This window comes from Malus domestica, chromosome 10, assembly GCF_042453785.1.
Source record: "Malus domestica chromosome 10, GDT2T_hap1".
NCBI classification, from domain to species: Eukaryota; Viridiplantae; Streptophyta; class Magnoliopsida; order Rosales; family Rosaceae; genus Malus; species Malus domestica.
In genome coordinates this window covers 22,444,826-22,516,914 of record NC_091670.1, presented here as the reverse complement: position 1 = coordinate 22,516,914, position 72,089 = coordinate 22,444,826, and the positions used below count along the sequence as shown (strand labels likewise).

The 72,089-nt window shown below is 36.8% G+C and overlaps 1 protein-coding gene and 2 long non-coding RNA genes across 3 annotated transcripts; 1 reads left to right on the top strand and 2 right to left on the bottom strand.

Annotated features, from left to right (window-relative positions):
* Positions 1-48,055: 48,055 nt before the first annotated feature.
* On the bottom strand, positions 48,056-49,791 carry LOC103444919 (probable BOI-related E3 ubiquitin-protein ligase 3). Its single transcript, XM_008383889.4, has 2 exons — positions 48,933-49,791; positions 48,056-48,752 (listed from the first exon to the last, which is right to left on the bottom strand). Exons 1-2 carry the CDS (start codon positions 49,272-49,274, stop codon positions 48,243-48,245), a joined length of 852 nt encoding a protein of 283 aa, XP_008382111.1. The 5' UTR covers positions 49,275-49,791; the 3' UTR covers positions 48,056-48,242.
* A 1,744-nt stretch (positions 49,792-51,535) lies between these two features.
* On the top strand, positions 51,536-52,364 carry LOC139189056 (uncharacterized). Its single transcript, XR_011572542.1, has 2 exons — positions 51,536-51,952; positions 52,094-52,364. It is a non-coding gene; the product is annotated as an uncharacterized lncRNA (long non-coding RNA).
* A 4,066-nt stretch (positions 52,365-56,430) lies between these two features.
* LOC114827294 (uncharacterized) lies at positions 56,431-58,507 on the bottom strand. Its single transcript, XR_003776478.2, has 5 exons — positions 58,295-58,507; positions 58,047-58,210; positions 57,882-57,955; positions 57,519-57,585; positions 56,431-56,668 (listed from the first exon to the last, which is right to left on the bottom strand). It is a non-coding gene; the product is annotated as an uncharacterized lncRNA (long non-coding RNA).
* Between the last annotated feature and the right edge of the window lie 13,582 nt (positions 58,508-72,089).

Genomic DNA, 72,089 nt, shown 5'->3' with positions numbered 1-72,089 from the left:
CGCAGATTAACCAAGCATGATCACCCTTAAGTATGTATGGCCATAAGGATCGCCCATCACTGATTAACCAAGCACGATCCATAAATAGTATGGTTGTGAAATCCTGTACCTGGATTTCACTATTATAATCTACATATTTGTATTATTGAGATTTTATATTATTTTTGAAAATTTATATTAATTTATTTGGATTTAGACTTTAATTAAATTAGTTACAAAGTTTGAAGTTTGGAAGGTAATTATCAAAAATTTGTTGACCTTTTGAGATCACAAGTAACGTTTTCGAATAGGTCTCGAAGCCACGAGCGCATAGGCGAAAGCCGTTTGCGAGTCTGAGTTATAACGATATAGTTACGGACGTTTGAAGTTGTGAACTATAGATTGTGGGAATTATGTAATTCTCACATGTGGGTTAAAGGTTAAAGGAGTTTAATAAAAGAGGGGGGGGACCAATTAGAAAGACGGGAGTTTTCTGAAGAAAAAAAATGGAAGGAGGGGTCTGATTTTGACCCGTTTTGGGGCGTTTTCGACCCATAAAATCACAAACTTGACCCGCTTGTATCTCCTTCATCCGGTCTCCGTTTTGGGTGATCTTGGTGTCCATAGAAAACTCTTAATGAACCCTACAACCCTGTAGTGTTAGATTTTCCATTTTCTTATCCATTTTTCCAGTTTGAGGCAGCAAGTTCTCGTAGGTTTTCCGGCGGTTTTGTCATTTTTCCGGCGATTCCGGCAACCATTTCCTTCAAGTGAAGTATGAAACTTCATCTACTCTTCATAATCTTCAAGATCATATGCTTAGTTTGTTCTTTCATATTCATTTTAGAGTTGGTGCGTAGAACCTTAGAAATCCAGTTTTCACCAGTGATTTTGGGCGGTTTCCGGTTAGAATTTGTCTTTGGCCTAGTTGTGAAAAGTGTTTCCCTTGCTGAGCTCTAGCTATGACATAAATTTTAGCTTATTTAGTTAATGTTGAAAATTTGGGGTTTCTAAACCCTCCACCTTGACTAACCCGCGTGTGGCGATGCGTGGGACCGTCCACGAGTGTTGTCTAAGTACCAAATACCTTCCTGTGAACCTATGTCTAGCTCGGTTTCCCGAAATTCAATTGTTTGGTATGGTGATCAAACTGGACCGCCACTTATTTGTGTGATTGATGACAATCCGATCGTTAGTTCGTTGTACAATTTTGTGAACACCCTAGTTGTCAGTTGTTGGACCTTTGAGAACTTACAGATCGAAAATCCGATGTGCGGATCTTTCAAATTGAATAACCTTAGGTTGTTGACCTTAATGGACCTACCTTATCGACGGTTGATGTTCTGGTCAACGTGCTCTACTCTAGGGTGTCGCTTATCTCTAGTTTATTGTTGATGGAGCTTAGTTGGCTCATCACAATGACGTGTCATTTCTAGTTGACGTGTCTCGATATATGTATTAGCAGCACCATATTGAGTTATACTTGTTTATTAAATGTACTTTATATTGAATTGTTATCTTTAATTTTTTTAGCATCGATCTATGTTTATTAATTGTGAATCGACTGTAGCTTGGAAACGTTTATGAAATGTGGTTAGATATGTATGTTTAGTATGACGTATATGATTGTTTTTATGACGATGTGAACCTAAAATCTTATGAGAAGTTTATGTAGAACTTTTATGCTTGTATGATAAGATAGTGGTCATGAGAAGTTGATAGTGCAAGTGATTACGATGTAAATCATAACGAATGAGATAAGGGTACGTGGGTTGTGTGTTGATCTTACTACACCATGTAGTAGCACTACATTGATGGTCCTGCTTGGTATATCCACATTAGGGGACCATACACATTCTAGGAGTGATCATACTTGGTATATCCGCATTGGGTGATCACTACCTACCTGATTATCTTCACCCTACTTGGTTTATCCGCATTGGGAGGGGTCACTAGTGGTCCTGCTTGGTTTGTCCGCATTAGGGGACCATACTATATATGGATTACGCTTGGTTAATCCACGTTGGGCGATCCTTATGGCTATGTATGCTTAAGAGTGATCATGCTTGGTTAATTCGCATTGGGTGATCACTTTCTAACAGTTGTAGGAGTGACTCTGCTTGGTTAATTCGCATTGGGGGGTCACTTCCTATTTGGTTAATTATGTAGGCTTCGGCCGAACCGTGTCCATCTAGCCCTAATTTTTAATGCACTTATGAATGATGGTTTTTGGGAATCTTGGTTGGTTGAATGGGAAAAACCGTTGGATGTTGGGTGACTCCTACAGAGTTTTCAATAACTTGATTATGATTCCATAAAGCATGATTCTATACTTGATGTTATAGATTGTGATCGATGGTCTGTTTTTATTGAATATCTCATACTTAGAATTATTGTCACTCACCCGAGCTCCACAGCTTATCCGAGTTTCGTTTGGCCAGTTTACCATTTACATGATGTAGGCATTGATTTTACTTATAACAGGTCTGAGTAGATTATGAGAAATCGCTTGATATTTTGGTTCCGTTGAGCAGTCTGGAACCCGATGTTGTTAGATTCCGTTGAGTGGTCCGGAATCCTTAATTTCTCTAATTCCCATAAGATTAGAACCCTAGATTTGAGTGAATGGGAATTACCCACAATGGATCTTGTGAATACAAATTAGAATTACCATGTTATTATTCATAACCTAAGTAGGGAATTATGTAGAGTTCTTTAATTAAATTCGTGAAATGATATGCTATCTCACTGATTGATTAACGTAATTAAATATTAATATTGTGCTTCATGATTCCTTGATATGTTACAAGCTATGGATTGAGAAATAATGTTAGAAACATCGTGATTGGTATGATGTAGTGAAATGTGATTTAACTTGTGTATTGGAAATGGTTGTGACATATGATTGAAATGCTTATTAAATTGCTTGGGTGATGTTAGGTCTGGTAATAGACCGATAACCCATTGTGATGGGGATTTGTTGCTCGATATTGTTTTGTTTCGTTTAGTCTTCGTGAATTGACTAACTTGAATCATGTCTTGTTCCTTCGAGCCATAGTTATGCTTCTTGGACTTCCGTTTGGTTCTGTTGAGTGGTCCGGAATTGAGTTCTGCTTGGATTTCGTTAAGTGATGGTCTGGAATCGTATCCTGATTTGGATTTCGTTGAGTGATGGTCCAGAATCCCTTCTACTCCGCGATTCCGTTGAGTGATGGTCCGGAATCGTATCTTGATTTGGATTCCGTTGAGTGATGGTCCGGAGTCCCCTTTGGTGCTTTGATTTTGTTGGATGGTCCAAAATCCCCTTTCCAGAAATGTAGTCTTCGGCCAAACTGTGTTGTTCTAGCCCTGCATTTCGGTCTATGATATGTGATATTGATTGATGTGATTGTGAATGATGGTTGTGATTGTTGCCATTATGATTAGACTTATTGAACAATGTGGCTAGATAATAACATTGTGCTTCGTTGACCGTTCTTTGAGATGTTGCATACTATGTTTGCGGTGATATGTGAAACATGATGATTTATGTGATGGATCAGGTGGAAATGTTAATCGTCATGTGGGATTGTTATGTTGGATATCATTGTATTTGTTATGATTAGACTTGTTGATAAATATGGCTAGAAAATGTGTTGTGTTTCGTCTTTGTTCTTTGATATATCACATAATATGATTATGGTATATTGTTGGGACAAAACGTTTTATGTGATGGATATTCGATTGTAGTGAAACAATGAATTACGAATGACTTGATCCCTATTGAGGGTACGTAGGCAACGAGGAGGTTAGATGCAACCATAAAATATACAAAAATTTCTATGAGATATGGATGTTGAATTATGCTATGTACGTATCTCAAAGGCGGGGTAGGTTGAGATACAGGTATTTGGTGACGTCATGTGTCGATCCTGGATGTATGTCGGGATCGGGGCGTGACAATGGTCCCCTATAACGGATTAACCAAGCAGGACCATCCATGTACCACTACTACATGGTGCAGACTCGATGTCACCTAACCCCGTGACACTAGGGTATCGGTCATTTACTAGCCCTCACGTTTAACAAACATTTCAAAATGATATATATATTTCAAAACACACTTCATAAACAATTCCAAATAGGCAAATCACATAACATTTCATAAAGTAGATCGATGGCTTATAAAAACAATTATTCAACAGAAAACATAATTTAGAAATCCATGTTGTATCCACAAAGTATACTAGCATGGGAATGTTTAAGGGTAATAACAATATCACATAGGGGTGGGTTCAAAAAACCGAAAACCGAACCGAATCGAAGCAAAAAAAAATCGAACCGAAACTGCCAAATCGAACCGAACCGAATCTGGTTGGTTCGGTTTCGGTTTTTGAGGTCCAGAAACCGAACTGAACCGAATCGAACTGAAAAAAAAAATCATATATAAATTCTAAAAAAACATGTTGTCGTCGGGGTTTGAACCCCTTCCCTACAGCTTGGGATTAGTTGCTGCCAGCTAACTTGATTGTAGGCTTTGAGATGTTATAATTGTATTAGTAAGCTATTTATAGGTTTCTTATATTTAATGTTTTATAAAATTTCTTAACTTTACAAACCCTAGCCATCTCACACTTTGTCTCACTTCCCATTTCAGATTTCAAACACTCTCCCCTCCGCTGCTTCCTCTATCTGCCTTTGCTTCCTCAGCCTCTCTCTCTCTCTCTCTCTCTCTCTCTCTCTCTCTCTCTCCTTCCTTTCTTCCTCCAAATCACTCTCTCTCCAGTCTTCTCATGTTCTCATCGCGGATTCCTTCTTCCAAACCATGATTTTCCCTCGCCCCTTTCGAATCAGAACCCCTTCCAAATTGGAAGATTCTAATCCGGGTTTTCCGATCTCTCACAGGTAATTTTCGAATCAAAACTAATATGATTTATAATTTTATATTGTGATTTACTGAATTAAGATGGGTTTTTCTTTTAATTATTTGTTGGGATTTTGCATGTTATAATCTTTTCAGATTTGTTGGGATTTTATATTGTGATTTACTGAATTAAAATGGGGTTTTCTTTTAATTATTAGTTGTGATTTTGCATGTTATAATCTTTGCAGATTTGTTGGGATTTTATATTGTAATTTTCATATTCATTTGTAGATTTGTTCTAGTTTGTTTTCATTTGCAGATTTGTTCCAATGCAGATTTGCAGATTTGTTCCAGTTCATATTCATTTGCACCAACACCCAATAAGTTTTTGCATCTTCAATGCTCATAATCAATCGTTGCAGATTTATTACAAATTAAAAAAAAATCATGGAAAAAACCGAACCGGACTGAAACCGAACCGAAAAAGACCAAAACTGAAAAAAACCAAACCGAAAAAAAACTGAAAAAAATCGAACCGAACTGAAATTTCGGTTCGGTTTCGGTTTTGGCTAAAAACCGAACCGTTTCAAACCGAACCCAGCCCTAATATCACATATATTAAAGTCACTCACTGAGATAAGCCCACAAAGCCTAACCGAGTCTCTAATAATACTAATTTTAGTATTTCAAATGGTTCGAGACATGTTGACCAAAAGTCAACTCTCAATCAACGGTGGGGTCCACAACACTACGTAATTCGATTCGGAATATCCGTCCATGAATTTTTGATCCATAACTTCCCAAGAGTCTCATCAATTCTTTTAGAATAATATCCTAAAATTTTGAAATGATCCAACGGTCAGATCTCCACCAATTGCTAAAATTAAATAGCGGTCAACATCTAATTTTACAAACTTTGAAATTCAATTCATCAAGATCCATACCTCGAATTCCTGATCTGTAAGTTCCTAAGGTCATCAAATATTACATACTATAATGCATTAAAGTTTGGTGACGATCCAATGGTTGGATTGTCGATTCATATCATGATCAAATGGCATACCATATTGAAAATAGGTTCAAACAATCAAACCACATCAAGCAGATATCGAATCTAAAATCAGGACATCTAATTTAGCTTAAAATAGCATCATCGGCCCCCCAGCCATACGCCGCTGCTGGTGGTGGTTTCCGGCGAACGGAAACCCAATTTTCCAAGTAGCTCTAAAAATTACCAAATTTTACAGGAAAATAGAGCTCAATGAGAGGGACAACTTTCATACTTAAGCCAAAGTCTAATTTGGCCAGGAAACACCTAAAATAACCCTCGATCTGCCGGAAACCCAAAAATTGGTGCTCTTCGATTCGGCTTTCCTGCTGCACCACTGCCCCCAAAATTGTTTGGGGTTTGTTCCTGGGCTCAAGATGAGTATTTTGGTTAGGATTTGCCCTTAACTTCTTTCGTTTATAACTCTTTCGTTATAACTCCAAATTACATTCCGTTTACGCCCATGCGTCCATATTAAGACGTACTATTCGAATATGTAAAGAAATCTGGAAAGTCATTAAAGGATCAAATACGTCCGTGAAGAATCCCATTTAATACAATAGGGGCACTTTCGTCCTTTTCAATTATCGAAAAAAAATACGCCGCAAATATAAAAGAGTAAATATGAAATACGTAATTTTAAATAGTGAAATTCGGGGACGGAATTTCACATTTACTCTTTTATATTGTGACTTTAATCGGACAGGGGAGAGGGGATGTGCAGCAATGAGAGAATGTATGGAGAGAGATGTGTTTGTAGGGTTGTGTTGAGGATGTGTTATTCCCCATACGTAGTGTCTTTATCTATATATATAAAGTGAGAAGGCCAGTTTGGTGAAGCTTTCCAAAATATCAAAAATATCCTTACTTAATTACATAGCACAAATCAAGGATTTAATAACAAAAGAGGGATAAAAGGTAAAAAAAAAACATTAACTACAGAATTTGAAACATAGGAGGAAAGTGAAAAAGAATAGACAGTTGCCAGTTCAGCTATCAGTTCTACTTCAACCTCCCATGATCCATGTGAAATCCCATCCTCAGAATTTCACTATTCAATATGTATCTCGTAATTTAAGTTCCTATTTCACGTTTACGTCATTTTTATTACTTAATTTTAATTTCGTAATTTTGGGAATTAAATTGAATAGTTATCTGGTTTGAATTTTCGTAATCAATCTTTATCTTTCATTGACTTTTCGAAGTTTTAACTAGTGTTTTTCAATAGATCTCGAACCCACAAACGCGTAGGCGAAAGCCGTTTGAGGAGTCCAAGTTATAATGGTATAGTTACGGACGTTTGAAGTTGTGAACTAAAGATTGTGGGAATGATTTAATTCCCACATGTGGGTTAAAGGTTAAGTTAGTTTAAAAAGGGGAAGGTTTTTGAAATAAAAAAAAAAAGGGAGAAAGGGAGAGGATCTGATTCTAACCCGTTTTGGGGGTGAATTAGACCCGTTAACCCACAAACTTGACCCGCTTGTATCTCCTCTGTCCGAGCTCCGTTTTGGGTGATCTTGGTGTCCATAGAAAGCTTTTGATGAGCCCTAAAACTCTGTAGTGATAGATTTCCCATTTTATTTTCCATATTTGCAGTTCGAAGCCACAAAACCCACAACTTTTTCAGCGGTTTTATCATTTTTCCGGTGATTCCGACAACCATTTCCTTCGAATGAGGTATGAAACTTCATCTACTCTTCATAATCTTCAACTTGGTATGCTTGGTTCATGCTTTCGTATTCATTTTAGAGTTGGGTGTTTAGAACCCTAGAAATCCGGTTTTCTCCGGTGAATTTGGACGGTTTCCAGTTAGAATTTATCGTCGGCCTAGTTGCGAAAAGTGTTTCCCTTGTTGAGCTCTAGCTACCACGTAAATTTGAGCTCATTTAGTTAATGTTGAAAATATGATGATCATTACATCATACTATAAGTGGCTCTTACTATTGGGAGATAGTCTTTTTGGTTTTGTTTGATGAACACCTATAACTCTGCTACTTTGGTGAGTCTTTTCTCAGTTGTTACCTAACATCCTAGGCTAGTAGACAACCATGATGATGGTTGACACTGTGTATGTATAGTCTTATTTGAAAATTACCCATTTATCATGTTGCAATTGTTGCTTTAAAGTTAGTGAATGCATTAATGTAATGTTGATGATGGGGAATCGACATTTATATTGTCTCATAATGTGAAATTGTTTCTCTTTATATTTAGTACAATGTTGCTAGAGTTATTTGTATACATTTAGTCAGACATGGTTCATATTTTGTCTTAGTGATGATAATGAATAGCCATGGCTTTTATATGAATGACAGTGAATAGCCATTGTTGATGAACATATTAATTCCATCTCATTGGTTTAACATTATCAGACCTTTTTGCATATGTCTGAAGTAGAACGAATCCTCATATGTATGCATAAAATAATGAAGGGATGAAATGGTTTTCTTATTTACCGTATACATTTGTCTATGTATGCATATTCAAAGGAACTTACTTATATCCCTGGAAATATATATGCACCAACTGTCAAGGCTTATATATACAGGCACATCTATGTAAATAACATTTTTACTTATTTTCTATAATTGTTTCATTCAAATGTTACATTTATTTTGATCATGCTAACGCAAGTTAACCAAAGTAGTACTTAGATCTCATAGTGTTATTAGTAGTCCCAAGTAATCTAATTAAGACTAGGGTCGAAAGTGATGCATTTAGTAATTGCATATTCTTGAGAATGAGAGTTGATCGAGGTGGTGGATGCTTGTGGTAATAATTCGAAACAATGCTTTGGAATCTAGATGGGAAATACAGAAATGGATGGTGTATGTGCTCATGTTTTAAATCATAAGTGTGGAGGTAGGAGGTAGGTTGTGTGTTGGTTTGATTACACCATGTAGCATTGGTACATGGATGGTCCTGCTTGGTATATCTGCGATGGGGGACCATACGCATTCTAGGAGTGATCATGCTTGGTATATCCGCAATGAGTGATCACTACCTAGAGCTATATAATACAGTCCTACTTGGTATATCCGCGATGGGGGACTGTTAGGGGTGATCATGCTTGGTATATCCACGATAGGTGATCACTGCCTATGTTATTAGATTATGCAGATGGTTCGGCTTGGTATATTCGCAATAGGGAACTTTATGTATTCAGGGGTGATCATGCTTGGTATATCCGCGATAGGTGATAACTGCTTGCACGATGAGATTATGCCTATGGTTCTACTTGGTATATCAGCGATGAGGGACTATACGCATTTTAGAGATGATGATGATTAGTTGTACTTGGCACATTTCGATAGGTGATCATAATATAGTTTAGATTTCGTTGAGTGATGGTCCGGAATCCCTTCTACTCCACGATTCTATTGAGTGATGGTTCAGAATCGTATCCACTTGGATTCTGTTGAGAGATGGTCTAGAATCTTTCTTACTCCGCGATTTCGTTGAGTGATGGTTCAGAATCGTATCCAGCTTGGGTTTCATTTAGTGGTTGTTATGCATTGTACTCTGCGATTCCGTTAAGTGATGTTCCGGAATCGTATCCACTCGGATTCTTTTGAGAGATGGTCCGAAATCCCTCCTACTCCGTGATTCCATTAAGTGATGGTCTGGAATCGTATCCTGATTTGGATTACGTTGAGTGGTCTGGAATCCCTTCTCTTGCTCATTTCCATAAGTTAGACTTGTTCCCTGGATTCGAGTGAATGAGATTTACCCACAATAGATCTTGTGAATATAAATTAGAATTATCAAATTATTACTTGAAATCTAGGTAGGGAATTATGTAGAAGTCCTTTATTAATTTTGTGCATTGAGGTGTGATCTGATTGACTGATTAACATAATTAAATGTTAATATCGTGCCTCCTTGATATCATGGAATAGGTTACTTGAGATGATTGTGGAAGGATGTTGAATATGATTATTATTAACATGATTAGATAAGTGATCAATGCGACTAGAGGATACTATTGTGATGTGTTGATTTTTTGATATATTACATGATATGAATAGCAATTTTATGTTGAAACATAATGATTTATATGATGGATGAAATAGAAACCTTGATTGTCATGCGGGTTGTTATGTAGTTTGAATCGAATAATTCATGCTTGTCAAGTCCAAATGTTTGATTGAGGAATGTTATGCATTTTGGCTTGAACAGACTGTGTTATATGTCGAGTTATAGCGAAGTTGAACTACGAATGGCTTGATCCCTATTGAGGGTACGTAGGCAGTCTAACGAAGAGGTTAGATGCAGCCATAAAGTGTACGAAAAATTATTATGCATCTGGATCTTGAATTATACTTTATACATATTCCAGAGGCGGGGTATGTTGAGTTACGGGTATTTGGTGACGTTATGTGTTGATCCTGGAAGTATGTCGGGATCGGGGCGTGACAATCCAAACTATCGAGTTTGACGATTCCCACGATCGAAACTAGAGAGCAGTTTAATGATTCCCCCAATCTGAGTTTAGTTGAAGGTTTAACAATCACTACCCACATACCACTATTATATACAGATGAATAATCGAAAATAGCCCAATTTTCGGAACCAGACTTCAGAATGCATTTTGGAACCCATCCTTCTTCACACCTTCAATCTCGGACGCCCATCTTCAGGAGCTCAATCTCTTGGCCGTTGCTCTTCTTCCCTTCTCTCTTCCCGATTGTGATGTTTAAGTAAGTTTTCCATTTTGTGCAAATCCCAAACCCCAACTTTCCTTACTATTTAGCTTTCGATTTCAACTTTTCATTCAACAAAATGCATGCTTTTAGGGTTTCTCAACCTTAATTGAATTATTCTTCATCCATTTTTCACCAATTTATGTCACTAATTTGGTCCATCTCTAATTCATTTGCTGGGAAAGGACATTGGAATACCCCGAGTGTTTAGTTAGGGTTTCGATTTGATTACAATTGGTTTTAATTTTGTCTCTGTTACATTCACCATTGCTAAAACGATGCTATAGTAATGTCTATGATGTTTTCGGTGAGGATTTTAAAAGAAACATATGAGCATTGTAATTGTGATTATCAAAGATATTTCCATATGAAAAACAAATTAGTATTGTCAAACAACTAATTGTAATTGTGATGAGCATTGTAATTGCAATGGGTCTTTTCAACCTGGAGGATCCTAACAAAGCAAAGGATGTAGTTCATGATTTGTTCTATGGTACTTTGATTAGCGTACTATGTAATATTACAACAATTATATTTTTTTTTTCTAGCTCGGACACTTGGAGGCACCCTACATTTTTGTAGGTCGAACACTATTACTTACTGAATTGCAAAATACAATTGTATTTTTAAGTGATTGCATTTAAGTTCTAATATTTGGTTTATTGGAACTTATTTAAATTCCTCTGTGCTATATTTTCTTCTTTATTTTATAACTTTATGAGTTCCTTTTGCCTTCTTCTTACATTCTTATTTTGGACAACTTTGCATATTTCATTGAATTCTTAAACGAATTTTCTTGCTTTTTTTACTTTTTGTACATATATCATATAGACCCCTCCTCCACTCCTTTTCCGTATCTTTGATTTCTTCATCTTAAGTTGACAATCTGGAAAATAAAGGTCAGAATTTACAAAAATCGGTGAGCATTTCCCAATTTTTTTCCAGTTTCAGTTTTTTTATTTGGTCCCATCATCTGCACACTATTTTTTTTTCCTATCGTTCCTTCTGTGTCCTTAGTAGCTTCCATCGCTCTTGCTCTCTCAAGATTGCATTGAAGCAGAACACACACTCACTCAAGGATGATCTAGTAAGTATTTTCTTTTTATGTGATACTCTTTTAGATTTTCTGTGTTTTCTTGCTGGGTTTTGTGTTTATTGTAGTCAATTTTGGGTTTTATAGAATGAGACAGTAAGACGGAAACTCGAAGACGAAGAAGTGGAGGAGGAGGTCAGTGATGAAAAGAGAAGCAAAAGTAAAAGAAAAAAAAACATGAGTTATTTTTTATTATTCTCCTTTTTTAAAGAGCAATTTTTGGATTTTATATTGTTTTTGTTTATTGGAAGACTGAGAAAGCTTTGAAAGTGGATGTCTTTTTGTTGTTTTAAACAATTAAACTATACCAATATTGTTTGTATTGCATTAACAATGAATGGAATTTTGGTGTTTCTACATCTCCATATTTGGGTGTGGTACTGTCGTTAATCATCTAAAATATCAATGCTCATATGTTTGATCAAATACTAAGTCTTTCTGGTTGTAAGCTGACATCAGTATGTCTTAATGTCTCATTTTTTCTAATGACACTCATGTGTGACCCAAATGTATAAAATTGTGGACTCCACTTCCTTGCTCGCAGAATATGTTAAAGGGATATATCATTGTTCTATTATTGCATGTATGCTAGACAAGCTTTAAAGTGCCTTTTGTTAATAGGTTATTTGGACTTTGAATAATTGAATCCTTTCTATTTCCATTAAGCTCAAGCAGTAAGAAAAGCTTAATTGTTGAGTAGATGAGATGACATCTGCTTTTGTCTCTTTGCCTTTAACATTTTCTCACATGTTTATTAGCTACTTTTTGTCTTTACATTTGACCATGCAAACAAAGTATGAGACGATGGTGATGCATTGTAAGAAGGTTTAAAAACCATTGTACGTTTCTCTTGGTTGTGTTAAAAGTTTATTAATTTTGTTTATTTACAATGTGCAGGCGCGCCAAATTTTATATAGCACTTATGAATTTGGGATATTTCAGGGAATTAACAAGTTGACCAACATTATTACTTTTTTATAGCAAGTGTTTCTTATCATCTGTTATTTTTAATGGTTATCTTTTCCATTCCTAGATTTATGAACTTAATGACTTTTAATTTGTCTTTAAACCATAGAAATGTGCATAACTGGTATGACCATAACTGAAGTTTCCTGTGAAACAACACCATCTTCTCCTCTATCAATAATGTCAGCATCATCAAATCTTTCATCACCGTGTCCCCGTAAGTCTAGCTTCCCTTTCTTTATTATAGATTGAATGCAATTTTGGCTTAAAGTAAGGCAACACAACCTGATACATATTGGTTCACAAATCATCAGCTGAGAGAGAAAAGAAATCGACATACCATTATGATAAAGAAAATTGGATGATTTTGGATGAGTGAAGTTTGAAATGGTTTAGGATATTGAAGTAGGGAAAATCCCCAAGTCCAATTCTGATTGTTCACTCTTTTCATTTTCTTTGTTCCTTGCAGATATGTGAACAGGATTGTGACTACAAAATGGAAGCCCTGAAAAATTACGTTCTGAAATTGGAGGTCTCTCACCAATGATTCGATTGGGTATTGATCATATCCCTTTTCTATTTTTACCATCACCAAATTGGATGTGTGTTTTCTCTTGATTTCAGTTCTTGGTTGTATCCATTTTGCACTCCTATAATTTCCCAAATCATTAGCATACAGACTGACATAAAAAACATAGAGAGACAATTGTGGAGTGCATGCTGATGTTTATTTAACTGGCTTTTTTTCTTCATATAAACGTGAATTGGTTTGTATCCTTGTTATATTTGCAGAACAGTGCCTCATGTTTATTATGATCATCTTAATTAGTTAGACTTTCAATTTAATGTCATATATGTATTCGTACTCTTCATCTTAATATTATGACGTGCTATGACTTGGAGAAATACTATTATGTTTGACACTATTTGACCAATTAGTTACACTTTCAAAAATCTTGGTTTTACAGAACATGTTTATCATTTCTGTTAAATTATATGGACAATTGTGACATAGCCATTTCTTATTTAACAGAAAACATAGTCATTTCTTATTTAACAGAAAAAGATGAACTGAATTAAGCTTAACTGTTTTATGATGTAATATTTATAGCGTTGTCAGGAATAACTCAATTATTTCAGTTGGCTTAGCCTGGTCTTCTCTTAGCCGATTCTTCATCAACTCCTCATGCTTAACCTCAATTATTTCAGTTGCCATTTGTTGCAGACCCATTTGTCATACACACTTACTGGTTGCAGACCTATTTGTCGAGGCTCAAAGAAAAAGGAAGGGGTGAAAGTGTATTCTTGCCATAGATTTTCTGTTAGCAGTGAGCCTTGAAGAAAACTCCACCTGTGTAAGTTTATCTTACATTACCGGTCCTAAGCCCGGATAAAGGAGGAAGGGGAGGGCATCAGATAGTCGACAACTGACACTCCTAAGTTACGTCGAATCCTTATGAAAATGAATCCAGAACGAAATCGCGCTAAAGCTAAGGCGTCACCCGTAAGTGGCGCAATGTGTGGTCCGAGCACATTGATAAGTGAGCAAGGGTCGCTGTATCTCCATCGGCACCCGGATGCAGTGTTAAATGAGCAAGGGGGTCATATAAACTTCTTTTTAAACGACTCCACTCGAAGTTGTTTGGAAGCATATGCTCTTATCAACTTTACACAGGACACACAAAAGAAGTACTTTGATCATATTAGACGGGGGAGGGTGAAGAAGTTAGGACAGAAGGGTAGAGTTCAAGAGAGTAGAATGCGTATAGGAATGTGGAATATAGCAACCTTAACAAGAAAATCTATGGAAGTAGTGGAAGTTATGGTGAGGAGAAGGATAAGTATTATGTGTCTACAAGAAACTAAGTGGGTTGGTCTTCAGGCAAAGAATCTAGAAAACTCAGGTTTTAAACTTTGGTATTCGAGCATAAATAGAACAAGAAACGGTGTTGGCATCATCGTGGAGAAGACCTTGACACAAGATATTGTAGATGTCAAGAGGGTAGGAGATAGAATTATGGCAATCAAGATCTAATAGGACAAGAACTTATCAATGTGATTAGTGCGTACGCACCTCAAGTAGGGTTGGATATGAGTTTGAAGGAGAAATTTTGGGAAGATCTTGGAGACTTGGTGCAAGGAATTGCCTAAACAGAGAAGGTATTTATAGGAGGAGATTTAAATAGACACGTGGGTAAGGAGACATTCAACTATGGAGGTTTTCATGGTGGCCATGGTTTGGGGAGAGAAACAAGGATGGGGAAGCCATCTTGGATTTTGCAATGGCATATGATCTGTTCTTAGCCAACACTTTCTTTAATAAGAGAGAAGAACATGTGATCCCCTACAAGAGTGGGTCGTCAAAAACACAAATAGATTTTCTTTTAATGAGGAAAGGGGATCGTATAACTTGTAATGATAGCAAAGTTATACCGGGAGAGAGCTTGGCTAATCAACATCGCTTGTTGGTGATGGATATATATATCAAAAGAGAGAGAGAAAAAAAAAACAAGACTTGGAAGTGCCCAACGACTGGATGGTGGAATCTAAAAGGAGAAAAACAAGCCATTTTCAAAGAGAAAGTAATCACCCAATGCATATGGGATAAAGAAGGGGAAGCTAGCTAGAGGTGGGATTTTATGGCTAGTTGTATTCGAAAAGTAGCGAAAGAGGTATCAGGAGAGTCCAAGGGCTTTGCTTCATACCAAAAGGAATCTTGGTGGTGGAATGAGGAGGTACAAACAAAGGTGAAGGCTAAGAAGGAATGTTGTAAAGCCTTATACAAGGATAAGACCAATGAAAATGGTGAAAGGTATAGAAAAGCAAAGCAGGAGGTGAAGAAAGTTGTGAGAGAAGCTAAGCTAGCGGCTTATGACGATATGTATAAGCGATTAGATACCAAAAAAGGAGAGTTAGATATCTATAAACTAGTTAGAGCAAGGGAAAAGAAGACAAGGGACCTAAACTAAGTGATTTGCATCAAGGATGATGATGGAAAGGTTCTTGCTACAGAGAATGCAGTCAAAGACAGATGAAGAGGTTATTTTCATAATCTTTTCAATAAAGGACATGAAAGGAATACTTCTTTGGGGGAGTTGAGTAACTCAGAAGAGTGTAGAAACTACTCCTTTTACCGCTGAATTAGGAAGGAAGAAGTGGTTGTAGCTTTGAAAAAGATGAAGCATAGAAAAACAGAAGGCCCAGATGATATACCAATCGAAGTGTGGAAACTCTTGGGAGAGACGGGTTAACATGGCTCAAAGACATTTTCAATAGGATTTTAAAAACAAAGAAGATGCCAAATGAGTGGTGAAAGAGCACTTTGGTGCCTATCTACAAGAATAAGGGCGACGTACAAAATTGCATGAACTATACGGGAATTAAGCTAATGAGTCATACAATGAAGCTTTGGGAGAAAGTCATTAAGCATAGATTAAGGCAAGAGACACGGGTTTCAGACAACCAATTCTGGTTCATGCCAAGGCGCTCAACCATGGAGACAATCTATCTCTTACGAAGATTGATGGAAAGATATAGAGATAGAAAAAAGGATTTACACATGGTCTTTATAGATTTGGAAAAGTATATGATATGGTCCCAAGAGACATTATTTGGAGGATTTTAGGGAACAAATGAGTACGAGTAGCATATATCCAAGCAATAAAGGATATGTATGATGGAGCAAAGACTGCCATAAGAACTTATGAAGGACAAACTGAAATCTTCCCCATAAATGTAGGGTTACATCAAGGCTCATCCTTATGTCCTTACCTTTTTGCATTGGTAATGGATGAGTTAACGGGACATATTCAAGATAATATTCCTTGGTGTATGCTTTTCAAAGACAATATAGTGTTGATGGATGAAACTTAGGAAGGGGTAAATGCGAAGCTTAACCTGTGGAGAGAAGTGTTGGAATTTAAAGGTCTTCGCCTAGGCCAATAAAAGACAGAATATATGGAGTGCAAGTTCAGTGCAAATGGAAGCCCAAATGAGTTAGGGGTGAGGATTAGATCAGGAAGTGCCAAAGAGCGACCGTTTTTGCTACCTAGGATCTATCTTGCAAAATAATTGAGAATTAGATGGAGACCTCAACCATAGAATACAAGATGGATTGATGAAGTCGAAGAGTGCATCTGGCTTGTTATGTGACAGACATATGCCACTGAAGCTCAAGAGAAAATTTTATAGGACGGCAATAAGGCCGGCAATGCTGTATGGCACGGAATGTTGGGTGGTGAAGCATCAACACATACATAAAATGGGTGTAGTGGAGATGAGGATGCTTTGTTGGATGTGTGGGCACACAAGAAAGGATAAGATTAGGAATGAGGATATCCGAGGTAAAGTAGAAGTAGCCGAAATTGAAGGAAAGATGAGATAAAATCGGTTATGGTGGTTTGGACATGTGCAAAAAAGGTCTACTGACGCTCCAGTTAGAAGATGCGACTACGGGATAGAGGTTCGGGGCCGAAGGGGTAGAGGAAGACCTAGGAAAACTTTGGAAGAGACTCTAAGAAAAGACTTAAAGTACTTGGATCTAACGGAGGATATGACACAGAACCGAGCGCAATGGCATTCTAGGATTCATATAGCCGACCCCACTTAGTGGGAAAAGGCTTTGTTGTTGTTATGAGCCTTGAAGAAAAGGGAAGGTGATAATAACAGAAGAGGTGGCTTTTTCCTTTTGGCCTTTTGTTTTCTTCATTTTGCTGAATGTTGAGACTTCAGAAAAGAACTTCTAATGTTGAACCCCAATTTGATGTGAAAACGTAACCTAATCATGTTAGCATACAAACTTGATTGTCATTTTGTTCAATTTATACCTTTACGTTTCTAAATGAACATAAATTTCCATTTTGTATTCGCATTTGAAACCGATGCTCAAAAAGCTACCCAGTATCAACTCTATCCCATATTTTATCTATTCCCACTCCCTTATAATCCTGAAAAGAAAATAAAAGAATTATGCTCCAACCAAATGCTTGGCTTAAATATTTGACAATTATATAATGTCCATATATAAATTAGAGGCATTCACATTTAGCTAACTCGACAAGAAACATATCTCATTAGTTCAATAGGAAATGTTGACGTTAAACAATGAGGATCTTTTCCCCATCCGTTGCTTGATAGATCTGATTGAAAAATATTTCACCCTATACAATGGAGAGCAAACTAATCAACACGTAGCCATAATCACTACAAAATGACACATATTACTGTGTAGAAAAAAAGAACAAATTTTTTTTTTTAGCATAAGAACAAAAATTAGTTGAAAGCTTCATATATTTCTGTCTATTTGCATGTGTCTCAAACGTTGATCACATTATTTTCATACATACATGCACATATAAACTGATATTGAGTAGAAGAACTTTGGAGAGTTAATATGTGCATTCAATTTATTTTCATAACTTATTTCATAACTGAAATGTTGATCACATTATCTTCTTGGATTACATGTACGCAAGGTTTCTACATAGTGGTAATTTTGTTCATAACAGTCATGATCTTTCATTTCTAACTGTTCATTATTTTGTTTTCATTTACTGTTCTAACAATTGTTGTCTTCTTCATAGCTGTTATTATGTCCAAGATCAAACCAATTATGAACAATTGATGTTCTCTAACAAATAAAATTTTGACCCATGTTTAGTTATTCATAATCTTCTTCATAATCTCAAATATCCATGTAGTCCAAAATCATCTCTAAACACCGGCTGGGTTTGAGAGGGATTTTGAATATCATAACAGTTATTCATAATTATGATTTTGTTGAGGAACCTTGCGTACATGCATTTTTTTATTTTTTTATTATCCATTTGAACTGAATCATCCCATCCCCATCCTCACCCCAACGACCAACAAAGCATCCCAAAATTTCTTAAGATGTGTTGATCACAAATTCTTGAATATCATATCCTTAAACTAATGAACCAAAATTACTAATAAACATAATAACTGAGAAACCAAAATTACTAAAATTTTAAGGATATCATAACATCTAAGAGCTTATATGTGCATTGTTGAGTGATTAGAGCAAACTAATAAATATAATGAACCTACATTGAATACAAATTCTTCTTTGTCATGTGGTAGTCTTTTTAGCCTCTTATTACGGGTATTACACATTTCTAAAAACTTTTTATATTATTAAAAAAGTTTAAAATTCTACTCACCCAGTTGACATAAAAATTAAAACTCTATACACGATGCTAATTTATAAAAGAAAAAAAAATATGAAAGCTAAATCATATCCAAGTCCTAACACCAACCGGTAAGTCTATATACGCCCATCATTTCCTTGCACTGATAATTATTACACATCAAAAGTATTTTGTGATCATTTTATTTTGTTCTTTTGTATTATAGTGTTTTGTAGATAAAGGTTTTTTTCTTCTTCTGTTCGTAGGCATCTGTGTAGACTTGTTTGTATCTGTGGAATGTCACAAAATTTGTATTCAATTTTGGTTCATTATATTTATTTTTTAATTTTTTAGATAAATTTTTCCATGAAGCGTGCTCAAAGTCATGCAAGACAATGGCATCAATCATTGAGTCCTAAAGAACATCAAAGATATCTAGCTCGACGATGTCTACTAGCATGAGAAAAAAGACAACAAATTCCAACTCTATATGATGATCATACTATGACATCCCTCAGTAACATACAACAAGAAATTCCTAGTATTTATTCCATATTCTTTTTTCTTTAACTCATACTAAAGCAACCAAAAAAAAAAAAAAATCTAATTTCTAATTTCTAATTTTTTTTTAACTATGCAACAAGTAGGTCCCAGTAATATACAAGAATGAGTTCAATTGGCTAACTATGATGTTGAGGTCGACCCTAGTAATATACAACAACAAATTCCTGGTATTTATTTCAATTTCTTTATTTGTATTTGTTTCACACTTAAAAAATTAGGTAATTTTTTAGAACACTATTTTGTGAATTGAAATCTCATTTTATTCTTTTGTTCGATACTTTCATATTGATCTCAATGTTGTCATTATTTTTAGTGGTAGCCTTACGAAATATTAGACTCACAACTAAATATATTAAATATTAAACACAAATTTTTTAACTAATCATATTATAATGTGGTCTATTTATTAGAACAAATTGAGCAAGAAAGCGCGAGTTCAAGGGTTTTGTCAAATATCACAAATTGTGATGACCAAACTTCTGCTAGAATGCGTACTCATATAGGACAATTGGCACATTCGAATAGGTCACAAATATCTAATGGGATGCTCTCAATTCCTCCCCATAATGGTGAGCTTAGTATATCATTCTATCTATATATAGATATATTATTAGTTACAAATAGAATTCTTATACTAAGTGTTGGATATTCATGTAAAAATATCAGAAGAAGAACATGCAAATAAAACCAATCGTCATGTGTGCCAAAGCAGAGGAAGAAGAAACCACAATTGTGCTAGAAATTATAATGAGAATAGGGTATCCTAGGTTGCCAATTACCTGCTTCAACCACATGTCCATACTGCTATGCATGATTGTTTACTCAAGAAACTTTGAATATGTGTTGCTTGAAAGGAAGAATTGCTTTACCCCTAATACATTCTCTACCAGAAATGGTTGCTCTTTTCTTTGACCAAACAAATGACGGTAGACACTTCAGGCAAAATATTCGAGCTTACAATCACGCATTTGCATTCACTTCAATGGGAGTACACGTGGATTAAAGAATAAATATTGGTGGTCATGGGATTTACACATTTCGTGCTCAAGGTGTATTATATCATAAGATTGGTGGACTTTTACCAAATGACGGGAACAGATCGCGATTTTTACAAGCTTATATATATGACATTGAGCATGAAGTTGAAAACCAAATGTGTGAAAGTGAAGTTTTAGATAGACGTGTGGTTGAAAAGATACAACAGATGTTGAACAACCATAATCATTTTGTTCATACATTGCGAAGCCTCAGACAACACCAAGGTTTGTCAAATTGCAAATTGATCCTAAAAGAGTAGCCAATAAATCGGCATCAGTATAGTCTACCATCAGCATCGCAAGTTGTGGCAATTATAATAGATGGAGATAATGCCACAATTGCAAATGGAAGGGATAGTGGAAGATTTTCTCACGTCCGAGACTATGTTGGATTTTATGATCCGTTACAATATCCATTATTGCTACCTTACGATACATATGGTTGGGATGTTAATAGTCATGATGATGGTGGAAGAGCGATAACATGTTGTGACTATTGTGCTTATATGTTACAGGTTTGTACCGATAACATAATTTACTTCCCAGTATATATAGATGAATGATGATCCTATATTAAAAGCAATATACAAAATTTGCTTTTGTAGATACGCCATAATGGATCATCACTTTTGCTTCGAGGTGGACGTCTCTTGCAACAATATGTTGTAGATAACTACATTAGAATTGAATCACAAAAACTTAGATGGTTGAGTTCTAATCAAGCCACCGTTAGAGCGGATCTCTACAAAGGACTTGAAGACTCTTTAAATGCATGTCAACACAATGCAAGTATATATATCGCTTAAGTCATTGTTATTTAGGAATATAACTTTGTTCAAAGTGTTTACAATATATATAGCTACTAATTGAAAATAAAAAATTATTAGGTCGCATCGAGCGTAGAATTATTTTACCATCATCATTTGTTGGAAGCCCACGTGACATGTACCAACGATATCAAGACGCAATGACTCTGGTCTAAAGATTCGGAAAGCCAGATCTTTTTATTACCATGACATGTAACCCAAGTTAGGAAGAAATCAAAAGCGCATTACTCGCTTGACAAACACCATAAGATCGTCTTGACTTATTCATTAGAGTATTTTGTGTAAAATTTGAGCAACTAAAAGAAGACATCATTAAAAAAAGGGTACTTGACATTGTTGTTGCTTACACATACGTTATTGAGTTTCAGAAACGTGGTCTTCCACATGTGCATATGTTGGTGGTTTTAGATGAAAATGATAAGATCAATAACCCAGATGAGTATGACTGAATTGTTAAAGCTGAAATACCAAACAAAGACGTAGAGCATCAACTTTATAATGTGGTGTTAAAGCATATGATTCATGGCCTGTGTGGGATTCATAATCCTCAATCTCCATGTATGAAAAATGAGAATTGTAAGAGAAAGTTTCCCAAATCATTTGCACCAGTCACTGTTCAAGGGAATGATTCGTATCCAATTTATCAAAGGCGAGGAAATCGATTGCCCATCTCACTTGATCGACAAGGAAACATAATGGTTGATAATAGTTGGGTCATTCCATATAATCCATGGTTGCTGTTAAGGTATGATTGTCACATCAATGTTGAAATTTGTGCAAGCATAAAAAGTGTCAAGTACTTATATAAGTATGTTTACAAAGGCCCAGATAAAGTGACAGTCGAAGTGCAATCAAACCCTGAATACGATGAAATAAAGCAGTTTCAGGATTCAAGGTGGGTTTGCACACCAGAGGCATTATGGAAGATATTCAAGTTCATTATTAATCGAATTTACCCATCTGTTGAGCGATTGCAAATACATCTTCCTAATATGCACCAAGTTCAGTTTCGTGTCGACGAGAGTATAACAAATATTCTACATGATGAGATTACCAAAAAGACAATGTTGACTGAACTTTTTCGAACTTAATCATGTGGAAGTAGAAGCGTGACAGTACTTATACATGGTGTTTGTACCATACTTGACCAATCCTGAAACTACTGAGCATCGGTCAACGTTATACCGTCAAGGATCCAGAAAAGTTTCCCTACAACCAGGAGGCCAATCACAGCGCGACACGTGTCGACATCAGAAGCCAATCATAGCGTGACACGTGTCAACATCAGAAGCCAATCACAACACGACACGTGTCAATGTTAGAATGAAATTAGAAACTTTCTTCTATAAATAGAGATCATTCTCTCACAATATTTCCGAATGTCATTTGTACTAAATCATTCACTAGTACTCACTAAAGGAGAGCTTGAACCTATGTACTTGTGTAAACCCTTCACAATTAATGAGAACTCATCTACTCCATGGACGTAACTAATCTGGGTGAACCACGTACATCTTGTGTTTGCTTCCCTGTCCCTATCCGTTTACTTACTTATCCGCACTAGTGACCGGAGCAATCTAGCGAAGGTCACAAACTTAACACTTTCTGTTGTACCAAAGTCCTCGTTGATTTTGTGCATCAACATTTGGCGCCGTCTGTGGGAACGACACTTATTCCCACTCTCTTCAGCTTTGTCAAGTTGGTTTCCACCATTCGTACACTCTCTTTTGACCAGGCACCCCTCTCCAACATGGGGAGCGAAGGAAGCCACAACACACAGAATGACACACCTTTTGCACCTAGTGCGAAGCAACGAAAGAAGGAAGGAAAAAAGGTTGCTCTTCAAGCTAAAGTCGATGAGCTAGAAACTTAAAACAACAAGATAGCAATGAAGAATGAGGTCCTCCAAGAGCAGTATGAGAAGCTTTTTGAGATGCTCCATGAAACTATGCGTACTCAAACACGCGAGCTTGTTGCCCATGTGGACATCAACCATCATCTGGGTACCCCTCCCTTCATTCGACATGGGTATCCCTGATGAGGAGCGAGCTAATCATCAAAACATTGATCAATATGAGACTTCTCTTGACCCAGCTGCTTCGACCCGAAGCAGGAAAGGTGGAGGAAGACACCTCCTTGGAGAAGGGTTGGAAGGATCAAAAGCAGTTTATCGTGACTGCCGAGACTTCCTAAAGCAACGTCAAGAGAATCCCCTCTACATATGCTCGAAGATCAATGACCCAAGGGTTTTTTAAAGACTCGATCCCCTCCCACAACCCAGGCCAGCTGCCAATCTAGGGAAGGAACGACATGTCCTAGAGGAACATGAAGGTACAGGGGACTCTGAGGTATTCCGACAGACTCGCCTTAGAAGTCAGTATGGCGAGTCCAAGGAAAAATCACACGCCTTTGCTCAAACTTTCCTACTTCCAATAGGCGATGGAGACTTATGAAAGAAAATACCAGTGGTATATGACTCTACTCAGGACCCCCTTGTCCTACAGCTCCTTGAGGAAGTAAACAAGTTGAAGGCTGAACGTCAGGCCGAGATACTTGACTAGAACCAACCCAGGCCTGGCCCTCTCACAATGAGGATCCTTGACATTTCTCTTCAAGCGAAGACAAAACAAAAGCTTGGTTTACAACTCCATACTGGAAGAGAGGACCCAATTGAACACCATAACCTCTTTGAGTCCACCATGGCATATCAGATGCACACCAACAAATAGCGATGTCTTCTCTTCCCCTCCACCCTCTCTGGCGGAGCTCTAAACTGGTATTGCCGTCTTCCACCTGAGACAGTAGACTCATTTGAGGAACTGAGGAAACTGTTTGCCTCTCAACACATCTTTCAGACCAATCGCTTGCATTCTGCAAATGACTTGTACATTATTCGCCAGAAGCCGGACGAGTCACTATGAGAGTATGCTAGTCGTTTTAGCCATGAGTATTCTCACTCTGCTGAGGCAGATGACAAGACCACCCTCAAGGCCTTCACGGCAGGCCTACGTGATTATTTCTTCAAGTACATGATCAATGCCGACACTTGGAAGACTTACTCTGAGGTGATGGCGCAGGTTTACAACCATGCCTCCACCGAGGCAAGGACATATCAAGGGAAATCCCCCACAACCACCCCTTAACAGCAAGTAGGGAATGAAAGCCAGATCCAACTAAATGAGAAGACCTCGACCTTCCAAACGGCAGCGGTGCCTCCCCCTGCCTTACTTAATACTTTGCCAAGTCAACAGACATATCAATCTTAGGGCAAAAGGAAATATTTCCATCCTCACCAGTCTCATTTTAGTAAAAAGAGTAAGGGACACTACTGCGATAACCAAGGGTATCGCCATGATAATCCCCGACCCCAGGCAGTCAACACAGTGGGTCAAACATGTGTTAGGACAGCCCCTACCCCGAGGTATGAGGCATACACACCTTTGAACGCCACATGCGTGGCCATTTACCCCAGCATAGCACACTTGATACCGAAGTCAAAGCCGAGGCACCCGGATTACAAGCCCACGAATAACACAGGCACGTTTATCTACTACCACGATCATAACGGCCATGACGGCGAGAAGTGTATCACCCTTCATGATCATATTGAAGCTTTGGCACATGAAGGAAAAATTAATCAATTCCTCCTTCACCCTCCAATGGGTAACCGTAACCAACACCAGGTAAATGTGATATATTCCATACGAGGTGGCACACCCATATCTAAATCTTCCAACAGAGCCATGAAAAATAGTGAACGAGCTTAAGGTCTGGCCACCAAGGGTTTCACGTGGAAGACATCAGGGGAGGTAAGTATCAAAAGCTTAACTAGGATCCAATATGTTTCTACCCTGAGGAAGAAAGAGGTATCATCTACCCTCATAATAACCTACTGATCGTGGAAGCTCACATAGCCAACTTTGAAGTACGACGAATCCTGGTAGACACGGGAGCTTCGGTCAATATCATGTTTGCTGAAGCTTTTAGGGCACTTAATGTAGCTGAACACTTGCTCGACCGCTCGATTTCCCTTCTGATAAACTTCTCCGGTGATATTGTGCAACTTTTAGGGAGCATACACTTACCTTTCACCATTGGTACAGGCCCTTACACAGCTACCATTACCACTAACTTCCTGGTGGTTGATTGCCCAACGGCATACAATGTCATCTTCGGACGCACAGGCATCAATGATCTCAAGGCCATGGTATCCACACATATGTTGTTGATGAAATTTCCAACCCCCTATGGCAATGGTTACACCAGAGGACATCAACTTAGTGCACGATCATGTTACAACACTTCGGTCAAGCAACAACACCTGCATGTGCCCAAGGAAACCCTTTCTATACATGACCAAGTCATAAAGACCAGCCCAGACGAAGCCAACTTAGATCTTCACGGTGGCAACAGTCAACCCGACGATTATCGAGATGACTATTTCACCTAGCAAGCACAACCCGCTGAAGAGTTGGAGAAGGTCACTATCTCAAAAGATTATCCGGATTGCATGGTGAAGATTGGTACCACCTTGTCACCACTCATTTGGTTGGCATTGATCTCTTTTTTGCAAGAGAACACTGAGGTCTTCGCCTGGTCATACAAGGACATGCCAGGCATCTCTCCCGATATAATCTGTCACCGCTTAAGTATTGACCCCAAGACCAAGCCAGTGAGACAGAAGCGAAGATCTTATGACGCTGAACGGTACGAGGTAATGAAGGCAGAAGTTGAAAAACTCAAAGGCATAGGCTTCATCCGCGAAGTCAATTATCCAACGTGGGTAGCAAATGTTGTCCTTGTTAAGAAGAATCCGACCAAGGAAAGTCTTCTGGTTCAAAAAGTCTTGTGGAGAATGTGTGTCGATTACACCAACCTAAACAAAGGATGCCCAAATGATAGCTTTCCTCTTCCTCTCATAGACAGACTTATAGACTTTATGGCAGGGTGTGAACTCCTGAGCTTCATGGATGTTTACTCAGGATACAACCAAATCCTCATGAACCCTCCGGACCAAGAACACACATCCTTCACTACTGACAGAGGACTATATTGCTATAAAGTCATGCCTTTCGGCCTAAAGAATGCAGAGTGACTTATTAGAGACTAGTCAATTCAATGTTCGTCGAACAGATTGGGAAGAGCATGGAAGTTTACGTTGATGATATGCTAGTTAAGAGCAAACATGTTGACCAACACATCACCAACCTATCTGAAACTTTCACCATTCTGAAGAGGTATCAAATGAGGTTGAACCCCAACAAATATGCGTTCGGCGTAAGCTCTAGCAAATTCTTAGGCTTCATGATAAGCCAACGAGGCATTAAGGCTAATCTCGAGAAGATCAAAGCAATCCTCGACATAAAGGAACAAGTAACTTCAAAAGACATCCAGAGCCTTACTGGCAAGGTGGCAGCCTTAACTAGGTTCATCTCCAAGGCCACAGACAGATGTGCTCCTTTTTTCAAAGCACTTAAGGGAAGTATGAAGTACATTACATGGACTGATGAATGTGCTGAGGCATTCAAGAACCTCAAAGACTACATGAGTAAAGCCCCTCTCCTCTCCAAACCTGAGGTTGGTGACACTCTCATTATCTATCTGTCGGTATCGGTTTTAGCAGTAAGTTCTGTTCTCATTCGAAAGGATGGTAATGTCGAACGGTCTGTCTAATACGCTAGCAAGGCCTTACAAGATGCGGAGACACGATACGCCAACATTGAGAAATTGGCTCTAGCATTGGTCATGTCTGCTCGAAAACTTCGCCCTTACTTCCAAGCACACTCCATCATCGTGCTTACCAATCATCATCTTCGACAGATACTCTAAAGTCCTGACACTTCTGGGTGAATGATCAAATGGGCGATAACATTAGGTGAGTTTGACATCTCCTACCAACCAAAGCCAGTTGAGAAGGGCCAAGCAGTGGCAGACTTCATCGCCAACTTCACATATCCTGTTGACATTGTTTCTACGCCTAAAGAAGTGGTTTCATTACCCTCGGAAGCTCAGAAAATAGAACCAACAACCCTAGCATGGAGTCTATATGTTGATGGCTTGTCCATCCAACAGGGTTATAGAGCAAGACTAGTCCTTACGACCCTTGACAAAGTGGCGATGGAGTATGCTCTTCGTTTCAAATTCAAGGCGTCGAACAATGAGGCCGAATATGAAGCCCTCCTAGCAAGCTTACACCTTGGGGTTAAACGAATTGATATCTTCAGTGACTCCCAATTGGTGGTTAACTAGGTCACCAACAACTTTGACGTTAAGGATAGCTCCATGGCAGCCTATATGGTACAAACACAATTGTTGCTCAAGCATTTCCACTACCAGATCACCCAAATTCCTTGAGCGGCAAACAGTCATGTAGATGCTTTGGCTCGCCTCGCCTCAGCGGTGGAAAACAAGATTAGGAGAAAAATTCAGATCAAATTGTTGGCAGCACCATGGCTGCAGAAGTGTGCAACTTACAACAGAGGGATAGTTGGATTACCCTGATTTATAGATTCATTGCTCATGGCACCCTTCCAAATGACAAAGTCCAAGCTAAGCAGATTCGATACAAGGCTACCTGTTACTTGATCATTAATGACCAACTCTACAAACGGGGTTTTAACCTACCATACCTAAGATGCCTTACGCCCGCAGAGGAAGAAACTGTCATTCGGGAAATACATGAAGGACTCTGCGGTGATCATGCTGGATCTCGATCCCTAGCACACAAGGCTTTTCGCCAAGGATATTACTGGCCAACACTCCACTAAGATGCCATCAGAATATCCCGCTCATGTGATAAGTGTTAATGCTACGTAACTATTCCTCACTCCCCTCCCGAGCCGCTCACTCCTATGATCAGCCATTGGCCTTTCGCCCAATGGGGACTTGATTTGATCGGCCCAATGCCTGCAGGGAAGGGCAAGGTTCACTATGCAATCATTGCAGTTGACTACTTCACAAAGTGGGTTGAAGTAAAACCCTTGGCAACCATTACTGAGGCAAAAATAGAAGACTTCGTATGGAAGAACATCATTTGCAGATTCGGCATTCCCATTGCGATAGTCATTAACAACAGGCGACAGTTCGACAACAATAAGTTCAGGATGTTCTGCTCTGAGTTCAACATCAACTTATGTTTTGCCTCCCCAGCTCATCCCCAGTCTAATGGACAAGTTGAAGCCATCAACAAAATAATCAAGCGAACTTTGAAAACCAGCTTGGACAAGGCTAAAGGTTGTTGGCCAGAATTTGTACCCCAAGTTCTTTGGTCATACTGCACTTCGTATCGGACATCAACAGGAGAAACCCCATTCTTACTTGCCTTTAGTATAAAGGCAGTTATCCCAGTTGAGCTTGAGCAAGCAAAGTTCCGAGTCCAGAACTATGTGTAAAGCGAAAATGACAAACAACTTACCCTCAACTTAGATCTAGTCGAGGAACATAGAAACCAGGCTCACTTGAGGAATGTCGCCTACAAGCAGTGCATCTCCAACTATTATGACTCAAGGGTCAAACCTCGTTCTTTCAAAGTGGGGACTGGGTATTGAAGAAAAGATTACTCTGCGACAGAGTCCCGAGTGAAAGAACACTTAGTCCAAACTAGAATGGACCGTTTGAAGTTGTTGGCATCAGTCGCCCTGGCTCCTACAAGCTTAGAAGCTCTGATGGCAAGACTTTTGCCCATCCATAGAACGCTGATCACTTAAAGTACTATTACAAGTAAACTCACATTGTACAAGTGTTAAGCTTCAGCCGTTCGGCATCCTATGTAATGAAGATTATTTGGCATGAATTCAATAAAGAGGTGATTTAGACAACTCGATCCTAATCCTCTTACATTCCTAGCAATGAAACACTCGGGTTCAAAGCTTCAACATGAATGCTTCCAACATGAAACAAAGTCTAATTATATGTCAACAAGACTATACAAATAAACGAACAGCTTCATAGTATATTCGTTCAATCATACATTCCAACACATTCATACATAAGCCATCTATGCTTTGAAAGGGTTCAACATATTTTGTGTCATTCGACACTTGCTACAATGTGCCTAGACACCTTGCCCTTATTCTCACCAACCAGGTGATGAAATGTGAAGAAGGAACTCATCTTCATGCCACCAACCAGGTGATGAAATGTACAACCCGTACTCTAATATCATTTGGTAACTTGCCATTCATGCCACCAACCAGGTGATGAAATGTACAACCCGTACTCTCCTTCATGCCACCAACTAGGTGATGAAATGTACAACCCGTACTCTAATATCATTTGGCAACTTGCCACTCATGTTACCAACCATGTGATGAAATGTACAACTTGTACTCTCCTTCATGCCACCAACCAGGTGATGAAATGTACAACCCGTACTCTAATATCATTTGGCAACTTGCCATTCATGCCACCAACCAAGGGAAGAAGGAACTCACCTTCGTACCACCAACCAAGTGATGAAAGCAACTCATCATTCATTCCACCTACCAGAAGACGAGTGGTACAACTTGTACATGTGAACTCCTAGCATTCACAAATAATCAAAAACCCTCCAGCTTAACAACTCAACTAAGGGAGCACTTATACCCAACAAGAGTTATAGTCACCAACAAAGTCTTATTGCAAGCCAACAACAACTTCAATGCATGGCATACGAAGATAAAGCTATTCAGCTCTCTTGCATCTTCTTCAAACATTTCCCTTCTGTAACAATGCAAACACTACAACTCGTAGAAAGCTTCACACACTCTTGATCAAGACAGTGTGAAGCAAAACCAATTTATGGTGCCAACAAAAGCTTCATCAATGGAGGGCAACCACAATTCTCAAAAGCTTCACACACTCTTGATCAAGCAAAACCAATTTATCGTGCCAACAAGAGCTTCATCAAAGGAGTTCAACCACAATTCTCAAAAGCTTTACACGCTCTTGATCAAGACAGTATGAAGCAAAACCAATTTATGGTGTCAACAAGAGCTTCATCAATGGAGGGCAACCACAATTCTCAAAAGCTTCACACACTCTTAATCAAGATAGTGTGAAGCAAAACCAATTTATGGTGCCAACAAGAGCTTCATCAAAGGAGTTCAACCACAATTCTTAAAATCTTCACACACTCTTGATCAAGACAGTATTAAGCAAAACCAATTTATGGTGCCAACAAGAGCTTCATCAATGGAGGGCAACCACAATTCTCAAAAGCTTCACACACTCTTGATCAAGACAGTGCGAAGCAAAACCAATTTATGGTGCCAACAACAAGAGTTTCATCAATGGAGGGCAACCACAATTCTCAAAAGCTTCACACACTCTTGATCAAGACAGTGTGAAGCAAAACCAATTTATGGTGACAACAAGAGCTTCATCAAAGGAGTTCAACCACAATTCTCAAAAGCTTTACACACTCTTGATCAAGACAGTATGAAGCAAAACCAATTTATGGTGCCAACAAGAGCTTCATCAATGGAGGGCAACCACAATTCTCAAAAGCTTCACACACTCTTAATCAAGACAGTGTGAAGCAAAACCAATTTATGGTGCCAACAAAAGCTTCATAAAAAGAGTTCAACCACAATTCTCAAAAGCTTCACACACTTTTGATCAAGACAGTATAAAGCAAAACCAATTTATAGTGCTAACAAGAGCTTCATCAATGGAGGGCAACCATAATTCTCAAAAGCTTCACACACTCTTGATCAAGACAGTGTGAATCAAAACCAATTTATGGTGCCAACAAGAGCTTCATCAAAGGAGTTCAACCACAATTCTCAAAAGCTTCACACACTCTTGATCAAGAAAGTATTAAGCAAAACCAATTTATGGTTCCAACAAGAGCTTCATCAATAGAGGGCAACCACAATTCTCAAAAGCTTCACACACTCTTAATCAAAACAGTGTGAAGCAAAACCAATTTATGGTGCCAACAAAAGCTTCATTAAAGGAGTTCAACCACAATTCTCAAAAGCTTCACACTCTTGATCAAGACAGTGTGAAGCAAAACCAATTTATGGTGCCAACAAAAGCTTCACCAATGGAGGGCAACTACAATTCTCAGACCTTCGAAGCAAATTCAATTTATATGGTTCATCCAAACCTTCAACTACTACAAGGTGTGGCTTGCATCACAATCTCTTGCTCAACAGTGTGGAAGCAAAATTTGTATATGTTGTCTCTCCCACATTTTCAAATTTCTAGTTTCCCAAAAAAAAAAAAAGGAAATTCAACAAAGCTTCATCAATGGAGGACAACTACAAATTCTCAAAAGCTTCACACTATCTTGATCAAGATAGTGTTAAGCAAAATCAATTCATGGTACCCAACAAAAGCTTCAACTCCAAAACTTCACCTACAAAGCTTCAACTCCAAAGCTTCACCTACAAAAGCTTCAACACAAAAGCTTCACCCACAAAAGCTTCAACACAAAAGCTTCACCTACAAAAGCTTGACCCACAAAAGCTTGACCCACAAAAACTTGACCTACAAAAGCTTCACCCACAAAAGCTTGACCCACAAAAGCTTGACCCACAAAAGCTTGACCTACAAAAGCTTCACCCACAAAAGCTTGACCCACAAAAGCTTCACCTACAAAGCTTCAACACAAAAGCTTCACACTATCTTGATCAAGATAGTGTGAAGCAAAATCAATTCATGGTGCCCAACAAAACTTCAACACCAAAGCTTTAAAAAAAAAAAATATATATATATATATATATATATATATATATTTGTTTTTTTTTCGGAAATTCGAAAATTCAAAAATTCGGAAATTCAAAAATTCGAAAATTCGAAGAAAAAAAAATTTTGAAAAAAATAAATTGCATAGGTCTCCTCTTCTTTAGGCCTAATAACTTTCATAACAAATATATATGAAGAAGGAGTTTTGGGCTACCACTTAGAAAGGAAATGCCTCATTCGTCAACTCCCTCGACCGGAGACTTAGGAGACTCCTACCATATGCTACTGCACCTTGATACTCGGAAGTCTCACGACCACTCAGTGACTTGGATTTTTCAAGTCTCCAAACGAGAAGTTTTCCTCACTCGGGAAATTAAGGGAGCACTAACTCAACCTACATGCTTCACTCACAAAGCTTTAACATACAAGCTTCAACAAAAGGAAAAATTCAAAGAACTTAGTGAAGAAGGCCTTGGTGTATTTAACACAATACGTTGAAATGAAGCAAAGCTTGTTTATTGATATCTCTGATAAGTTACAAATATGTACATATACATGAATCAAAATAAACAAATAAGAGGGAGCCTTCACAAAGGTTGCACCAGTCACTGTTCAAGGGAATGATTCGTATCCAATTTATCAAGGGCGAGGAAATCGATTGCCCGTCTCACTTGATCGACAAGGAAACATAATGGTTGATAATAGTTGGGTCATTCCATATAATCCATGGTTGCTATTAAGGTATGATTGTCACATCAATGTTGAAATTTGTGCAAGCATAAAAAGTGTCAAGTACTTATATAAGTATGTTTACAAAGGCCCAGATAGAGTGACAGTCGAAGTGCAATCAGACCCTAAATACAATGAAATAAAGCAGTTTCAGGATTCAAGGTGGGTTTGCGCACCAGAGGCATTATGGAAGATATTCAAGTTCATTATTAATCGAATTTACCCATCTGTTGAGCGATTGCAAATACATCTTCCTAATATGCACCAATTTCAGTTTTATGCCGACGAGAGTATAACAAATATTCTAAATGATGAGATTACCAAAAAGACAATGTTGACTGAACTTTTTCGAACTTAATCATGTGGAAGTAGAAGCGTGACGGTACTTATACATGGTGTTTGTACCATACTTGACCAATCTCGAAACTACTGAGCATTGGTCAACGTTATACCGTCAAGGACCCAGAAGAGTTTTCCTACAACCAGGAGGTCAATCACAGCGCGACACGTGTCGATATCAGAAGCCAATCATAGCGTGACACGTGTCAACATCAGAAGCCAATCACAACACGACACGTGTCAATGTTAGAATGAAACTAGAAACTTTCTTCTATAAATAGAGATCATTCTCTCACAATATTTCCGAATGTCATTTGTACTAAATCATTCACTAGTACTCACTAAATGAGAGCTTGAACCTATGTACTTGTGTAAACCCTTCACAATTAATGAGAACTCCTCTACTCCGTGGACGTAGCTAATCTGGGTGAACCACGTACATCTTGTGTTTGCTTCCCTGTCCCTATTCGTTTACTTACTTATCTGCACTAGTGACCGGAGCAATCTAGCGAAGGTCACAAACTTAACACTTTCTGTTGTACCAAAGTCCTCACTGATTTTGTGCATCAATACATAGAGATCCCGTCACATTACAGATGGATTCAAGCTCAAAGAAAATGGTCTGAAAGAATGAATCGTAACAAGGTTATTGGGCGAATATATGCAGTTTCACCTGCTGAAGGCGAAAATTTTTACCTTCGAATTCTTCTTAATCATGTTAAAGGACCCACATCCTTCACAAACTTGAGAGTAGTTAATAGGGTTTTGCATCCAACATATAAGTAGGCAACAAAACAACAAGGTTTGTTAGAAAGAGATGACAATATTTGACAATGTTTGCTAGAGGCCTCCACAATTCAGGTGTCGTCATCTTTAAAAATATTATTTGTCACTATATTGGTATATTGTCCACCAATTGGTGTTCGAGGGTTATGAGATGAGTTTTATCCATCCATGATACAAGATTATGTTTTCACGACTAACATAACTCCCACACTTACTACCAACAAACTCTTACATGAGTTGAACACATTTTTGGTTCAATTTAATAACAGTATAAACGAGTATGATTTGCCCCAAATGACAAGAGGGATTGAATCAAGTTCAAGAATGACAAAATGTATTGAAGATGAAATATCCATAGGTATTTTACAACAAGATCTTGATGCAATTGAACGCTTAAATGATGACCAAAGAAGTGCGTTTAACACAATAATGGGTGCAGTTCAACGATCGGAGAATGCAACTTTTTTTGTGGATGGTCCTAGTGGAACTGAAAAAACTTACTTATATCGCGCATTGTTAGCAAGCTTGAAAATGTTGGGGCACATAGTTTAGCAACAACATCATTTGGAATAGCAGCTGCTATATTGCCTGGTGGGAGGACAACACATTCTAAATTCAAGATACCACTTAGTCTCAATGCACCATCGATGTGTTCGATTAGTAAGCAAACTGATTTAGCAAAGCTAATACAAAAGGCAAAAGCAATTATCTAGGATAAAGCAACAAGGATACATTGTCATGCATTTGAAGCACTTGATCAAACGTTCAAAGACTTAACAGACATTGACTTATCATTTAGGAGGAAAATAATGATATTTGGGTGAGCTTTCAACAAATTCTTCCTGCTATTCGAAAAGGAACCAAGTCCAAACTAATCCAAGCCAGTGTCGTTAAAGCATCATTTTGGTCACAGGTAAAGATTTTAAAACTCAAACAAAACATGAGATCCATAAATGATCTTGAATTTTTAGAATTTTTACTTCGTGTTGGTGAAGGGAATGAAGATGTTATTATGGATGATACGGTAAAACTATCTGAATGCATGGTGATACCATGGGAGAGTGAGCATTTCATTAATCAATTAATTGCCAAGATCTTCCCTGACTTAAAGGATCATATAAATGATGCAACCTACATGGTGGAAAGGGCAGTGGTAACTCCTACAAATGAAGACATTGATATGTTGAATGAGAAGATAATCAATATGTTTCCGGGTTTAGAAGAGACAATGTATTCATTTGATTTAGTTGAGGATGACACAAGAAATTTGTATCAGCCAGAATTCTTGAATTCAATCTCACTTGGTGGTTTGCCTCCCACACAACTCTGAAAATAGGTGCTCCAATTATGATTTTAAGAAATATTGATCAAAAATTAGGATTGTGTAATGGTACAAGATTATTGTGTCGTGGTTCTTACCAAAATATTATTGATGCTGAAATTCTAACTAGACAATTTTCTAGATCTAGAGTTTTTTTACCAAGAATCCCTCTCAAAAGTACTGATACTGCTGGGCTTCCATTTGAACTTACAAGAAAGTAGTTTCCAATTAAACTCAGTTTCTCTATCGCTATAAACAAATCTCAAGGTCAGACAATACCACATGTAGGCACCTTCCAGATCATGTCTTCAGTCATGGACTATTATATGTGGCTCCATATAGTAAAAAATGGCTCCATAGTAGGCCAACAAGGAGTATTTACACGGAATGTAGTATACAAAGAAGTCTTGCTTCATTCCAACTAATTATGATGATTCCGAATAGGTAACAACTTTATTAATGATGACCTTTCAATATGCATTTTTCACTTATCAATTAACTCTTTTTTTTCATTTTAATTTTCTCACTATCGTTTGTAGATTGGCAATGAAAATCTAAAGCATCAATCATGAACAAATTGGTGGAAATTGCAGCATTGATGTCAATATGTAAACTTTCTTTTCAAAAGAAACAGCGACATATAGACTTTATGGGTATTGTGAATAATGTACATATTTTGATGTAGGTTTTATATTTTGACATTTAAGTTGTTATGTATTTTGCTACGAGTACTTTTCATCTACTCATATTTTATTTACATCTACTTACTATTGTTTATGGACTTTAGGTAGGAACTTGCATCCAAAATCCTATGTTGTTTGACAATTGCATGAATAAAATTTAAATCATTACTTTACACAAAGTGAAAATGAAAAACATGACAACCTTTTAGGATGTGCATGGTAAAGTAAAAGTCTTCTTTGCACAATACATTTAAAATATATCTTAATAATTACAATGGAAAAAAAAAACTAACACAATACACCTTTTAGGGGCGTGTAGCGCCCGTGATGCAAAAATGCCTCTCGCATGCATGTTAGTGCGTGCGGGGAGGCTAGTATATAGTAATAAGGGAGGGAAGAATCTTTCTCCTCCAAGGAATACACGTCCTAATAGGGAAGTATAACTAGTATCAAATCTAATATAGGATTTACATAATCACACTTAAATAAAAAGTTTATAACACTCTCCCTTGAGTGTGTAAATACTCAAGTAGATTCAAGGAACACGCTAGTCTCAAAGTAAAGTAGGAACTTACGAATGGAACTAAGTTTCACAAAAAAACCATAAAGCTATGGTAAAACCCAAGTAGGGACAAAATACATAGTCTAAGGAAAAATGCGCAAATGCAAAGCCAAATGAAACGTCTACAGGACATCATCAGGGATATGATCAACCCACGGTGGGTGCCTCATCAAAACCTTATTAGGTAGCAAAAACTCAATGGAAAAAAATGCTCCTAATCGTAGGAAAAAAGAGTGCATTAAGATCAAGCAAGTATACTTTAGGATACTCCTCCTGAGTTTGACATAATTCCAAAAAGAACTAACAATGTTACAATTTAGAAAGTTTACGCATACCTATTCCTTGAACAAGCTTCTGAAACATCACATTTGGTAATGATTTGGTGAAGAGGTTGGCCAGATTATCTTGTGAACGGATTTCCATGACTTCAAACTTCTGATGATCTTGCTATTGATGTGAGAAGAAGAACTTTGGTGTAATGTGATTGGTGTTGTCTTATTTGATATAACGTTTCTTGAGTTATTCGATGCATGCTACGTTATCTTCATAAATCATCAATGGGACATCAACAACGAGGTAAAGATTGCAAGAGCTTCGAATATGGCCCATAACTGCTCTCAGCCAGAAACATTCCCCAGTAGCTTCATGTAGGGCGAGAATTTCAACTTGGTTAGAAGAAGTTGCAACTAAGGTCTGTTTAGTTGACCTCCAAGATATTGTGGTGCCTCCAACAGTAAAGAAATAACCCGTTTGAAAATACACCTTGTGCGAATCAGATAAGTATCATATATCGGCATAACCAACAAAACGATTATCGACTAGAGATAGGGCGTGCGGCATCACTTGAGGATCTGTATGGATAAAACAAGCCCAAATTCATAGTACCCTTAAGGTAACGAAAGATGTATTTAACACCAGTCCAATGTCTGTGTGTCAGTGCATTACTGTAACTTACCAAAATATTAACAGCGAATGAGATGTCAGGTCTAGTGCATTGAGCTAAATATAATAAAGTGCCTATCTCACTTAGATAAGGAACTTCGGGCTCTAAAATATCTTCATCATCCTCCTTTAGGAAGGGATCTCGTTTTGCATCTAGCGATCGAAAGACCATAGGAGTACAGAAGGTTTCGCTTTATCCTCGTTAAAACGACGCAACACTTTTTGGGTGTAGTTCTATTGATGTACTAAGATTTCATCTAAATGGTACTCTATCTCGAGACCGAGACAATATCAAGTCTTTCTTAGATCTTTCATCTCAAATTCTGACTTAAGGTGCACAACAGTTATCACGAGCTCTTCACGAGTTCCGATGAGGTTCATGTCGTCAACATAAACTGCAACAATCAAAAAACCGAAATGTGACTTCTTAATGAGCACGCAAAGGGCATAGATCGTTGTTCACATATCCCTGACTAGTCAAATACTCACTTAAATTGTTATATCACATTCTTTCATATTGCTTCAGACCATATAGTGAACGCCTTAGCCTAATTGAGAACATGTTCTGGGATTTTAAAATATTTGATCCAGTTAATGTACGTCTTTCGGGAACTTTCACATATATTTCTGTATCAAGATCCCCATAGAGATATGTAGTTACTACGTCCATTAGTTGCATACTCAGTTTTTCAGAAACTACCAAACTGATAAGGTAGTGAAAAGTAATCACATCCATAACGAGTGAATAAGTTTTGTCATAGTCAATCCCGGGATGTTGTGAAAATCCTTACGGAACAAGACGAGCTTTGCAAAGCACCATTTAATTTTTCTTATTACGCTTCCGAACAAAAACTCATTTGTAGCCAACAATCTTCACCGAAAGAGTAGGAGTTATAGGTCCAAACACCTTACGTTTCGCAAGCAAATCAAGTTCACTTAGATTGCCTACTTCCAGTTTGACCAATCAATTATACGTCAACATTCATCAACGAAATGGGGATCAATGTCATCACTTAACATGATCTTAGTAGTTATTGCATAAGCTCATGCATCATCTCATTTCTACACCAAACATCATCCAAGCTAGCATAATGGACCGAAATCTCTTGATTCTCAGGAGGTGGCTTCGTCACTTCAAAGACGCTCTGTAATCTAGAATTTCCTCATGAGGTAGATAGAATGAGTAGGTGACGGTCGGATTCACAGTAGGCTCAATAGAGGCCTGTGCACTGGGTTTCCTCTTCCGAGGGTGTGAATCCTTTGAACCAAGTGGTCTGCCACGCTTTTGTGTAGAGGCATAGGATTAGCTAGCCACTAATGTACGTGGATCGGCCAAAATGGTGTCCCGGGCCTCTAGGAGGAAGTTCATCGTACATTTGGTACATCCATCTTTGTAGGCACATTCGCAGCTGAAATATATGATCTTGTCACTATTGCTGAATCCGTTAAAGCAACTGGCATGCTATGGGCTACACTATGAAGATCTAATATACACTACATTTCAGTTTCAGACTAAGCGATGCGGGGATCTAAATGAGACAAAGTGGGAGTCGTCCACGATAATTTGTGTCGTTCTTCAGGAATTGTGATGTTTTTATCTCCCCTTAACGACGGGAAGATTGTCTCATAGAAGCGACAATCCACGAAACAAGCGATAAACAGATTGCTTGTTAAATGTTCTAAGTAACGAATAATTGAAGGAGATTCATATTTGACATAGATTCTCATTCTTCGCTGAGACCCCATTTTTGTACGTAAGGGCTACGAAATTAGAACATAGACTGCACAACAAAAAAAGCACAGATGCGATATGTCGAGTTTGTATCCTGTAACTAACTAAAGGGCGCTATATGGTTGGGTCATTACAGGCCTCAGGCAGACCAACATGGTTGCATGTAATATTGTATGGCCCCAAGCAGCGATTCAGAGCTTAGTACATATGACCAACGATCGAGCAATCATTTGTAAGCATTTAATGAATGCATATGCCAAACTGTTCTAGGTGTGAACATTGGGCACTGGATGTTTAACTTCAACCCCAATTGACATGTAATAGTCATCAAAAGTTTTAGATGTGAACTCTCCAGCATTATCCAATCGAATAAATTTGATCGATTAATCAAGGTGGTGAACCCTGAGCTTGGTAACTTGAGCCAACAATTTAGAGAATGCAGTGTTCCTAGTGGAAACCAAGAACACATGTGACAACGTGTGGAAACGTCAACCAAAACCATAAAATATCTGAATGGTCCGCAGGAATAGTGAATCAATCTTTAAATGTCCCCCTGAATCCTTTGTAGAAAAATATGAGGATTCAAATGAATCTTGTCATAAGAAGGCTTAATAATAAGCTTTCCCATGGAGTAGTTTTGGCATGCAATTCCTTGAATTGAAACTAAACTTCGGGTTAAAGGATGCCGATGTGAAGATTTAAGGATACAACGCATCGCTGTTCGTCCAGGGTATCCCAGACAATCATGTCAAAGTGTAATTTTGTGCGCGGTCCCTAAGGTAGGGTCAGCCACATAGTGTCTCTCAATAGGGCTTATGGTTATAGTACATAAATCACTCAGGATACGCTCCATCTTTTCTAGAATACACTTTTGGCCATATTCGTAGGAAGTGATGCACACAAATTCAACTCCATTTTCTACATAGGTTTTAGCGTGGTAATTATTATCTCTTATGTCCTTGAAACTCAACAACGTTCTTCCAGAACATGGAGAATAAAGTGCATCTTCAATGTTCAAGATTGTACAATTGGACAACATTATATGTGTCTTACCATATCATTCTATCAGGTTGGTTGTGCCTGAAAGGGTGATTAGAGATGCATTCTTAGGTACGAAGTTAGTGAAATAGATGTGTTCATGCAAAACAGGGTGCATGGTTGCACTATCTGCCAGACAACTAACTTTCCCACTAGTCATACCTAGAAATAAAAGTTAATTTAAATTGGTCACATGCATAAAAGTTCTAAAAACAAATATCCATTCAAAATAGGTATTCAAGGATGGTAATTAATTAAAACTTAATATCCAAAAACAAATCACCAACAAATAATTCCAAACATTAAGGAAAATTGTTTAAACTTAAACGGAAAAAAAAAGGAGGGTTCGGCACTAGGTGGATTTCGGCTCTATTATTCTAAAATGCAACTAAAAATAGTTCAACAAAAAGTAGAATATAGATCAAATCTAAAAACTTAGTGAACTTCTGAGCCCTATATTGATGTTACAAGATAATATTGGTAACAGAGAATGTTGAATAGGTCTTTTCCAGGAGATCCTCTTCGATCAAGTTCTCTTTACAAAACTTGAGAAGTGATCGAATTCGACAAAATTCAAAATTATATTCATTCACAGACTTAAAGTCTTGGAAGTGCAGATGTTGTCAGTCATGCTTTGCTACAACAAGAAGATGTCATTTTGGTGATCAAAATGATCAGCCAAAGCAACCCAAAGTGCTCGTGGATCTTCCTCAACAGGGTACTCGGTTTGCAGTGCATCATGAATGTGTCTTCAGATGAAGATCATGGCAGTGGCTTTCTCAACTTTGCCAATCAGGATATTCATCTCATCTTCAATGGTGGGACTCAAATTCTTTACGGTGAGGTGGAGCTTCACATCTTGGACCCACTTAAGGTAGTTTCTCCCAAAGTCTTCTAAAACGGTGAAGTCGAGTTTGTTCAAATTCGACATGTCCCTACCACAAAATAAATGGACAAGAGTGTGGTTAGTGTGATGGAGAAAAAATAAATTCATTCACATAGGAATGGAACATTCAGGTTCTAATAGACATTTATTGGTTTAAATTTACATGAAAAAACTTCGAGTTTTCATGGGTGATGTTTTTAAGGAAAAACTTTATGTTTCGAAAGAATTATGAACTTCAAGTTCATATGTTCCTGCAGAAAAACACAAATATATATATATATACACACACACACACAAAACAAAATATGCAACAAAAATATCCAAATAGATCTTCAGGTCTAGAATTATAATTGAATTAATTATTTGGACTTCGAGCCAAAATTAAGGTGTGGGTAAAAATTATAAAATCCAAGTTGTCTAAAAAATATTGATAATTAAACTCAGGGCCCAAAATAATAGGCCAAAGCCCACGGGTGGGCTTAAAAAAATTAAAAAAATTGGTGTTATGAGGTCCAGGCCTAAAAACTGGGCTGAGGTAGGCACATGCCTTGCATATGAGTAGGCCCAGTCGTCACAGAGAAGTGGGTTGCGATTGCAAGCCCAAAAACAGGGGCATAAAAAGGCTCTGATTTAGTGTTTTGCTAACACATGTACCTCAAGGGAACACAATTATGTGCATCGTTGTACATGGGACCACCACAGCTATGTGGAGCTGTGATCAAGTATGTCTCGGTGCAGGTGCACCGAGTCACCAGCTACGTTGGGATCAAGTGAGATTCCGAGCATAGGGACACCATAGACATACAGCCTGGTGTCACATTAGGCCGAGTGTGCGCTTTAATATGCAAGCCCTAAAACCAAAAATTAGTTTTAGCTTTGGGTCGAGAGGAACCAACCCTAACTGGGTTTGGGCTTAAACTAAAAACACCTCAACTGTAGCTGGTGCGCTCGCCGGGGAAGAAGATCGGCGCCACCACTTTGAGCGGCCATATTTTGGGACAAAAAATCTCAAGGCAAGTTCGTGAATCAACGGGGATCAAGAATATGAACATAAAAAAAATCCCAACATTTTCAACAAAAAAAACCCTTGAAATTCAAATCGGAATTTTAAAAAAAATCTAACGAGATTTGAAGGAATCTCTGGCAAAACTCATAGGATATTCGTTAGGTCATTAGGATGAGGACCCCAAGGTCAAGGTTTGGTTACAAGCCCACTGGCAATTGTAGAGATACCATGGAGGGCGTCGAATTTTGCTAGGTTAAAAGCAAGAGCCTATGGCTCCGCCTTTATGGTTTCACGGCTCGGCTCAGCCACACAAGTTGCACGCTTGGTGCTGATGGCTCAACGCGGCACGGCTTGGAAGTCAGTGGCTCGCAGGGTGGGATGGTGACGGGGTGGGTTTTGTGATAAGCCCTAATTTTAAAAAAAAAAATTCCTTAATTTTTAGATTAATTTAATGCATATGCAACATATAATTCAATGCATAAGCAATATGATGCAATTCATGGCAATATCAATTCACATAATTCAACAATTATGGATATAACGCATACCCAATTAATATAGAATCTAAATTTTGAAAAACGTAAAGTTGAGTCATGCATTATGGTGAATGTTCATATTATCAGGGTGCAAAAATATGGAGATAAAAACTGTTCTTTTGAAAGAACCTGATTGCATGATGATATTGATGAACTGGTTTAATGCACAAAACTTCCACATCAGATTCCTAAGCGCAGTGGTAGGAGCGTGATGATAACGTGTTGTGGCGTATTTTAATCTAATGAAGAAAAGGGAGGTGCGGCAGAGAGAGTGTATAGATAGAGATGTATTTGTAGGGTTGTATAGAGGATGTGTTATTCCCCATACGCAAAACCTTTATTTATAGTAATAAGGCAAGGAAGAATTCTTCTCCTCCAAGGAATAAGTTCTAATAGGGAAGAATAACTAGTATCAAATCTAATATAGGATTTGCACAATCACACTTAAAAATTAATGTTTTAATGTTTTTAATTATTTTTTAAAATGGTTTTATTATTTGTTTGAAGAAAAAAAAAATTGTTTTAAATCTTTTTTTTTTTTGGTAAATTACACAAAATTACCTCAACTATAGGTCACACTACAATTTCATACCTCATGTTTTAAACATTACAATGTCATACCTCATTTACGAATTCGTTGTAATGTCATACCTTTGTTAAAAATTCTGTCAATTTATTTGTTAATTGCTAACATGGCAAAAACAAGGCCACATGTTTAATGACATATCATTAAATTTTTACCACGTGGTAAAAAAAATTTAAAAAAAAAGGTTTAATAATTTAATAATTCCAAAAACAAGAAAATCTATTTAAAATATAATTATATTTTAACTAATGTAATTATATTTTAAATAGTTTAATAATTTAATAATCCAATTAACTAATGTAATTATAGTTTAATAATATAATAATCCCATTAACTAATGTAATTATATTTTAAATAGATTTTCTTATTTTTGTTATTATTAAATTATTAAACTTTTTAAGATTATTTTTTTGGCACGTGGCAAAAATTTGATGATATGTCATTAAACAATGGGTCCTGCTTTTGCCATGTTAGCAGTTAACAGATAAACTGATGGAATTTGTAACGGATGTATACCATTGCAACAAAGTCGTAAATTGAGGTATGACATTGTAATGTTTAAAACATGAGGTATGAAATTGTAATGCGATCCATAGTTGAAGTAATTTGGTGTAATTTACCTTTTTTTTAATCAATTTCTTGTTCCATATGGCAGATATGTTAGCAAAAGTGGATCCCACTTGTGGCATGTCAATCTGTTTTAACAGATTTGTTTACAAATTTAGATGAATGGAGTAAATAAAGTGAGACACAATTAGAGATTCAAGAGATTAAGTGACACATTAGAGTTTCATGAGATAAAAATGAGAATGAGTTTGAACTTCAAGGTGCGTTGTCATAAATAAGTCTAAAATTTAATTCATTTGTCATATTATAGTTTTATAATTAACATGTAGAAAACTTGAAATGGTAAGCATGATGGATATTTTCAAATGTTTAGCTTAATTCAATTGCGTTACTATCCTATTAGCTGATGAGTTGTTCATCGAGTGATAGGACACAAGACTATCAGAAAGATACGGGTGTCATAGCTTAGACTCGAATATGTTGCATCATCTCACATGAACTCTAAGAAGTGGGACACATTTCTTTCTATTCACTTAATTCGGAATTTGGATCGTTGAAATTTGATTCAACGGTTACAAATATATAATCCTTTTAAAAATAATAATAATTGTAATCGTTAAATCAAATTTAAACTGTCCAAATTCTGAACTAAGTAGATTAGGTGAAAAAGAATACAGATAGGAACCTTTCATAAGAAGCGGATCTCATTCCTGATGAAACGAGAACTTCTTATCATATCTAAATACGGAGCCTTTAGAATTGCGTCAAATTATAAGACGTGTATCACTGTCATCTCTGGTGACTCGTGCCATTACCGTAAAGTTTGTAACACAGAAAAAGAGGAGGATAAAACAGAAAAAAGGAAATAAATATAAATCGACACAAAAAGAGTAATCAAACACGACAGGAAAAGCGGGAATCGAAATCTCTGCGTTTGTAGTACAAAATCGTGAAAAGGGGCCCACACTCACACACAATCAGAGAGCGAAAGATCACAGAAAGGAAGAAACCAGAAGCACAACATCACGCGTTGAGTCAGTCAGTCAGCAGATCAGATGGCCCACATCGCACTACTCGACTCTGAGTCCACTCTACTCTTCCGCGGCCCCCCACTGAACAATCTACATTATTTAATAAATAAAATCAAAAGATGTACGGCTATTGCTGGGAAACAACACACCCACCAGAATCTCCTGTCAACGGCTATTAAACAGTAAACCTTTGTTTTTTGTTTTTTTGCTTTTCTTTTTTCCTTTTAATATTGCCAGGAAATCCTAGCTTCTTTTACTTCCAAGTTCCGAGTAACTAATTAATTAATTAATTAATTAACTCTCCAATTTGACTCGGTTTCTTCTCTTCTCTCTTCATTCCGCGGCACATTTATTGATGATGATATATACAAACTTTCTTTATTAAAAGAAGCTAGCATTATCATTTAACCGATTTTACTGTCTTGGTTACAAATCCAAATTTTAGGGCATAGTTTTAGGTCAGATTACTTGATTATGTGACATAACTGATAGTTTACATCGACAAGCGTATTGTGTTTATCAACAAGTTTGGTTATATTGCGTTAAGACTGAGAAAAATGCAATGATAAATTGCCTAACGATTCTTTTGGTTTTTTTTTTTTTTTTGGTATATCGATATATTTACATTAAAGAGATGGAGAGTTCGGCTAAGCTTCATAATGGACAATCTAATTTAGTATTGAATTTGTCATCCACGAGATTCAAACCTAAAGACCTCTCACTTCTAAGTGAAGAGGAATACCACCAGACCTCGTTCTGTTTAAATTAGCGTACAACCTCATTTATAATTGAAAAAACTTTATTCTTTATATTATTATACATTTATTTTTAACAAACGATATTATCTACACTAAGGGGAAGGGGGTAAACTTAGCCTCATAAGTTAAGAAGAATAACACTAGACTATAGTACTAAATGACATATTATTATACATTTAAACATCTATAACTTTAATAGTTTTGGGACCAAAGAAAATATATTAATTTAATGGATACTAAATAATCAATAAATTAAAAAATAATTTGTTAATAACCAATAAAATGCAAAATAAAAGTTATTTATCTATCTAAGTGAGAGTTGCGATATAAGTGGGTTCCTAGGCGGACGCCTAGATGAGCTAGGTAGGTGCTTAAGTAGGTCTAGGCACCCTTTATTAATTTCAAACACCTAGGGATTAATAGGGCAGTGGCCAGCCACCTAGCGCATAGGCATTACTGGGCGAGGTTTTTTAAAACAGTGGAGCTCACAATTTTATGTTTTTGTTTAACCACGTACTAAAAAACATGAATCTATGGTAAAATACTAAAATTCTAATAGTCTTAAAGTTGGGCCCAAACCAGTTTTATAACTTTAGGAAGGTTATTACTTAAAATAGGTGTATCTATATATATATATATTACTCAGTTATCCTCAATGAAAATTGTATGGATACAAAGAACTACTAGCGGAGTATCTCAATTTATAAAATGTAATCATGTAACATTGGAATTGGAAATAGAAAACACTCTATCTTTAAAATCTAGTGCGTGCATGCATGTGCTTTATTTAATTATTCTTTGTAAAAATGCTTGAGAAACTAGAAACATTATGATATTTCACCAAGAAGATGTCCAAGTGAACGATGTATTACGTGCCCGCAAGCTTAAAGGTGTTGTATCAACTCTGAAAATAAAACATAGTCCCAAAATTATAGAGGAAAATTTTAATTTAGTAAACTTTTACTTGTGACATGACATTTGTGTACTTATTGATAGTTATTATTATATGAAAGCGAGTTTCCTTTAAAAGAGACCTAGAAAAATTATAACTTACTACAATGTGGAGTTTATTTCTATTGCTAACTGGCCCATGTTGGAACCGGAAATTTGTATGACTATAAGGAAGTTACTTTTATATAGAATTACTCTAAAGAGGTATAAGAGTACTTACTTTTGACCAAGCAAAAGCACTATGTATCAAGAAATGATTAACTTATATATTACATTGGACCTATGATTTTTTATAACATATTATCTTATAAATTTAACGAATTATTAATTTAGCATGTTATCTTCTAGTCGAGACAAGCTAAAAATATTATTTAACCAAAGTTATTTTATTAAATATCAAAATATCGAGGTTCTATTGTATTTATTTAAGTATACATATATTGGCATATTGTTTTGATAATTATGCCAATGAAAATTAAGATGGAAAGTAATGATGAACTGATGTCATGTTAATGCGAGAGGCTTGATCCAAGTAATTCTCCCAAATCTCATATGAATTGGGCTTTGGATCCTTTGCTCTTTCTTTTGTTAAATGTTTGATTGTATACTTAGGTCCAAAACTAAAATGGCATCCATTTATGTCATAATTTAGTTCAAGTGGTTTAAAAAATCTTGATTTTATACGGGATGCTCTTTCAGTTAATATTGTTGATTACGAGCATGTTATAATTTTACAAGGAAGAAAAAGGTTAGATTGAAGAAGAGGCAAAAGGAGAGGGGACCTAAAAGGCTAAGAGTCTAAGACGTGTATGGGAATTGAGATGGACCATATTATTCTTGGAGATATTATGATATATACATATTCCAACGACGGCTATGATAATGTGGATCCAAAGAAATTCCACCCCAAGAACTTCTTCACCCACAACTTTCTTTTGACTTTTTCTTTTGACTTTTTGTGTGCTCTCACAACAAAACATGTTTTCCATTAGATACTTTCAATGGCATCAATTTTCTGTGACATCTAAGTCTACAAAACAAGCAAAAGATATTGCCGTGGTTCGTATCATGAAACCTGTTGTATTTTACTCACGTTTGATTCTATAGTCCATAACATTACGTATTAGATCAATATAGCCGAATCAAGAATCGCAAAGTCTATCTGCACATATTTAGCTTTTTAAAATTTTCATTTGACTTAGTTTCCAAAACTCAAATTTAAACAATTAAAAGAATCACTTCTTGCATGAACCTGATGTATTGTATTTTAGTCTCGTTCATCTCTATGGTCCATAAGACTACGTATAAGATGATCAATATAGCCGAATCATTCTTGTTCGCAAAGTCTGTCCGCCCATATTTAGCTTTTTAAAATTGTCATTGAGTTTGTTTCCAGACTCAAATTTAAACAATTAAAAGAATCACTTGTTGCGTGAAACAACACCGACACAATGTCTACCGTGACATTGCTTTCTCAATCCCTCCTGTCAATTAAAATTGAGCACTGCCAGATGCAAAACAATTGGCACAATTTATCTGATATGAATAATCAAATCAATCTTCCCAAAGACGGAATAAGAAAAGCAAATGGGAAAAAGGCAAAAGCAGCAACCTCCCCCTTGAAAGGAAAAAGATGCCCTGTCCTGTATTTTTGCTGTTCAATTGGTTTTTTTTGGTTGTCTAAAGTACAAACTAAAACCTAAATCCAGAGACCCCAAAAAGGAAATATAAAATTAATTCATTAGTTAAATAAACACCAAATAAGAAAAGAAAAATTGCATCGAAATTGATTCTATTCACATTACCGTCATCATAACATCATGCTGCTAAAACCAAAGCATTTCCAAGTCACTTTCTTTATTTATTTATTTTTCCTTTTTTCCAGTCCACTTTTTCCCGGAAAATCAGCCTAGAAAATCAAAGCCTCAATGCTGGCCTTCTTTGGCGTTCTACAAACCGGGCAATAATCCAGAATGGCCTCGCAATCTTTGCATGAACAGAGGTGCCTGCAGGGAAGAAACAGCACACACGAACTCCTAGAATTACATCTTCTGCAAGCCTTCATCTTTTCACCTCCTACTCCATCATCACCCTCTCCTTCTCTGTAGTTGTCACAGCAGGACTCTGCATCCTCTGCACCATTCAAGGGGCAACACGTGGCCCTCTCCCTGAACTGTTCCAGTGTGTTGTTTAATGACACGACCATGGCTTCGTTTTCCTGTGCTACTCTTTTCCATGCCTGGTTTTCTGCCTCCAATTTTCTGAGAAAATCTTCGAGCTCCATTCGTCTTCTGTTTGCTTGTGTGATTCCTTCGTCTTTCTGCTTTAAAAGCGCTTGTGTTTTGGAGTCTATTTTCTTCAGCAGCATTGCGAGTTGCTGCTTTCTCTGCTCTTGCAGCACCAATCTCAATCTTTCATTCTGTTTTTACCAAAGAAAAAAAATACATAAAGAATAATCCAAAATCATGAAACCAAAATAAATTTCAAGAAAAAATGGATTAAACCCAAGTCATAAAATCACATTTTTTACTGAAAATTGGGATGAAACCCAAGTTATGAAATCACAATTTGTGGTGAAAATTGGGTTCTAAATTCTAACCTGTAATTTGATGTACTGATCAATCTCTTGCCTCTGCTTGGCAACCTGAGCTTCCAATGTTTGAGAAAAGGAGGAGGCCATAATGTTGCTGCTGTTGTTTTCCAAAGTGGGGACAAGAAAACTGTTTTCAAAGCAGAGATTTTGATCCATTATCTGCTGCTGGTTGTGTAGAAGCTGTTGTTGCTGCTGAGATTGTTGTTGCAGTTGGTGTTTCTGTTGAGCATTTAAACTAAACTGACTGAACCCACCGACACCACCACCACAATTTTCCACCATCCAATCCTGTGAGCCAAACAATGGAAACCCAAGATTCTCCGGATACATCTGAGCTTCGATGGCCATTTCTCAATCAACCAAACGAACAAAAGATCAAAACTTGAAACCAACCAACCCAAAAGATCAAAACTTGAAGCCAACCCTTTTCTCCAAATCCCTCAGGCCTTCTCCTCAACCTGTTCTTGCACCCAAAAACTAGTTTTTCTCTCTCTTTTCTTTCACTGGGGTATATGATCAGAAAGGTGGTGGGGAGCATATATATGAAGAGACCAAACATAAAATAGTAAATAAATGAATGGGGAGTACAGAAAAATGGGATTGAATTGAACCAAAGTAACAGGAAACTTGGAAAAGGAAAAGGAGGAGGAGATGTGGCCTAGGATGCCTAGTTTGCTGTGTCTTTTTAAAGCTTTTATTTTTCCTCTTTTTTATTTATTTATAAATTTTTACGGTGGTGGGTTTGTATTTGTATATAATATAGAGAGAGAGAGAGAGAGAGAGAGAGAGAGAGAGCATTAAAGAGAGGAAAGAGATGGTAAAGCAACGTACACATGCAGATTTTGTGACTAAACTATCGGGTCAGACATTTCACAGGAAGCGTTTGTTTTTTAATATAGAGAGAGAGAGAGAGATAATTAATTAATTAATTAAAAAAGAAAATAGGAATTCAATTCCAAGTGGGTGAGAGGGAGGAAATTATTGGAGATTTGTCAGTTTGGTCATCTGGAAAGGCTGAGGAGACTAGCCAGAATAGGATCCTTTTATTTCTCTCCTTTTTCTATAATTATGTTCTTCCTTTTTTAAGATCTTGGAAATGTCAAATAAATAACTTAATATCCTTCTTTTTTTCTTGTGTAAACCTAATCAGGAACATTACACCTCATAGTGTGGGTGTCATCATGCTAATTTTGTTAAGTATTCTAACTCAAGTTTTTGGTAAAACATGATTAGGGTTTTCAGGAAACTTAAATTAATCACTTAATGGAATATTTATATTCTTCTTTAAGGTGTAAATCAGCATTAAATGTCAGAGAACTTTTGCCACTTAATACTACAGTTTAGTGGTATTTCTCTTCATTGCTAAGTGAGAGATTTTAGGTTCATTTCTCGTCAAAGGAGAATTTGAACCACATTATTGCTAATCCATTATGAGGTTAAGCTCATCCTCTCCCCTTAATGTAGATAATATCAATTTCAAAAAAGAAATGTCAGATAACTTTTTGCAAGTCAGTCGTTTTCTTAGTGAGGATTTGCGTTGATACATGATAAATCCAAACGGATTACTATTTACCATGCAAAAAATGTTTGGTTGAATTTGTTTTAGTTTATGGTATTAGGATATCTTCAAATGTTATCATTGTTTACACGGTTAACTTTTTGTATTCATATAGAATTATTTTGTTATAGATTTCATATTTTGGCCACGATTTTACAAATTTAGATTATTTTTTGGACGAAAATTGAATTTAGATTAGACTTATCATAACGTGGCCGAATATTTATGGATTTGAATTCAAATTTGCGAAATCGAGTTGGTCCTCGAACTTATTCAAACCGTCCGAATTGCACCCCTTACAAAGTTATTTATTATGTTGCAGTTTATTTTCCCATCCTCAAAATTCCACACACCTGTCAACCTTCTAATTACAGGAGTAGGAGATATATTAAATTGATTTTGCATGGGTTTTGTAGTGAAAACCGCAGGTAAATAGAACATGTTTTTTGCTTAGGAGTCACGGAAATAAAAATAATTGTCCATGACTTACCTAATGAGATTTAATATATTAATGGGTCTCTTTAATATATTAGAGTAATATTAAGAAAACTAAATCTGTAAATAAAGTTTTAAAAATTAAAGGACATGAAAGTTTATGATTAGTTTATTACTTACACGTTGATAAACGTGTTTATTCTTATTGGTGATACATCATTTAGTTTGCAAATTTAGTCTCCTTGGTATTATCCAATATATTAAGGGAAGTGTTATTGCACTCCAAAAATTTCATTCTACACTCATCACAAGTATATTTTTATTTCCTAATATAGAAAGTTTAGAGTCTAGAATGAGATTTTTGGAATACTAATAACAATTCCCTATATTAAGGCTTTGTTTGGTATTGATGTGCTTTGAAAAAAAGTTGTTTCTGCTGTGTTGTGAGAATAAACAGTTGTGAAATAAAACAGCAGAGTGTTTGATAAACTTTTATGTAAAATAGCTGTGACGGTGTGAAATGATCAAAAAGTGTATAATACTATATTATTATTATGATATTTTATTTAATATTACTATCATAATAATAATAGTAATATTAAATAATATGTTTTATGAAATAAACAGTTGATGCCTCATATCTCGATTTCAATCTCCGCCGAAGATCCAATCCCCCAAACACTCTCTGTAATTCCATCGCCATTGACGACCTCCGCCAATTGCACCTTCGAGATCCCCTAGCCGGCCCTCTTATTCTAGTCGTCATCGGTTCAATTTCTTCACTCAGTGCATTCGAAACGACTTTTCTGCATTTGTTGAAATGGGAGCCGTGCCTTCTACACCGTGCTGGGGCAGTAGAAGCAGCTTCGCGCCGCGCCCACTTGAAACGGCGGAGTACCTTATTACTACCTTCATCAGCTTCGCCGCGCGCCCACTCTGCTCCCTGCAACCCAGTAACCCGATTCCACTCCTCCCTCGCTCTGCTCCCCGCAACCCAGAAACCCGATTCCACTCCTCCCTCACTCGCCGCAAGGTTGTAAGAAAGACCTCCCCGCCGCAATCTTTCTTTGCGAATTTGTGGTTTCTCAGAACACGCAATCTTCCTTTGCTAATTCTGATTTAGTTTCAAGCACATTTGAGTATAACAACTTTGGTTAATTTGTGATGATAGCAGTCTAGGTCTCTCCTCCTGGAGACCCTTGTGGGTCTCTGGTGGTGACGATTCAGATCTTCACGGGGAGGGACGAGGTAGATTCACAGTGAGGGCGACACAAATCTTCAAAGATCTTTAGTAGAGATGAAGCTGGGAGGAGCAGAAAGGAGATGATAAAGATTAATGGAGGGTAGGATTGCCAGAAACTTTCATTAAAGGGTCATTGTTCATTCTTGTTTTAGCGGTTTGCGTAGAAGCTTAAAAGCCAGGTTTTCAAAGATGTCTTTTGCCATTTCTGTTTTTTGACTTTTTTTTTCACCTAAAATTGTGAAAAAAGGCTAAAGTTGGAAGTTTACCAAACACAACAATACCTCCAGCTTTTTTATACTAGTTTTTTTGAAAATCACCTCAACTCCAAACCATACCTAACCCTAATTAACAAGTTTTTTTTTGAGATAGGAAGATAATCGATAGGAGTATTACGTGCACACCAACTCGATCAGAGATAAATTCATGTGTTAGCTTAGTCACATGCATGGTTCATAACATTTTTTTTTTCAACCGGATTGAAATTCTCGACAAGATATTTATCGAGGTCCATTGTATGCACCTCATCCTCATGATTGTACATATTCTCTTCTTTAATGGAGATCATACCTTTTTTCCCCAAAAAGGAATAAAAACAAAATTATTACAAGGTGAGCACATTGATTAATGTATGGTTTTAGTTAAGGAGGTTTTATTGAATCATTAAGGACTTGTTTGAAAAGGTTTTTAAAATTATTGTAAACGTTTTCTAAAAAAAAAAAAAAATTTAGTTTCAAAAGCACTTCCAAAGGGGTAGTTAAAAATAAGTTTTTTTACTAAGTATTGGTTCCAAAAATATTTTCACCAAAAGCGTTTTCAGTTATGTTAGAAAAACTTCAAAACGAGGACTAGGGCTTGAAAGGGTAATCGTTTAATATGATCCTTGTGATACAATGCATGCTTTTGTAGTGCTTTTTATTCTTATATCTCACTCCTCATGTTAAACAACGTAACATCGAGATAGATAAGTTATTTTCACCTTACGTGCAAAAAAGATGCTTTAAATTTTTTTTTTTTAACAAATGATATTATTTAGACTAGGAAGTTAGAGGAGCAATAAAATGCTTTAAATTAAACTTGAGTGTTATCACAATTCTTCACATAAAATGAGACCCATAACATTATAATGCGCTTATAACACACAACAATCACGATATATTCACACATAAACATGTGATTTTCCTAGTAGTATTTTATGTGTGTGTGTGTGTGTGTGTATTAAATTATGAATGCAATCTACCATTGAAGCAATTCATAATCTTTTCCAACAACTGAAAGTGACAAGAGAGAAAGAAAAAGAGAAACTTATTCAACCCAAAATTAATATCTGTAACCCTAAACACTGTTGTCAACTGCCATATCAATATTTCTCGTACTAATTTTTTTCCCCAATCCTTATCTCTCTTGAACTTTGGACTGATACCTAGGAATTGATATCTTTCATCTTTTGTACACAATCACCGTGTCATCAAGTTTGTAAAGTCCATCACCCACGAAAATCCCTAGAAATTAACCAAAACCCTAATTTAATTTTCTATATATAGGCATCGAAAATTCTTTTTTTTTCCCTGCAGAAAATTACAGTGGACTCATGTGCACCCTCTAGGACTCCATGAAGCATATGATCCCTTTGTAATATGTGGATGACTCTTCTGAAATCACTAGGTGCAATCCATGTGAACCCATCTCACACTTCACTTTACCCAAAACAAAATCTCACACTTTATTGACTAGGTATTTATATAATTCTTCTTATATTATTATTGAGGAGCTGAGTGAGTCTCTCAGTCTTTCTGTGAGAAAAATTGTGCAAAAATTCAAACGCTGATTTCTGTCACAGTGTTGTGTAGTGTTGGATGCAAAAGTTGTTACTGCAACTTCCCAACTGCTTCTCTTTGTTTTATAGCTTTCGGCAATGTTTATATGGACGCAGAGCATCTACATGTCCTTTGCCCCCTCTCACTTCCCCAAATTAGGGGGCAACCCCCACCTAAGTCTTGAGAAGTTGACAAATTTTCAAGCCATTTCATGTGAAATAAACTCCCAAGTCCCATTTGATCTTATGATAACTTTTGAAAAAGTACACTTTATATGTGAGTTTACACGTATTGTAACTTGAGTGAATTTAATACATCACATTAGCATGCATGTATGTCACAAAGCATCTAAGCAAAACTTATGAAGAGTCTTGTTGACATTTTTTTTTGGTTTCCCAAGGTATCCCCAGGCAAAGCCCATGACTAATCCTTCGAGGTACTGTCGGGCGCATATGCGGGGACCTCTCCCAAGAAAGTTTTCTGCATCCACAAGGGCTCGAAACCGAGACCACTTGCTTAAGCGACCAGAGCCCCTTCCACTCTGACCAACCTTCATTTGTCTTGTTGACAAATTTTTCAATATGACCTTCACCCCAAGATTGAGTTATAGTACAGTTTGAGTTTAACAGCTTATATTATAACAAGTCATATATAACACTATGTCATGATATGATTGTCACATATTAAAAGTTGAGAAACGTGCACAAATAGAACTTGTAAAAAAAAAACATTTAATTGAAAATAACAATTTAAGGCACTCTTACTATTTGTTCTGGTGTCTTTTAGTAATATTTTAATTGAACATTTGTAATGGATTTTATTTGTGTATAGTTCTCTTAAAAATTTTCGTTATTTGCCAAATAAAGTACTAACAATCTTGATAAAAGATGATATGTATTAAAATAAATAATTAGTAACTGATTCTAACTAAAAAGTTATGTCACTCAATGGTAGGCAGTAGAAGTTGAAATGCCTCTATAAGTGTTCTCAGCTCCTGAAAGAGTAGGTTGCCGTGGCGAAGTTAGCAATTAATTTCTTTCTTATTTTTTTGGGTTCTGTAGATATAAGCCCATGCAACACTTATTTTCTTGACAAAAAACCCATCTCGTTTTAAACATCCAAATAAAACCCAAATTTGAAATAAACTGCCATGTAAACAAATAAATACCTATTATTTTCAAAATATTTACAATTGTGCCACAACACCCTAATTATGTTGATGAATTTAATTATCCACCATAATTATGGCAAATAAGTGATTTATTATTACAAAAGTATCTACTTTATACTTGCATTGCCATCATATGTTCCATTTCTTAAATTTGAAATAAACTGCCATGTAAACAAATAAATACCTATTATTTTCAAAATATTTACAATTGTGCCACAAAACCCTAATTATGTTGATGAATTTAATTATCCACCATAATTATGGCAAATCAGTGATTTATTATTACAAAAGTATCTACTTTATACTTGCATTGCCATCATATGTTCCATTTCTTATATTTGTTTGACAATCATTGTAGGTAAATTATTTTTCATGTATACATTAGGCACACTTCGTTATTATTATATTTGTGTGAAATAAATTACCTATATTTTTAAGTAGAATATAGGTAATTAATTAACTTTGAATCAATTGGCTAAAAACATCCTTTTATTTTGTAGGTAAATAATTTTGCATGTATTATTACATATACTAGGCACATTTGTTATTATTATGTGTTGTTTGCAATCAATCAACATTCATTTATACTGTAGGTAAATTACAAAAGTATCTACTTTATACTTGTCTTACCATCATCTGTTCCATTTCTTATATTTGTTTGACAATCATTGTAGGTAAATTATTTTGCATGTATACATTAGGCACATTTTGTTATTATTATATATGTGTGAAATAAATTACCTATATTTTTAAGTAGAATATAGGTAATTAATTAACTTTGAATCAATTGGCTAAAAACATCCTTTTATTTTGTAGGTAAATTATTTTGCATGTATTACATATGTTAGGCATGTTTTGATATTATATATATATATATATATATATATATATATATATATATATATATATATATATATGCGTATGCAAATAACTTAATTAACTTTTGAATCAAATAGTATTTATTTTTTTATTTTATAGGTAATTTTTTTGCATGTATTATTTTACCTGGAAGTTATATTGTTATTTTATATATGTAAAATATTGGTAATTTTGAATAAAATAACATTTGTATATTTGTGAAAAATACTAATTTACCTGTTACAATTATTTGAAAAGGGAAAAAAAAGCTCATTTTTACATAAATGTGAAAACAACTATATAAGGAATCAAAACTCTAATATCATGTCATTTTTGTTATTAATATGTGACACACCCCGACCGAGATCGAGGCATGCTGGCCGTCATGTGAGGGTGACATAGCCATGTGCACAGTGCGGAAGCAATAAGGATAAGAAATATATGAATAAATAAAAACTGAAAGTTACTACTGTGTACTAATATGCAGAAAATGCTAAGAGTGAGATACATGAGTAAATACTTCTAATCAGAGCATAGAAAGTCTAGGTACAGTCCAGTAGGACAAGTACTAGTTATACAGTACCAGAAGATATCCTACGAATATTTTATTTTGTTAGAACCGCCGAGATCCTCAATGCCTCCATCAGCAAGTCTACCTAAAACCTGGAGGGGCGCAAAATAAAAAATATGTGTGGGTAAAAACAAATGTTTTGAGAACACATTTAACTTTCAAATGCTCTAACCCCTCGCCGTAAAACATGTATAATTTTTCCCAGAAATAGAATATAAACATATACACATATACATATATATACATATATATCAATTCAAATCATGCTACACATAATGATAATCATAAATGTGCCATGCCAAGATATAAACAAGATAAGTAATTCAGGTGAAAATAAATTCATGGAAAATAACACATTAGCCGGAACCCTTGCAGAAGTCTGTACGGCTGAATTCATAGCTCATTAGTTTATCTAGCCGGAGTCACTGCAAATGACCTATACGGCACTACAATGCACACAAGTCGGAACCATTGAAAAGGTCTGTATGACAAGACTGGGTGTAATATAATTATGCTCATTACTACATTCTCATTATAGCTGTGCGATAAATCGCTATTCACCTACGAGTCGGAACCACCTATAATGGTTTGTATGACAAGAATGTGCACCTAAATTGGATCCAATGTGAGCATAGGGTGCGGGAGGTGACATCATAAATAGGCCTGAACCATATCTCTGGCTAAATCACAATCACCTGGGGTGCAGGTTTATAAGCTTTCAATCACATCTCATATAATCAATATCTCATATAATAAAACATAACTCACCTGGTACCTACCTGAGCGTCCACCGCACCAATTCATATTACGCATCATATACTAATTCATATGCTGAATATACATTTATGTGCATGACATTTCAAAGCATACATTCATTTAAACGCATTTTCTGGGAAAATATCAAGTATATAAATATATACTGAAAACCAAAAGCCCACTCACTAGTATGTTGAAGGATCGTAGCCTCCGAGTCGCCCTTGACTACGCTCGTCCTCGGGATAAGTCTCCCCTACATGCGAAACAACTATAAACAGTTAATTCAAAGCACATAACCAATACTAGCTAATAACTTCTCATACATTGCTCAAATGAGGTATATGAATATACCATGGTGACCTACACAACTCCATGAACATCCCCAAATTTTTAAAATAATTTTTGGAGCCTTCACGCGCCGTCACGTGCAGGCAAGGGCACGGCCACACGCGCTGCCCACGCGCAGGCACGTGCCGTGCACATTGACAGTAACCCTAACGACGTTAGGGAATATTCCGTTAAAAAGTAGCATATACCGTTAAAACTAACCTGACGCCGTTGGAATATTCCGTCGTCTCCTTTGGTTCGCCAGACCGTCGTCATTGCCAGAAAAACTGGAAAAACTTTAAACCTTTATATCTTAGTTGTTTTTCATCCAAATTTCATGAAATCAGTACCAAATTGAAGCTTTTAACTTGTAGAACATTCCCTTACCAGTTTTAGGACCTAAAACTCACGGGATCTTGTCGGAAAAATCCACGAGAATCCGACCAAACTTAAAACTCGCCAATCTCACTTTCCCGACGTCCAATTTACTTGGTTTTTCTTCTCCGAGCTTCATAGGGATGTTTTAAAACGTCCTAAAAGCTTCAAATCACCTGAAACATCCATAATTACGACCACATGAACAGTGCATCAAATATGAGATTCTGAGTTCTCGGGTTTTCGAGGGTTTCACTTACCAAAAATGGTATAGATAAGCTCCTGGACTTGCAAGGAACACAAAAATCACTTCCCCAGCTTCGATCCGCTACTGGTTGAAGGAGTTTGAAGGTTGTCTGTACTGGTTGTACAGAAATGGAAGAAGATCCGAGGGAGGGAGGAAAGAGAAAGGTCAACTGGAGGTGTGTGTGTGGTCCAATTTTGAGTCATTAATCACCACAAAAAATTATTAACTTTAAGTTCCAACAACTTAGGAACTAACCAATTAAGTTTAAACCCAAACTTAACCACAACACCACATAACAAACTCAATGTCCAAGGGTAATTTAGACATTTCACATCATCGAAACTAATATTTTGGGACAAGATGTGACAATATGCATTGAAATCATGACACTAAAATTTTTCTTTTCTAAATCTGCATAAACATTTCAAAACGTTTAATTGAATGAAATAATATAAAATAAATGTAGATAACAAGTAATAGACCCAAAGTCAATAATATTAAGGGTAATTTAGACATCCAAAAGTACCAATTCTGCCAAGTCATACTTAATTATGGATATTGCTTAATTGGAGCCTAGTCATTGAGTTTTTTTATTAGAAAATTTTACAATTGTAGGCTTTAGTTAATGAAAATTGAATTGCAAGAAGTGCGCTCATATTTTCAGTTTTTATTTTTTATTTTTTATATGAATGAAAATGGGTGGTTCCATTTATGGTTGGAAAGGCTCCCACCTCATGGAAGTCCCTGTCTCTGCATGCCTCATTTTATGACTTGAATGGATATGCAGACCCACCGAGCATCATTTGACATATGTAGGCCCAAGGCTGTGTCTTTTGTCAAGATTCACCTGGGTAGGTTTATATAAGGTACAAAGACATTTTAACACCTTTATTTGTTCCTTTTTGTGCGGCAACTATGTTTTTTTAACCATTAGAAAAAGAAAAAGAAAAGTAAGCACGAGAAAAAGACCAAATGGTTGTTTTCAACTTTCCCAACCCTAATTTTCCATGAATACACGCGTATAAATTAGTCAATACTAAGATTGTAAGACAAATGGAGATATGATCGATGTTTATTGACTTGACTTGGAAATATTTTAATCTTTTAGATTGGAACCAACAAATACGTTGAGACTACTAGTGAGATGATAATACAATTTGTTAATCATATTTTCCTTATATGATTAACAACGTAATTAGGACCTATGCCAATCCGTCTAGTTTAAAGTAATGCCATGAACCATCATGTTTAGCATACATAAAATGTGATTTGTAAAAGTAAATTATACGTCAATATACTCGTAAATTTCAAACACAATCATTATTAGGTGTAACAAATTTACTTAATTACATGTGTAATATGAAAGTAATCCGGTTCATTCATTTAATATTCCTTAACAAGTTTATATCTTACACAAAAATGAGTACTACGGATCATTAAAAAAGAATTGATGATTGTATCAACTATTAAAAATCATTGACGTGCAACTCGTATTAACATTTTCTTTTATGAGAAATTGCATATTGGGGGTGTAGAGGTGTTTCATGTTTCTTGAAAAATAAAACTTGTTTTTTTCAAATGAATTAAAGGCGAGATGATTCTTGCTTAACCCACTCTCTCATCCTTTAATGCAGATACTATCGTCTCTTAAAAAAAAAAAAAAAAATCAAGATGATTCTCATGTTGGTGTTGTTGGTAAACGAGCTCCCAAAGCATGTTGCTCCCCTCATAAAAGAAAGAGTTGAGAAATGTGATAATTTCACGTTTAATTTCACATATTCTTTACCTTGGAGACCGACACACGCAACTCATGTGATGTTTCGTCCCTCCCAATCAATCCGATGCTCTCTTTCTTCAAACTTCAAAAATCAACCCTCCTCTTTCCAAGCTCAACCACAGAACAACCCAAAAAAGAAGGGAAAAAGTAATAAAACAGAGTAAAATATCGATTTGTAGCTTTCGGAATGCTTCTCTCGTGCATCTTCGAGACTTTGACTGCATGGTTTTGTTTTGATTTGGTATCTGTCATTAGTCAGGATAAACAGTACTAGTAGTATTACATGTACTTAGTACTACTACTCGGTCTTTCCATGCATGCATGCATGCATGATTATCTACTTTTCTTTCTTCTTTGCCTTTATTGATTAATTTGAGAGCAAATCAACACGTCTGTTGCTCTGCTTTTTATATCTTTGACGTGTCACGTTTTCTTATTGCTTTTCAATCAAATTAGACTCGATTCCATAAGGCCAAGCAGATTTCCTCCAACAATTTGTTTGAACTTTTGACCTTAAAGAACAAGAAGTCTCTAGCTTCTTCATTCCCCATTTATAAATACTAGGAGAATAAATTTACAAATTAAATAATATGTTACCAATTAAAATTAGAGTAAATTGTACAAATGGTCCCTCAATTTTAATCAAATTGGAGCAATGGTCCCTCAACTAAAAATTCATTACCATTGGTCCCTCAACTTATCAAAATGTATAGCTATAGTCCTTTTCATCAATTTTGTCAAAATTTTGTCAAAATAAGCTATATTGGAATGACCATTTATATAATTAGGGTCCCTCAACTCATCAAAGTGTATAAGTATGGTTCTTTTCGTCAACTATGTCAAAAAATTTGTCAAAACGAGTTATATTGTAAGGACCATTGCTACAATTGGATTAAAGTTAAATGACCATTTCTCCACTTGAATTAAAGTTCAGGGACCAATGGTAATGGATTTTTAGTTGAGGGACTATAGCTGCACGTTTTGATAAGTTGAGGGACCAAAGGTAATGGATTTTTAGTTGAGGGACCATTGCTCCAATTGAGTTAAAGTTAAGGGACCATAGCTACAATTTACTCTTAAAATTAAACACGTTAATTAAAACTTACGTAATAATTCAATAATCAACTTTCCTGTTCTTTAGTTTACAAAATTTAGTCTACATATTTAGTCTTCATAGCGTTATCCTTTACTAAATTACAAAATGAGTAGTGTTATTCACACAATTTTTTTTTTTTTTTTACTTTTCGCACATTTTTTTTTAAAATTCTTTACTGTCAGATTGAATAAAGTGAAAAAAATTAAATGACATAAATTAACAAAGTGTGTTAGAGAAAAAAAGAGATATGTGAATAATACCACTCTACATAATATGTACTTTCCTCGTTTTGGTGTTATGGTAACTAACAACCAATCCTTATATAAAAAGTCATACACAAAATGTATTAGACATTTTATATAAGCTTGAATCAAGCATATAATATCACTCTACATTGTTTTCTTTGCCGACGTCAATGTAAATAGTTGAATGTTGTCAATTATTGTTTGAATAGTTAGTTTAGAATGACCGACAACATAGTATTATATGTTGAATCATCACACCATTGTGAACTTACATTATAACAAGTTAAAGTGGTTATACTTTATGACCATGCTTTTTTTTTTACAATGATATTTTAACAATATTTTTGTACTAAATTTTCTAACAATACAACACTCTTTTACTTCTTTTTTTTTCTTTCCGAAATACTATATTTTGTTGGAATCTCATTTAACGTAGAAGTTTTAGAACTTGAATATATAAAAGGGGACATATCTGCTATGTAGCTGTGCTTATGTATGCAAAAACTGGTCTTCTACAAAGCTTTAAATGTGGGATGTGATTTTCAATCGGATTGAATAAACCAAACGAAAGATTAAATAATTAAAGATATGTAAGAAGTTAAAAATGATGTATTATCAGTTTCCTCAAAAATTCATAAATTTCCTCTTTTTGAATTTTCATATCATCTTGCTTTTGTCCAAATTATATAGGGTTGATCATATCATATGAATTTTTGACACACCCCGACCCTAGGAGGTCGAAGCATGTTGGTCGTCACTGTGAGGTGACGTAACCATAAGGGTAAGTGATGTGAATATGTGAATAAAGTAAAACTAGAACTAGAACTAATTTAACTAAACAGTGAAAGATTGCACAGTCGTGGGAAGAACCCACTACAATTATTCAGAGCATAATAGACAGTACGACTACAGTAAGGTAGTCAAAGTAGCTAAAGCACACTTATTACACAACAGTGGATAAGTTCATACTTCTAAACAGAGATAATGTAAGAACTGCCAAATGTCCCTCGAATGCCATAGAGAGTACAACTATTTAGGTCCTGGAGGGGCGAAAAACAAAGTTGAGTGGATCAGCAAAACAACGTTTGTAAGAAAAACCTTTAATTTCAAATATAGTAACCCTTCGCTGTAAAACAAGTATAGTTTCCTTAAAACATATTACGTAAGTATGTAAACAATAGTATAATAGCAATATAGCTAGAAATATGCCAAATCATGATATATCAAATGCCACAGTAATATAATCATGTGATAATCAAGTATAATCAATTGTTCATCTATCTAAGTTGACACATGAGTTCATACAGATAATCTCTGACACGAACAGGACTAGATGTAATCAATACGCTCTAGTATTACGATCATGTGAAGGTTGGTGCAGAAGCACAGTCACAAACGAGTCGCCATTGCCTAATGCAATTTGAACGACAGGACTGGCACCTAACTTGGATCCAAGGCGAGCGAACGGTGCGGATGTGAACATACACGTGAAGGACTGGCCCTGGCCTTAGGGCGAGTACTAACACTAGGGTGCAGCAAGATGAGCATGTACAAATATACGTGAATGTCATGACAATAATATCCCAACCATATACTAGCATTTATCACAATTAATATCACAATAACGATACTTGGCAATATAAGTGTAAAAATGAAGTAAATACGCATTTATGGAAACTGTAACTATTTATAGGTATAAAAACAAACTGCCCACTCACAAATACGTCATCGAATCGTAACCCCCGATCCTTGCCTAACCCCTCAAGTCCTCAGGATACATTTCCCCTATATGTGAAATAACTATATTTAAATTAATTAAACACATATATGGAAACTTAAATAAAACCCCCATAGTTTGCTTAAACCTAGGGTTTAAATATATGAAATCGATCTACTTGACATCACGGACCTACACAAATTTTTAGAATAATTTTTGGACGCCAGACAAGCCACCACGCGCCGGCTATGGCACGGCCATACGCGGCACCACACGTAGGCAAAAACTGACGGAGGCCTAACGACCGTTAGGAATATTACGTTAAAAGGTAACATACGTTAAAGGCGTTAGAATATTCCGTCAACTTTGACGGAATATTCCGCCGTCTTCTCCGGTGATCTTCACTAGTAGCCGCCGTTCGCCACATTCTGAACTCGCCAGAAACTGGAAAATTTCTCCGGTTTCTGGAAAAAATTTCCAACCTTCATATCTTCTTCATTTCTCAACCATTTTTCACAAACTTTATATGGAAATGAAGCTTATGAAGAGTAGAATCGCGTTATACCTTTTTGGAGTCCAAAAAGTGGACAGAGGTGGCCTAAAAATGCCTCGAAAGGTATGGCCAAAACTCAACTCTTCGAAACCTCGAGTTTTGGACTTCAACTCCTCACCAAAACTAGTCTAGGAATCTCGGGGAGTTGTGAGAGAGCTTCCCCGAGTCCTAAAACACCGTGACTTGGTCGAAAACACGTCGATCTAAAACTCATCCGATTCGGACCTTCCGAGTTAGCGAGTCAAAACTTGTCCATTCTGAGTTTGGTTGGTATGGTTATGTTCGTGGAGCTGAAATGAACACAACGGTGTGGTTTTTGTGGTCAATCTACGAGCTTTGGTGTTTGTTCAAGGTTGTTGCAGAGAAGAAGGAACTTTGGGAGAGTGGAAGAAGAGAGAGAGAATGCTTTTTCCTTTTTTTTCTGATTGGCTGCAGGGAAGTGATAGATGATGGGATTGGTGAGAGGTTTGAGGGAAAGTTGATTGGTGAGTGACAAAAGGGAAGGTACGGGTTGGGTTAAAAAGAAAACTAAGGATATGGGTTTTCAAATTTCCTACAGTAAAAAGAATCCGAAAATCTATCCAGCACATTGTTTCTAACACTAATAATTTAATACACATGCATGTACAAATCTACTTGTTATCGTTGTACTTTGATAGAGCGTAACTTTAACGTTACAAGTCCGATTCGAGTCTAACGCGGGCCCACGTGTTCATAGTAACGAGTACAATTTAATTATGATAGTGAGAAAAATAATTTAAGAACAAATAAACATGTCCACAACGCTTGCCAACAAGGGCATAAATGTCAATTCATATACTCGGGGAGAAATTACATAGAAAATTGGGAACGGGTCATCACAACCTACCCCCTTAAGAAAATTTCATCCCTGAAATTTCAACACTGACTAGAGATCATAATCAAATAACAGACGTGGATACATATATCGCATGCGTTCTTCTGTCTCCCAAGTAGCTTCCTCAACTGAGTGGTTCCTCCACAAGACTTTCACCAATCAAACAGTCTTATTTTTGAGAACTTTGTCCTTCCAATCGAGAATCGTCACTGGTACCTCGTCATAAGTCAAATCTAGATTGATCTCTAGTGGCTGATGAGGGATCACATGTGACGGATCAAAGACATATCTATGTAGTATCGACACATGGAACATATTATATATTTTCGACAACTCTGGTGGTAAAGCGAGTGGATAGGCAATTTCGCCAACTTGCTCAACGATCTGGTACGGTCCGATGTACCTAGGGCTGAGCTTCCATTTCTTTTCGAATCGTACAACACCTTTTCATGGTGATAGCTTCAAGAATACCCAATCACCAACCTTATAAACTCTTTCGGTGGAATGTTTGTCGGCGATACTTTTCTGCTGGTCCTGGGCTGTTTTCAGGTTAGCCTTTATCACCTGAATGTTCTACGTCATCTTATCCATGATTTTAGGGCCCACTAAAACTCTTTCACCAACTTCGGACCAACACAGAAGGGTACAACATGGTTTTCCATACAACGCTTCAAATAGTGCCATACCAATGCTAGAATGGAAGCTGTTATTGTAGGCGAACTCTATCAACAGTAATTGCTTGTGCCAAGCGTCTCCGAACTGTAGAACTAATGATCTTAACATATCCTCCAATGTCTGGATAGTTCTCTCTGATTGCCCATCAGTTTGAGGATGATAGGTAGTGCTATAGAGTAGTCTCGATCCCAAAGCTTATTGGAAAGCTACCCAGAACTTCAAAGTGAATCAAAGGTCCCGGTCAGAAATGATACTAATTGGAACACCATGGTACTTAACATCTTCAGAGATAAACCACTCGGCCAACTGACTCAACAAGTAATTTTCATGAACGAGTATGAAGTGTGCTGACTTGGTAAGTTGATCAACTATCACCCAGATACTGTCGTAACCATTTCGTGTGCGAGGTAACTTGTACAAGAAATACATTGTAATATCTTCCCATTTCCACTAGGTATCGGGAGTGGTTGTAGCAACCTAAATGGCTTATTCCTTTCCGCCATGACTTGCTGACAAACTACACAACGACTAACATACTCTGCAATTTCTCTTTTCATGCATGGCCAGCAGTAGAAGGGTCAGATGGTATGATACATCTTGGTACTCCCGAGATGCATCGCGTAAGCAGAAATATGGGCTTCATCCAGTATCTCTTTCTTTAGCTCATGAACATTCATCATACATATCTGATCACCTTGCATCAGCATACCATCAGGCCTTCGAATCCTGAAGTTTTTTTTTCCATCTAACACTGCCTGTAACAACTCCTGAGATTCAGCATCATGCATCTAGGCTTCGAGAACACGATCCAGCAGAACCGGTATGACTTGAAAGCTGGCAAGTAAAGCTCCACGTCGATCCATTTTCAAAGTAACCCTTGTAGACCTTAGGTCAATCAAAAGAGGAATACTACTTGCATAAAGAGCATTAAGTCTGCCGTGAGATTTCCTGCTGAGGGCATCACCTACAGTATTCGCACGATCGGGGTGATACCCGATTGTGCAGTCATAATCACTGAGCAACTCCACCCAACTCCGCTGCCGGTGGTTAAGCTTTTGCTGAGTGAAAATATACTTTAAACTCTTATGATCAGTGAAATTTTACACTTTTCTCCATAAAGATAATGCCTCTAGATTTTTAGAACGAAAACGATAGATGCCAACTCCAGATCATGAGTAGGATAGTTCATCTTACAAGGCTTTAACTGGTGTGAAGCATACACAATCACCTTCCCATACCGCATTAACACACATCCAAGACCATACAGAGATGCATCACTGTAGATCTTGAAGTTTCCACTATCGTCGGGAAGTGCTAAGACAGGAGCGTGAATGAGAAAGTACTTTGACTATTGAAAACTCCGTTCACAATCTTCACTCCATATGAACTGAACTCATTTTCTAGTCAATTTTGTCAGAGGTAGTGCTATGGCTAAAAAGTCTTTCACGAAGCATCGATAGTAGCCAGTAAAACCAAGGAAGCTTCCCACTTCAGTAACCATCTGAGGTTGCTCCCAATTTTCCCCTGTTGCTTCCTTCTGAGGGTCCACAAGCACACCCTGAGCTGATATCATGTGCCCTAAGAATGACACTTGATCCAGCCAGAAATAGCATTTATTGAACTTAGCATACAGTTGATTATCCCTTAGCTTTTTCAAGACTAGACGCAAATGCTTAGCATGGTCAGCCTCGCTTTTAGATTACACCAAAATGTCATCGATGAAAACAATAACGAACATGTCGAGGTACAAACGAAATACCCAATTCATCAGGTCCATAAAAGTTATTGGTGCATTAGTCAACCCGAACGACATCACAAGAAACTCATAATTATCAATCGAGTTCTGAAAGCTATTTTCGGAACGTCGTTGCTTCTGATCTTCAACTGGTAATAACTAGACCTTAGGTCAATCTTCGAGAACACATGGGCACCTCTAAGCTGGTCGAAGACATCAGCGATACAAGGTAATGGATAACGATTTTTAATCATCACCCGATTCAACTGCTTGTAATCAATGCATAGCCTCAAAGTTCCGTCATTCTTCCTTACGAACAAGACTGGGGCTCCCCAAATGGAAGTGTTTGGCTGAATGAAACCATTATCAACAAGTTCTTGTAATTGGGTTTTAAGTTCCCTTAACTCTACATGAGCCATACGGTAAAATGTAAGATAAATAGGATTAGTACTTGGAAGTAGATCGATGGTGAACTCCACTTCGCGGTTTGGTGGTAAGCCAGGTAAATCCTCAAGAAAAAAGTCCAGAAAGTGTTTGACTGCTCCAACGTCTTCTACAGATGCAATAGTCTCTTCCATTAGCACCACATTAGTTAAGTATCCTTGACAACCTTTATTCAACAGTCGCCTCGCCCTTATGGCAGTCATAACTCCATGCTTTATACCACTATGTTCACCAACAAACGTGACAATAAGCATGTCCGGTCAGTGAAAGGTAATAATCTTTTGATAACAATCCAACTTATCACAATTGTAGTGTAACCAATCCATGCCCAAGATAACGTCAAAGTCAACGATATCCAAAGGAACAAGATTAATCGGCATGACTGTATCTTCGATAAGGACAGGGCATGCTTGATATTCCCAGCTAATGTAGCAAACTTCACCTCTAGGCATCGAGAACTCCAACTCGTAGCCGAGGGAAGTGGGGTGTGGTTGAGTTGTTTAAGAAAACTTATAGGAAATAATTGAATGTGTAGCACTTAAGTCAATTAAAATTTTAGCAATGTGGCCTAGAACATCAACGTACCCATAATCAAGTCCAAATTAGCCTAAGCATTCTGCCTGCCTTCGAGACCCCTGTTTGCTTGAGTCTGATTACTTGGACCTTGATTGCCTCAACCTTAGTTAGGTGGATTTGCCTGCCTGCTTGAGCCTTAATTACTAGATGCTATATCTAGGTTTTGATAATGCCCTTCAATATACATATGTGATCCACCACCCCGATATGGCGTATAGTCTCCCTGAAACTGCTGATAGCCTCCATGGTAGTAAGGAACCTCATGTGTGTACTGGTATGGTCCTCTCTAGTACTGGGCTACATCTCCCTGACAGTAAAAAACTTCACCATAGCCTGTCTGCTGATGAGTACCAAGTGCTGGAAACTGTTGTAGGGGGCTACAGGTGGTAGAATAGCAGGCTGATTCTTCTGGTTCTGAGGACAATTATTAGCCATGTGCCCTATCTGGCTGCAAGTGAAGCATCATCTGTTTTGCTCTTACACTCGCCAAAATAACGGGTGTTGCAACTACGACAATGCTGAGCACTAGAATTGCTGGAGTTTCATTGACTTTGAAAATGAGAATTGCCAGTGGATCTGCTACCTCTCCGAGGTGTACCAGGGTTCGAACCTCCGCTGAACGATCCAGAGATGTTTCCGCTTCTTTTAAAGTTTTGAGTCATTCGAGGACCCATGGATGACTGCCCTCTATTTTTGTTCTATTGGGCATTCCTATCATCATTCTCATCCTCATCATCAGGAGCATTCTCCGAATCTTCAACCCGAAGCAAAACCTCGAAGAATTCTTGATAGGTAGTGCATGGAGTAGTGGTTGCCATAAAACGCAGTTTCTTGCGAGTTCCCCTCTTAAAAAGATGAAGCATCTCCCTAGGATTCGTGGGAATCTTGGGACATCAATGGGATAAATCCGTGAACTTTCGATGATATTCAGTGGCTAACATCTTACCCTGCCTCAGATATGAGAATTCATCATTTTTACTATCCAAGTACTCTGAAGGTATGAATCTAACTTGAAATAGACGCTTGAAAATGTCCTAATTCATGGCAGACAATGGACGTGACTCCTAAATCCACCGAAATTTTGCTCCCAAATGAAAAAACCAGGGCACTGTCTCGACCCATCTTTCTAATGGAAGATTTTACTGCCGCTCCATGACTCAAAAGGTTTTCTCAAAATGATCGGGCCAAATCTCGAATTTATCCGATGCTTCATTGCCAAAGAAATCATTTATCTTCAGGTGGGATACAGTATCCAAGGTGTTCCTCTGGGGACGACGAAGTGCAGATTGAAAAGTACTAGCAATAGCCTCACAAAATTGCCCAAAGTCCGGAAAATTATTCTCAGAAGAGGCACGTGACTCTCTACGAGGTGGCATGGTTCTAACATATGAAAACAAGAGTTAAAACATACTAGGAAGTGCAAGAATGTCTAAACCTATACTCTAATACCAAGCTGACACACCCGAGCCCTAGAAGATCGAAGCATACTGGTCGTCACCGTGAGGTGACGTAACTATAAGAGTAAGTGATGTGAATATGTGAATAAATTAAAACTAAACTAGAACTAATTTAACTAAACAGTGACAAGGTGCGCAGTCGTGGGAAGGCTCGGGGAGAGACTGTCAGAGGCCTAACGGTTGTTAAGAATATTCCGTTAAAAGGTAACAGAAGTTAACGGCGTTACCTGACGACGTTAGAATATTTTGTCAACTTTCACAGAATATTCCTTCATCTTCTCCGGTGATCCTTACCAGTCACCGTCGTCTGAACTTGCCAGAAACTGGAAAATTTCGCCAGTTTTTAGGAAAATTTTAAAACTTTCATATCTTCTTCATTTCTTAACCATTTTTCACAAAATTTATATGGAAATGAAGTTTATGAAGAGTAGAATCGCGTTATACCTTTTTGGAGTCCAAAAAATGGACGGAGGTGGCCAGAAAATGCCTCGAAATGTAAGGCCAAAACTCAACTCTTCGAAACCTCGAGTTTTTTACGTCAGCTCCTCACCAAAACTAGTCTAGGAGTCTCGGGGAGTTGTGAAAGAGCTTTCCCGAGTCCTAAAACACCGTTACTTGGTCGAAAACATGTCGATCTAAAACTCGTTCGATTTGGACCTTTCGAGTTAGCGAGTCAAAATTAGTCCATTCTGAGTTTGGTTGGTATGGTTGTGCTCGTGGAGGTGAGATGAACACAACGGTGTGGTTTTTGGGGTCGATCTACGAGCTTTGGTGCTCGTTCAAGGTTATTGCAGAGAAGAAGGAACTTTGGGAGAGAGAGAGAAGGAAGAAGAGAAAGGGAATACTTTGTCCTCTTTTTTTTATTGGCTGCAAGGAAGTGGGAAATGATGGGATTGTTGAGAGGTTTGAGGGAAAGTTGATTGGTGAGTGACAAAAGGGAAGGCACGGGTTGGGTTAAAAAGAAAACAAGGGATAGGGTTTTTTAGATTTTCTACAGTAAAAGGAATCGGAAAATCTATCCAGCACAGTGTTTCTAACATTGATAATTTAATACACATGCGTGTACAAATCTACCCGTTATCCTCGTACTTTGACGGAGCGTAACTTTAACGTTACAAGTCCGATTCGAGTCTAACGCGTGCCCACGCGTTCGTAGCGACGAGTACAATTTAATTACAATAGCGAGAAAAATAATTTAAGAACAAATAAACATGTCCACGTCACTAGCCAACAAGGGCATAAATGTCAATTCACATACTCGGGGAGAAATTACATAAAAAATTAGGGACGGGTCGTCACAATTTTCACTTTCAGTTTCCTTTAATTATATGAAATATTTTTTGTTAAATATTTAAATGCTTTTAGAACTTTTCATGTTACTTCTTCTCTTTTCAATTTTGTTCGACCCATGTATATTTTTGGGTTTAGTTGTGATTTAATGTCTTAAGTGCGTTATAATTGTCGTACCACCCAAGTCTTTTCATCTTATCACTAACCACTGGCACTTTCCTAAGTTTCCCTGTCAATTTTTTTCTATATCATCGATAATCTTGTTTTTGTTTTCACCTAATCACTCGTATTATGTAATCTAAAACATTGTCTTGGGTACAAAATTTGCTGATTTTTTAATTTAATGGCCGGCACCTTGGCTCATAAAACATTGTTGGTCGGCTAACAATTTTGTACAAATTCTCATCTGTGTCTTGTTCTTGTTTAGCTGGGAGCAAACTCTCAGTATGTCATGATCGATACTAGATTCCTAACCCATTTTTCTACACACACTCTTAACAATTAAGATAATCCATCAAGACTATTTAGAGTTATTTTAATTTTAACCTAAAGAATGAGACTAGGTTTTCTTATTAGGAAAACTAATGAAAAAGGCTTCAAAACTTTGGATTTTAACTAAAAGCCATCTACTAACTTTATTTAATGATAAGGACAATAAAAAGAAAAAAAAAACTACTAATGGAAGCGCATGCATATATGTGAATTTGATCAATTCCTAACCAAATCCTCCTATGATTTTAATCACTCACTCACTCTTGAGCAATCCCTAATTATTAACATATATAATATCTTATTAGTTTGCGTAAATATGTTATTGGTTGCATTCATTTTAAATTTCAATTGCCTGCAGAATTGCCTCATGCATGTGAGGAGGATGAGGGTCAAGTTGTAATGGAGTTATTCGCTGATAAAAAAACTCGAAAATGCTTAAAATTTATGTGCTTTTTGTACTAAAGACAAGGGGATTGGATTATCATGGAAGCCACTGCACTTTAAGGGCTCTATATTTCATCACATTATTCCTAATTTCATGTACCAAGGTGGAGATTTTTCAAGAGGTAATGGGATTGGAGGAGAGTCGATTTATGGGGCGAAATTCGCAGATGAGAACTTCGACTTGAAGCATACCGACCCTGGAATATTGTCCATAGCAAATTCTAGACCTAATACTAATGGTTCACAGTTCTTATTTGCACTGCAATGACCCCGTGGCTTGATGGAAAGCACGTTGTGTTCGGAAATATTGTTGATGGATACAGTGTTGTTGAGAAAATGGAGGTGGCTTCGGAGAGTGAGACTACTTCTGAGCTGTGATCGAAGATTGTGACCAGATAAAAGATGAGTGTTGATGTTTGAATAGTTGGGTGAAGTTTCACGTAACATGTAG

Coding starts and splice junctions, on each gene's coding strand:
- LOC103444919 (XM_008383889.4), bottom strand. CDS start 49,274: ATGGCCATCGAAGCTCAGATGTATCCGGAGAATCTTGGGTTTCCATTG. Junction 48,753..48,932: donor ATCAGTACATCAAATTACAG/GTTAGAATTTAG, acceptor TGGTAAAAACAG/AATGAAAGATTGAGATTGGT.